Genomic DNA, 72,089 nt, shown 5'->3' with positions numbered 1-72,089 from the left:
TCCTTATTTGACCGATAAAGAAAACAAGAAGAACATTGCATAATTTAACTGAATAATATAAACCAATGTATTGACGAAATCACAAATTCATCGTTATTACAAAACCAAATCAGGACCACCCCCCTAGCATTGGGGGGTTTAGCCTCTCATAATATTCAAGAAAGACATAATAAAGAATGTAGACATTACTCAAAAATAATGGTGACTTTGATCTTCAATGGCGAAAACCCTTGAATCCCTCCGTCTCCAAAACTCTTGATGAAACTATCTTCTCTCTTCTGTGATTTTCTATCGTATGATGCAAAAAGTCCCAAAATAATTCTCTCAAACTCAACTAAATAGTCTAGGTACAAATCTCAGCCAAATGAAATGTCTAAAGTGTCCTCAAGGTGGAGATTTAATGAAAAAGCCCTAAAATTGGAAGTTTCACGCTCTCAGCAACACTGGCCGTGCTTGGACGCACGGGTGACCGTGTTGCTTTTTATTTTTATTTTTGCTCCCAGCCATCCTGACACGGGCCGTGCGTGGAAGCACGGGCGGCCGTGTGTCGTCCCTGGATTTTGTATGGAGAGTTCCATTCTCCTGACACGGGCCGTGCGTGGAAGCACGGGCGGTCGTGTTAGACCCCAGAACCTTGAATTTTCATCTTTCTCTTGCCTCTCCTTCCTTCATAGTTGCTTTGACACTTAAGATGACTTGTTCAACCCTGAAATTCGTACACAACTAACCAAACGGCATCAAAAGAATCTAAATAACTTAAATTAAAACATAATGCAAAGTAAACAGAAAAACAATGAAACATGAAATACTTAAACAAAAGCAATAAAACATTGATCAAAGTGTTACCGAATCAACAAATTCAGACCGAATACATGACAGAAATTAGGTAGAAATGGTGACCGATCACAACCCCAAACTTATCTCATTGCTTGTCCTCAAGCGATGCAAGAGACCAACAGAGGTCACCCTGGATTTTTCTTTCCACAACACAGCCGATGTTATTCGCAACTTGCGTCTACCTTTCTAGTAGAATCTTTGGCTTGCCGAACCAAACTTTCTACCACACTTCCACATCAGAGTGCCTTTTTACCTGCAAGCTTTTTCACACTTCTCACCAAATCTCTCAGGGTTAAAGTGTTTTGCACTCACAAAATAAAGGTATGCAATATCAACTCTTAATTTTGAATAAATTCTACCTACACTACACTAACAAAGTTCACACACTTTTCGAGGTCTTCTGGGTTGTAATGGGGTTTAGGTACGGTGGGATACACAAGGAAATGGATAAACAATTGGTTTTGGGTTCGACATTCGTGTTGTGTTTCTCGTAATTATGCTCAACTTGTTACAATGGGAATTTATTCGACTTAGACTCTTTTGCTTCACTCATTCTTCCGTGAGTGCTTAATGTAACTGAGTCTCTCATTCGGGCAAGTTTTTCTCTTTTTTTTTTTTGTGGGACATACATTCATATGTCTCAAAAATTTTATTTTCATTTTTTTTACTTGCCCTCTTCTTTGATGATTACTACCCCAAACTTAGATTTTAGCACAACTCTGAAAACCACAGCATTTATGCCGAGCAAGGGTTGGAAGTGTTTGGCTGCGGGTTACAGATATGGTTATAACAAACAAAAGGGTATGGCTCAACTGGGGTAACAACGGATAAACATATAATTTCGGATGGCTAGAAAGGCTCAGGTGGTAAAACAAACAAATGCCTCAGTGTGTGTCCTCATATTATGCTGTGTCAGTAGAACATACGCAAAATCAGAATGATAAAGTCATACCTGAATGAACTCTCGTGATGATCATCTGTTGTGTTTGGCTTTTTATAACCTCACCATGTTGGGTAAGCTTATAGGTTCCAAAGCACTCCTCGTGTCATGTGGCTTCTTTTCCGGCGCAGGTACACCATACAATCCTCTTTGTCCAGTATCACCAAGTTGCGTCCAACAGTTACTTTTCTTTCGGCTGCATCAACTTCCAGGGTGCCTCGGGGAATAGGTTCAGGTTGCACCTTTCATCCACTAAATACCATTCATCATTCATTCGGCATCCATAAGTCAATCTATAACACAATGTCAACATAACACACAAACAAAAACAATAGAAAACAACTAAAAGCAAATGAAAAGAACCCCTCCCACACTTGAACGAAACATTGTCCTCAATGTTTTAGAACCAGCCTTTGAGAGGTTGCTTACAGAGGTATTGCATTCCAATGATCACTTCCTAGCTTCCACTAGAGATGCTCTCTTTTATTTCCTGAAAATAAAATAAACAAACAGAGAAATTAATTATTAAAACCGTGGGTTGCCTCCCACGAAGCGCTTCGTTTAACGTCGCATGGCTCGACGGTCCATTACCCTTTATTATGGAGGGTATTTCCTTTTCCAAACCTTGTTGCTTTTCACTTCCGTAACCACGAACTCATGAAGATGAAAAGCATGGATAACTTTTCTCTTCAATTTACTTCCAAAATTCTTCTTGACTTCCTTAGCTTTCTTAGGACTTTTGACAGCTACATAAGTTGGTTCCACCCGAGAGGCTATGCTTGAAACGTTTTCTTGGAGCTGTTTAGGCTTTTTGTATTTTTCCTCACTTTCTGTCATTCCACCAGAAGTTTGATCATTTACAACCGCCCTATGTTTCTTAACTCCTAACATCTTCAAGGTTACTTCTTCATCAAAAGATCTCAGTGTTAGTGTCCCTTTTTCAATGTCGAGGTTGCAGCGGCCTGTGGACAAAAATGGTCTCCCAAGAAGGATAGGAGTTTCTTCGTCTTCCGGAATGTCCATGATGTGGAAGTCAACAGGGAATACAAACTTATCCACTTCCACTAGTACATCTTCAGCTACCCCATATGATTTCTTAACGGTGTGATCGGCGAACCTTAATTGTGTCTTACTTTCACTAATCTTTTCCAATTCAAGCTTTTTGAAAATGGACAACGGCATTAAACTCACACTAGAACCAGAATCGAGGAGTACCTTTTTAAATGTTATATTCTTGATAGTGCATGGTATCGCCACCGCTCCAGGATCTTTCCTCTTTATTGGGATCTTTCTTGCTGACGAGACTATTCCACACTTCTCAGTTTCAATTTTTGATTCTCCTCCCAGTGATCTCTTTTTAGCCAACACCTCCTTCATAAATTTCTTATACAAGGGCATGTGCTCAAGTGCTTCAAAGAAGGGTAGATTTACCTCTAACTTTTTGAACAAGGCAGTGAACTTCTCAAAGTCTTTCTCTTTTGAATTCTTCTTTGTTACTCTGGAAGGGAAAGGTAGTTTGATCACCGGATCAACATTTTTCTTATTTTTTTCTTCAACTGGTTTAACCGGTGGTATCACAACTTCTGGCTTTTTTGGATTTTCTCTTATTTCCAAATCCACCTCTATTACCATGGGGTCATCTATTTCCTCTTTTTCTTTTTCTGATTTTGCCACTTTCTTACTTCTTGTAGTGACAACATTAATCTTCTCTTGATCTTTCGGATTTTTCACAGTTGCGCTCGGAAAGTTACCTTGTGCCTGTAGAGTGAGATGCTGTGCTATTTGACCCACCTGAACTTCCAGATTTTTTATTGAAGCTGTGGTGTTCCTGTGGTTATTTCTCGTCTCTTCTTGAAACTGAGAGCATTGTCCAATCAATCTCTCAATAGCTACTTCCCACTCTGCCTTCTGAGGATTTTGTTGTTGATCTTTCCAAGCGAAGTTGGGATGATTCTTCCACCCTGGATTATAGGTGTTAGAATACGGATTGTTTTGCCTCAGGAATTTGATTTCTTCAATCTGCTTGGGAGTAGCAACACAGTATACAGTTTGGTGAGGACCTTGGCAAATTTCACAACTTACAGGTTGAGCTTGTTGGATTTGAGCAACCTGTTGAGTACCTATATTCATAGCCTTTAATCTCTTTTCTACCTCTGCAGCTATCGCATCTTCAACCCGGATTTTTGAAGTTTCCAGTTTAAGATCAATGATTCCTTCCGGTTTGCTAGCACACCTGTCATACAACTCCAAATGCTCATTTGCAGCTATTGCTTCAATGATTTTGATGATGCCGGAGGCTGTTGTGAAATTTGTTGAGCCTCCAGCTGCTGTATCAATCAACTGCTTTGTTTTCATTCTGAGCCCATTGACAAATACTTGCATCTGTTCAGTCTTGTCCATATTATGAGTGGGACATGCTACTAGAGTTCTTTTGAATTTTTTGTAAGCATCTCCTAATGGCTCACCCTCCTTCTGCTTGAAGTTCAAGATATCATACCTTTTCCTTATAAATACAGATGCGGGAAAATACTCATTCAAGAAAGCCTTCTCCATCTCTTCCCATGACGTGATACTACCTGCTGGAAGAGAGTAGAACCATTCTTCTGCTTCTTCGGCCAAGGTGAACGGGAACATTCTCAGCTTCTTTGCCTCTTCGGTATGCCCTTCAATTTTTAAAGTCGTACTCATGGTAAGAAACCTCTGTAGGTGCTTGTTTGCATCTTCATTAACCTTTCCGGTGAAAGGTTTTCTTTCCAGCTGATTTATTGTGCTCGGATGCAATTGAAAGTTAGCCGCATTTACCGGTTGGTTGACAATTGTCAGTCTACCTCCCGGCGTGTTTGTAGCACTGTAGTCACCAAGAAGTCTCTCCGGCGCTGGTGGATTCTCTCCCATGACTTCTCCTTCACTTTCAGAATCTGAACCAGAATGAACTGAAATAATTTCTTCTACAGATTCCAGATTTTCTCGACGAGCTTGTCTGCGCCTTGCGTGCAAAGTTCTTTCGATTTCTGCGTCAAAAAGAAATTCAGCTGAGGCCTTACCTCGCATAAACAGATTAGACAATTTTTAGAATAAGAAAGAAAATAAAATAAAAAGTGCAGAGAATAAAATTTTAGTCGCAGAGCAACAAAATTTCAATTGAACTTAAGTTAAAAATCTGTATTTTGGCAGTCCCCGGCAACGGCGCCAAAAACTTGATCGGAAAAATAGCAAGTGTACTATTCTTGCCTCTGTAGTAATAATAGGGGAAATTCCCCGAATGTCGATCTCAAGGACTGCGTAGGAAATACAGATTCGTAAAATATGATTCAATTGAACAAAAGATTAATGTTTTGGTTTTGGGGGATTAAATCCTTGCAAAGTAAAATAATGAGAAAATAAATTGATTTTTGTTATCAAATATATGAGATGCTAGGGTGAGTGGTTGATTTGGCATGCAACACTTCAGAATTAAGATCTCTTCAACAAGTTCATAACATTCAGTTACCACATCCTTAGGGTGTTTCCTCCTAAGTCCTTAGTGAGAAAACCTTTGGTCTTCCAACCTAAATCCTAAGTCCTTAGGAACCTAAATTGAAACCAAGCTTTTATATAATCAAGATTATGTGGTAATTATAGGGTATCCCTAGTCCTAGGTGATATCTACTATTATCAAATTATGCACAAACCCTAACAACTACAGTCCTGTATTTGTTAGCCATAGATTAATCCTTATTTGACCGATAAAGAAAACAAGAAGAACATTGCATAATTTAACTGAATAATATAAACCAATGTATTGACGAAATCACAAATTCATCGTTATTACAAAACCAAATCAGGACCACCCCCTAGCATTGGGGGGTTTAGCCTCTCATAATATTCAAGAAAGACATAATAAAGAATGTAGACATTACTCAAAAATAATGGTGACTTTGATCTTCAATGGCGGAAACCCTTGAATCCCTCCGTCTCCAAAACTCTTGATGAAGCTATCTTCTCTCTTCTGTGATTTTCTATCGTATGATGCAAAAAGTCCCAAAATAATTCTCTCAAACTCAACTAAATAGTCTAGGTACAAATCTCAGCCAAATGAAATGTCTAAAGTGCCCTCAAGGTGGAGATTTAATGAAAAAGCCCTAAAATTGGAAGTTTCACGCTCTCAGCAGCACTGGCCGTGCTTGGACGCACGGGTGGCCGTGTTGCTTTTTATTTTTATTTTTGCTCCCAGCCATCCTGACACGGGCCGTGCGTGGAAGCACAGGCGGCCGTGTGTCGTCCCTGGATTTTGTATGGAGAGTGCCATTCTCCTGACACGGGCCGTGCGTGGAAGCACGGGCGGCCGTGTTAGACCCCAGAACCTTGAATTTTCATCTTTCTCTTGCCTCTCCTTCCTTCATAGTTGCTTTGACACTTAAGATGACTTGTTCAACCCTGAAATTCGTACACAACTAACCAAACGACATCAAAAGAATCTAAATAACTTAAATTAAAACATAATGCAAAGTAAACAGAAAAACAATGAAACATGAAATACTTAAACAAAAGCAATAAAACATTGATCAAAGTGTTACCGAATCGACAAATTCAGACCGAATACATGACAAAAATTAGGTAGAAATGGTGACCGATCACAACCCCAAACTTATCTCATTGCTTGTCCTCAAGCGATGCAAGAGACCAACAGAGGTCACCCTGGATTTTTCTTTCCACAACACAGCCGATGTTATTCGCAACTTGCGTCTACCTTTCTAGTAGAATCTTTGGCTTGCCGAACCAAACTTTCTACCACACTTCCACATCAGAGTGCCTTTTTACCTGCAAGCTTTTTCACACTTCTCACCAAATCTCTCAGGGTTAAAGTGTTTTGCACTCACAAAATAAAGGTATGCAATATCAACTCTTAATTTTGAATAAATTCTACCTACACTACACTAACAAAGTTCACACACTTTTCGAGGTCTTCTGGGTTGTAATGGGGTTTAGGTACGGTGGGATACACAAGGAAATGGATAAACAATTCGTTTTGGGTTCGACATTCGTGTTGTGTTTCTCGTAATTGTGCTCAACTTGTTACAATGGGAATTTATTCGACTTAGACTCTTTTGCTTCACTCATTCTTCCGTGAGTGCTTAATGTAACTGAGTCTCTCATTCGGGCAAGTTTTTCTCTTTTTTTTGTGGGACATACATTCATATGTCTCAAAAATTTTATTTTCATTTTTTTTTACTTGCCCTCTTCTTTGATGATTACTACCCCAAACTTAGATTTTAGCACAACTCTGAAAACCACAGCATTTATGCCGAGCAAGGGTTGGAAGTGTTTGGCTGCGGGTTACAGATATGGTTATAACAAACAAAAGGGTATGGCTCAACTGGGGTAACAACGGATAAACATATAATTTCGGATGGCTAGAAAGGCTCAGGTGGTAAAACAAACAAATGCCTCAGTGTGTGTCCTCATATTATGCTGTGTCAGTAGAACATACGCAAAATCAGAATGATAAAGTCATACCTGAATGAACTCTCGTGATGATCATCTGTTGTGTTTGGCTTTTTATAACCTCACCATGTTGGGTAAGCTTACAGGTTCCAAAGCACTCCTCGTGTCATGTGGCTTCTTTTCCGGCGCAGGTACACCATACAATCCTCTTTGTCCAGTATCACCAAGTTGCGTCCAACAGTTACTTTTCTTTCGGCTGCATCAACTTCCAGGGTGCCTCGGGGGAATAGGTTCAGGTTGCACCTTTCATCCACTAAATACCATTCATCATTCATTCGGCATCCATAAGTCAATCTATAACACAATGTCAACATAACACACAAACAAAAACAATAGAAAACAACTAAAAGCAAATGAAAAGAACCCCTCCCACACTTGAACGAAACATTGTCCTCAATGTTTTAGAACCAGCCTTTGAGAGGTTGCTTACAGAGGTATTGCATTCCAATGATCACTTCCTAGCTTCCACTAGAGATGCTCTCTTTTATTTCCTGAAAATAAAATAAACAAACAGAGAAATTAATTATTAAAACCGTGGGTTGCCTCCCACGAAGCGCTTCGTTTAACGTCGCATGGCTCGACGGTCCATTACCCTTTATTATGGAGGGTATTTCCTTTTCCAAACCTTGTTGCTTTTCACTTCCGCAACCACGAACTCATGAAGATGAAAAGCATGGATAACTTTTCTCTTCAATTTACTTCCAAAATTCTTCTTGACTTCCTTAGCTTTCTTAGGACTTTTGACAGCTACATAAGTTGGTTCCACCCGAGAGGCTATGCTTGAAACGTTTTCTTGGAGCTGTTTAGGCTTTTTGTATTTTTCCTCACTTTCTGTCATTCCACCAGAAGTTTGATCATTTACAACCGCCCTATGTTTCTTAACTCCTAACATCTTCAAGGTTACTTCTTCATCAAAAGATCTCAGTGTTAGTGTCCCTTTTTCAATGTCGAGGTTGCAGCGGCCTGTGGACAAAAATGGTCTCCCAAGAAGGATAGGAGTTTCTTCATCTTCCGGAATATCCATGATGTGGAAGTCAACAGGGAATACAAACTTATCCACTTCCACTAGTACATCTTCAGCTACCCCATATGATTTCTTAACGGTGTGATCGGCGAACCTTAATTGTGTCTTACTTTCACTAATTTTTTCCAATTCAAGCTTTTTGAAAATGGACAACGGCATTAAACTCACACTAGAACCAGAATCGAGGAGTACCTTTTTAAATGTTATATTCTTGATAGTGCATGGTATCGCCACCGCTCCAGGATCTTTCCTCTTTATTGGGATCTTTCTTGCTGACGAGACTATTCCACACTTCTCAGTTTCAATTTTTGATTCTCCTCCCAGTGATCTCTTTTTCGCCAACACCTCCTTCATAAATTTCTTATACAAGGGCATGTGCTCAAGTGCTTCAAAGAAGGGTAGATTTACCTCTAACTTTTTGAACAAGGCAGTGAACTTCTTAAAGTCTTTCTCTTTTGAATTCTTCTTTGTTACTCTGGAAGGGAAAGGTAGTTTGATCACCGGATCAACATTTTTCTTATTTTTTTCTTCAACTGGTTTAACCGGTGGTATCACAACTTCTGGCTCTTTTGGATTTTCTCTTATTTCCAAATCCACCTCTATTACCATGGGGTCATCTATTTCCTCTTTTTCTTTTTCCGATTTTGCCACTTTCTTACTTCTTGTAGTGACAACATTAATCTTCTCTTGATCTTTCGGATTTTTCACAGTTGCGCTCGGAAAGTTACCTTGTGCCTGTAGAGTGAGATGCTGTGCTATTTGACCCACCTGAACTTCCAGATTTTTTATTGAAGCTGTGGTGTTCCTGTGGTTATTTCTCGTCTCTTCTTGAAACTGAGAGCATTGTCCAATCAATCTCTCAATAGCTACTTCCCACTCTGCCTTCTGAGGATTTTGTTGTTGATCTTTCCAAGCGAAGTTGGGATGATTCTTCCACCCTGGATTATAGGTGTTAGAATACGGATTGTTTTGCCTCAGGAATTTGATTTCTTCAATCTGCTTGGGAGTAGCAACACAGTATACAGTTTGGTGAGGACCTTGGCAAATTTCACAACTTACAGGTTGAGCTTGTTGGATTTGAGCAACCTGTTGAGTACCTATATTCATAGCCTTTAATCTCTTTTCTACCTCTGCAGCTATCGCATCTTCAACCCGGATTTTTGAAGTTTCCAGTTTAAGATCAATGATTCCTTCCGGTTTGCTAGCACACCTGTCATACAACTCCAAATGCTCATTTGCAGCTATTGCTTCAATGATTTTGATGATGCCGGAGGCTGTTGTGAAATTTGTTGAGCCTCCAGCTGCTGTATCAATCAACTGCTTTGTTTTCATTCTGAGCCCATTGACAAATACTTGCATCTGTTCAGTCTTGTCCATATTATGAGTGGGACATGCTACTAGAGTTCTTTTGAATTTTTTGTAAGCATCTCCTAATGGCTCACCCTCCTTCTGCTTGAAGTTCAAGATATCATACCTTTTCCTTATAAATACAGATGCGGGAAAATACTCATTCAAGAAAGCCTTCTCCATCTCTTCCCATGACGTGATACTACCTGCTGGAAGAGAGTAGAACCATTCTTCTGCTTCTTCGACCAAGGTGAACGGGAACATTCTCAGCTTCTTTGCCTCTTCGGTATGCCCTTCAATTTTTAAAGTCGTACTCATGGTAAGAAACCTCTGTAGGTGCTTGTTTGCATCTTCATTAACCTTTCCGGTGAAAGGTTTTCTTTCCAGCTGATTTATTGTGCTCGGATGCAATTGAAAGTTAGCCGCATTTACCGGTTGGTTGACAATTGTCAGTCTACCTCCCGGCGTGTTTGTAGCACCGTAGTCACCAAGAAGTCTCTCTGGCGCTGGTGGATTCTCTCCCATGACTTCTCCTTCACTTTCAGAATCTGAACCAGAATGAACTGAAATAATTTCTTCTACAGATTCCAGATTTTCTCGACGAGCTTGTCTGCGCCTTGCGTGCAAAGTTCTTTCGATTTCTGCGTCAAAAAGAAATTCAGCTGAGGCCTTACCTCGCATAAACAGATTAGACAATTTTTAGAATAAGAAAGAAAATAAAATAAAAAGTGCAGAGAATAAAATTTTAGTCGCAGAGCAACAAAATTTCAATTGAACTTAAGTTAAAAATCTGTATTTTGGCAGTCCCCGGCAACGGCGCCAAAAACTTGATCAGAAAAATAGCAAGTGTACTATTCTTGCCTCTGTAGTAATAATAGGGGAAATTCCCCGAATGTCGATCTCAAGGACTGCGTAGGAAATACAGATTCGTAAAATATGATTCAATTGAACAAAAGATTAATGTTTTGGTTTTGGGGGATTAAATCCTTGCAAAGTAAAATAATGAGAAAATAAATTGATTTTTGTTATCAAATATATGAGATGCTAGGGTGAGTGGTTGATTTGGCATGCAACACTTCAGAATTAAGATCTCTTCAACAAGTTCATAACATTCAGTTACCACATCCTTAGGGTGTTTCCTCCTAAGTCCTTAGTGAGAAAACCTTTGGTCTTCCAACCTAAATCCTAAGTCCTTAGGAACCTAAATTGAAACCAAGCTTTTATATAATCAAGATTATGTGGTAATTATAGGGTATCCCTAGTCCTAGGTGATATCTACTATTATCAAATTATGCACAAACCCTAACAACTACAGTCCTGTATTTGTTAGCCATAGATTAATCCTTATTTGACCGATAAAGAAAACAAGAAGAACATTGCATAATTTAACTGAATAATATAAACCAATGTATTGACGAAATCACAAATTCATCGTTATTACAAAACCAAATCAGGACCACCCCCTAGCATTGGGGGGTTTAGCCTCTCATAATATTCAAGAAAGACATAATAAAGAATGTAGACATTACTCAAAAATAATGGTGACTTTGATCTTCAATGGCGGAAACCTTGAATCCCTCCGTCTCCAAAACTCTTGACGAAGCTATCTTCTCTCTTCTGTGATTTTCTATCGTATGATGCAAAAAGTCCCAAAATAATTCTCTCAAACTCAACTAAATAGTCTAGGTACAAATCTCAGCCAAATGAAATGTCTAAAGTGCCCTCAAGGTGGAGATTTAATGAAAAAGCCCTAAAATTGGAAGTTTCACGCTCTCAGCAGCACTGGCCGTGCTTGGACGCACGGGTGGCCGTGTTGCTTTTTATTTTTATTTTTGCTCCCAGCCATCCTGACACGGGCCGTGCGTGGAAGCACGGGCGGCCGTGTGTCGTCCCTGGATTTTGTATGGAGAGTGCCATTCTCCTGACACGGGCCGTGCGTGGAAGCACGGGCGGCCGTGTTAGACCCCAGAACCTTGAATTTTCATCTTTCTCTTGCCTCTCCTTCCTTCATAGTTGCTTTGACACTTAAGATGACTTGTTCAACCCTGAAATTCGTACACAACTAACCAAACGGCATCAAAAGAATCTAAATAACTTAAATTAAAACATAATGCAAAGTAAACAGAAAAACAATGAAACATGAAATACTTAAACAAAAGCAATAAAACATTGATCAAAGTGTTACCGAATCGACAAATTCAGACCGAATACATGACAGAAATTAGGTAGAAATGGTGACCGATCAATCATCTTATATAAAGTAAAAGATTTCAACCATTAGAGGAAGACAACAGTCTGGACGTGAAGTCAACAAAGCAGACAGTCTTGTATCAATCTAAATGGGAAATGTTTTTTTTATGAAAATGATATTTGTTATGTTTGAATCTGGTACAACAATTGAAATGTCTATTCATAGAGATGAATCATGTCTCAGCTCTGTAAGAAAGATTTAGACTTTTTGACTACCTTGCACAAGGCCTAAGCTTGAGGCTTAAAAGAGTTTTGATTGACTCTAGGAGATGACTCCACTGGGAATTGACTTTGACTGGAGAAATTTGTGTTCTGTACAAAGCCCATAATTGTGGCTGACTCTATTGAGGATTACTCTGTTGAGTAGAGATTGATGGATGAAAGTCCAGAACTGAGGTTGACCCTACTAGGGATATTACTCTGTTGAGGATTTATTGATGGAGGTTGACCCTTTCTAGGGGAGAGTGATTTATGGATTTATGGATGGAGGCTGACCCTTTCCAGGGGATAGAGTACTTCTTGTTTAAAGCCCAAGATTAAGGCTGACATTGTTGAGGAAAACAAATATGAAATCTTGACTCTACTAAGGAGAAGACTTACTGGAGATTGAAAATATGGGTGATAGAGATTGCCAAGGTCTCTCATTCCAAAAGGTGAACTTAATACTGAGCTTAATACATTCTTGGCTTGTTTGAAGTCTGGTTTGAAGAATAGAAGAATCTTACCAGGGTGGGCTAAAGGGTAACTAAAGACCTGTTCCTATGTTTATAAGAAACCTGATGGGTCCCTGTATACAAGCTCAAGAGAAAGCTATGAGATATGCTTTTAAGAAGCCCGTGGGTCCTTGTATTATGAGCCCAAGAGGATACTAATCGAGGTACATCGAGGGTCCTTGTTATAGCACAAGAGAAAACTATGTTGGCTTTGAACTTAGTTTGGCTCTAAGCAAATGGGTAAGAGGTTTCACCGGGAATAATTCCTCTTGGGTGGATGTGCCCTATTTTTGTTCTAAGGCTTTTTCAAGATGTTTCACCGGGAATAATTCACCTTGAGGTTGAAAGTACGAAAATCTAATTAGGAAAGAGCCTTCACCGGGAAGACATTCTCAATCCTAGGTCATAGTCCTATAATATACATACAGTTTATTTGTCTTAAGGTTTTTCTCAGACGGAGTTCTAAACAGTGTATATATAGTTTATATTTGACAGGAATTTAACTGAAAGCTGTAAATTGAAAGCTGTAAAGCCTAACCAGGATAAAGAGGAGGCCTTTGAAAGATGTATGTACAAAGCCTTACCATCAGCTTGGTTTTTTATTGGTATTATTAAAATTAAAAAAAGGGTTGGGACTTAGACTCAAGGAGAGGCCCTTGTGGAATTGATTTGAAATTGAAGTTGTTTTGAAAACAGATTGAGAGTTGATTGAAAACAGTTGAAAGTTTTGTTTTGAAAACAGAAGAAGTGAAGATGGACATTAGGTCGTATAGGTATATGAAGAGTTTCACTAAAAATAATGCCCTTCAATACCAGAATAAAGTTTTTGAAAATAGATGAGGAGTTTTCTGTTTAAAAAGAAATGTTTGAAAATGAAAAGGAAAAAGGGATGAGACTTACACTCTATTAGAGGCCCAGAAAGATTTATTGCATTTTGAAAACTGTATGTACAAAAAGGTGTTGGGTCTTATACTCTTTAATATTCAAGAGGCTCAAAAGATTTATTGAAAATGAACAAGGTTTGATCACAAAATATTTACAAAGTGATTAGGTTTGAAAAATCTAAAGAAAACTATATTTTAAAAAAGTATTAGAAATACTTAAAAATACACCATTTTAAACCTAATAAAAATATACCAAATAAATAATATTTTTGTGATTTTCTTAGATATTCATAAAATAGGTATGATAAATGAAAAGTGTGTGAAAACAAGTGTGATAGAAGAATGCATCCATTTGATAATATTTGAAAACAAGTTATTTTGGAAATGTTTGGAAAAATGTGAAAACAAAAGGTCTGAGGGGGGGGGGGATCGAATCCCAGACCTTATGGCAAGAGGAAGCTTTTGGACGCACACTAGGACCAGCTGGGCTAACGATGATTTCAAGTTAATACACGCAAACCATTCAAAATATAATAAACTTGCTTCTGAAAATTTGAAAATGGCGCCACCACCATTGTCTTCTGTAACACCCCAAAATTTCTTATTTAATTAATTTAATTAAGTTTTAAATTAATTAATTTGAATTAGCATTTTATTGGAATTATGTGGGAAGAAATAATAAAATGTAGTGTTGGGCCATTGGTGGAGTTAGTAATGTGGGGGTGTTAGTGTGAAGAAGCCCATTACTAAATTATGTTATGTTTTGATAAAACAAGAAAATAAGAGAAAATTGAGAAAGAGAGGAGAAAGACCTAGGAGGGAGAGAAGAAGAACTCATATACAAAAGCCATTTTCGTATTCATGGTGCAACATTCACAAAATGGGTCATAACTCTCTGCTCGTAACTCCAAATCAGGTAATTCTCGAAGATTAGGATTCTACACGAAATTTCCTTCGATTTGATATATTAATTCGTGTCAAGGAGGTTCTCGATGAGGGATACAAGCGAGTTTGAAGATGGGAGATTCTTGCTGAATTTGAGGGAAAAGGGCTTACGGGTTTGATGAAGAAGAAGGGGAAAAGTCCAGATTCTTGGCTAAGGTAAGGGGGGACTCTTCCGATTAACATCTATTATCGGGTTATGGATAATAGGACTGATATAGATATATTATTTAATGTCAATTGAGTCGTATGATAGAGTTGGGATTTTGGGGATGTTTGTTGATAATAATCTGTTTTGATGAATTTCCATGAATTTGGTGTTGTATGGTGTTTGATGATGCATAATATATGTTATATGTGTGTATGATATATGTTGTGTGGCTGTTTTGTGGTGTTTGATCAACTTGAATCGATTTGATCGAGGTTGAGGAATTTGGGATTCAGGTTCGTATGCCGTCATTTTGCGATGGAGAATCTGTGAAATCGCCAGTTCGCGCCGCGTCCATGTGTTGGCGCCGCGAACTGCTTGGCAGAAAGCTTGAGGATAATTATTTCATTCAATTCGCGCCGCGTCCCTTGTTGGCGCCGCGAAGGCGTCGTTTCCTGGCAGCGCATCGCGAACAATGTGTGGCGCCGCGTGCTGCTAGTAATTTTTGCAAAGTTTAAAGATGCATAACTTTCGAACCGTTGGCCTATTTTAAGTGCCGTTTCGAGCAGGATGAAGCTTATGAAATATTCTTTGTGTTATAATAATAAAATGAGCAGCATCTTGAATTTATTTTATCAACATTTGCTTGTTTTGATGTATGATGTGTTGTGGATATATATGATAAGATGTAACAATACAAGCTATGTTTAAAACATGATTCATGTGGTGATTTGTTTGTTGGTATGATGAATCTTATGAGATAGTTTTGTGATGATGTAAGTATGATGTGAATATCTTGTTTGTCGGATGGATGACGTATTGTTGACATATATGATGAAATGTGACAGTATAAGATGTTGTTTTGAAAAACATTATGATGTGATGATTTATTGAGAATTATATGATGATGATTGCTTTGTTTAGAATCATGTGGATACATGTATATTATTTCTTATTGATGATGATGATTGATGTGAATACATGTATGTTCTTTAATGATGATGATGATGATGATGAGGATGATTGAACTATAATTGAATGATGCTAATATATATGAACATACTTGAATGATGATGATGATGTTGATGGTTGATGATGATGATGGTATAAGTATGTTGTATATGTTGCATTCATTCATATTCATTGATGATACTGTATCCATAAGGGTGTGTCGGATCAGTGAAGGGCATGATTCCCATTGTGTGGAATCTGTGCTGGCAGGGCCGTATCTTGGATGATGTTGGATCGGTCATGGGTTATTCCCATTTGATGATGTTGGTACCACATGCATAGTGTCAGTTGCATTCATATGCATGATTTTTATAACATGATTGGATGTATTCCAGTGTTATAAATATTGATGATGTGTTGGTTGATTGTTTTGTGATGATAAAACTTGTCTGAATTTTGGATATGTTTTCAATTGGGTGAACGATGTAACTATGATGTGTTATTATTTATGATTCAATAACATTTGTTAATTTGAATGAGACTCACCCTTACTGTTGACATTTTCAGATTGGCGAGTAGCGGCTTTGGCTTCGGTGAGGATAGCTCATAGGCCAGTTTGTTTAAGTATAGCGTCGGTGTCATGCTCTGATATTGTAACACTGGGGGAACGCTAGTTTAGAGTTTATGATGATACTCTATTTTGTTGTTATCAGATTAATTTTGTGAGATATTGCATAGATGATGTTATGCTTATCTGTTGATTAATGTTTCGTTGTGTAAAAACATGATTTTGTTAAATTGATGATTCGTTCCTAAGTGAAGCATGACAATCGATTTATGATAATTGTTTTAAATTGAATTGTGGCACCCTTGTTTTCATGTTTTACTCTGAATTATTTTATTAATTTCCGCGGGGTTTAGAAGGGTGTTACATCTTCAACCTCAAGCTTCTTGGAAATTTTGAATTTCCAATTCTCTCATTTCTCAACCAATGGCCAAGATGTAAACATGAAACTTGTTCTAAATTCACTCACGATTCCAGATATGTAACTAATATGAATTAATATTAACTATAGCTACTGAATTAACTAAAATACGTGAAGAACCCTAAAAATTGAAAATGAAATTAAATGATGATGCTGATGAATAAATGAACGATGATAGAGGGTTTTTAATCCTCTGATGATGTTGAACAGACTGGTATCGAGCTCTAACAAAATAGATGCAAGAATCATAGAGGTAGAGTTTGAAAAAAATACCTCTGAAACTGAAGGTCGATGGCTATGGTGGAGGACTCCCAGCAATGAATGAGCGATTGCAGAAGCTTCGTTGTACCTCAGGGATGCTATATGGACCTTTATTTCTCTTTGATTCCTTCTGAATTGTTCAGCTCGACCTCACTTATATGAGCTCCAAGTGAGAAATGGGGATGTTGATTCTGCACTTACAGAAGTGTTGCAGGCATCTGGATAGCTTCACTACACCCCAAGGAACATGTTGGTATGTTCAAACTTGATTGGCACCCTCTAAATTGCTCTACACGACCTCTCTTGCTTAAGCTCCAAGTTGAAAGTATATGGTGATCCTCCATTTTCATAAGTGTTCCAGGTGCTTGGATCACTTCTAATGAACCTTCTTGAGATGTTAGAAGGCTTACTTTCAAAGGAAGAGCTTTGGTTTGAAGAATTTGATTCTTCTTGCCAAGGAACCTAAGAAAACAATAAGCAAGAGGGAGAGAAGGAGAAAGCAAGAATTGTAGTTGTTTTGGTGTGTCTAATACTGAGGAGAGCACTTCTATTTATAAGCAAAATGATCTGAGTACTGAGGGAGTGAGCTAGCTTAGTGAAGTCACTTTGAGTTACTTGGCCATGAAAGAATTCAAAGAATATCCAAAATGCAATTATGGCATTTTCGAGCAAGCTCCCCAACCATTGATATTTTCTGATCTTAGAGGACAATTTTGATGCATAGAGCTCTCTAATTGGCTTAGAAAAGATTCCAAATGATGAATCATCATTTGCCATAAATTCCTAAATGTAATGATTACATAATCACATGGCCTTGATTTTTGGTTATTTTGGAATCTTGGTGCAAATGATTCAAATGATTCTCTCCGATCCCTTATGATATTTATGATGTTTAGAAGCACCAATTAGTGAAGGCATTTGCACAAAATGACCAAATGCAAAGTCGATCATGTCTTGAATTTTCCTTAAAATGCCTTACTTTGATCATGCATAACTTCCTGCTCAAAATGAATTTGGAGATGGTTGAGCACAATTTGGAAAGCCCTTGATATATGCTTCAATTCATTAGTTTTGTGTTTCCTCAAAATCATTTGGGAAGCTTGTGAAAATCAGCCCTGAAGTTGGAAGAAAACTAGGGTTCTTCACCATTTTTGATTTGGCAGCAACTTTGGAGCTCCATATCTCTTCAATGGTTGATCTTTTGCAAAATCAAGAGATGTGACAGAGTTGTTTATTGGACTAAAATTTACAACTTTGACCTTGAGAGTTTTCTTTAGTTTGTACTTGAAATTTTGATATATTCCCTCTCAAAGTTTGAAGAAAATCCTTGAAAAACACTTAGAAAAGTTTCTAAGTATGAAAAGTCAAACTTTGACTTTTTGATCCTTAATTGATTTTCTTGATTTTTCTTGGTCAAATGACTTCAATAATCATATATTGATGATTTTGATCTTCAAAAGTCCATGGTTGACCAAAAATTCAAAAAGTCAAAGGTAATCCTATGTAGTTGACTTTTTCCTAATGAAGTGCAAATCTTGGATTTTTGTGATGAATCAAGCCCTCCTCTCCAAATGAATGAAGTGAATGGATTATATTGAATTAATAGAGGTCTTTAAATCATGGTTTGAGTGGTGGAGCCATGTCTTGATTAAAAGTTAATTGTCCAGAAGAATTAGGTCAAAAACCCTAATTGTGGACCAAATGAGATTGATGACTGTGGATCTTAAATTGAAATACAAATCCCATTGGATATTGATATAGGTATTATTGGGGTCTCTGAGATCATGTCTTGAAGCTCTACAAGTATTCCCAAAGGTGATCCCTGATTTCAGTCCTTGATAGGCTAAAAAACCCTAGTTTGGTGACCTGGGTAGATCTGAGGCCTGATGCATGGGGATTGAAGATCATAGGTGGATGTATGAAACATATTGGGTCCTATTATGGTGTTGTGGATCATGTTTACCATTGATTGATCCTTTGCCTGAATCTCAAAGACTGGAAAGCCTAATAGAATACCTAGTGAATAGGTGACTGCTCTGGGTATCCATACTGATCTGACTGGGAGATTGTGATATGTCAGATGATATGACATCTTAGGGGGGGGGTCAAAATTAGGGTATGACACATGGTTACTAATAATATAACCATTATTGCATAAATATTGTAGCCCAGCTAGCTGTATAACATCATGAAACCATTGCTCCTTAGGTTGTTGCCACCTCGCACTCTTCCTACCATAGTTGATGCTCAATAAGGCATCACGATACTTCAAAAATATACATTATCGTCATAAATTTAGAATATCATAGAACTTGTGTTTCAAAGAATAAATAAAAACAAATTTTACCTCTCAGTCTGATATATGCCTAGCAACATGGTTTGCATAGTGATGCATTGGTAAAGTGTCATAGGGGCCTCTTGCAAATTCCTCAAGAACGACACTAGGAACGGTAGCATCGATAACTTGTGCATCAAAATGGACTAGCGGGCCTTCCGTGGAAACACCACGTGACTCTTGCCTCCGGGAAGATGAAGGTAAAGACATTTGAACTCCAGGAGCAAACGCTTTTGCATCAAATGAACCAGTACTAACTGGTGGTCTCAAAGGTTGGGCTCTCTCCCTATGAACAAATACATGTTGGGACACTCTATCGTGCCTAAAATGTTCTTGATTGTCAGCAATTTTACATATAAATAAACTAGACAAAATAGACAAAGCAAACAAAATAAAACCTAGATGAAAGACATCCAAAACAAAAGATGCAGACATAATACGAAAGTGTACTTTTGTATTTTTGGAAAATCAAATTCAGATACGGAAGTGCACTTCTGTATTTTGCTGAAACTTTGAGAATGCAAAAATGACAAAAAAAACATGGAAAACAAAAATGGCACAAAACGCATGCCTTATAAAACTTCCTAACTATGAGTGCAACTACCTATATAATAATGTTTCTTAAACGACCTAATGTATCTATTTAGTAATGCACGAAGAGAAAAAAGGAAATAAAAAACTTACCAAATATTTAGTTGAAGTTGAAGCACTTGGATTGAATGGATGTTGAGAAGTAATTCATAAACCACTCGGACTGAATGGATGTTGAGAAGTAATTCATAAACCACTCGGACTGAATGGAGTAGAAAAAGCACTTTAATTGAGATAGATTTAGTTTAGTTTTATCCAAGATTTTGCTGAAGATTTAATTAAACAAATATTCCATGAAAATAATTAATGGGATTTCTTTTAATTACAAGATATGGATCTGCGCTTAATAAGAAGATCTTCATTATAAGATTTAGAAGTTTGGTTTAGTTTTAGCAAGAGATTTATTCTGAATCCTTTATTTGAAAAGTTGGAATTATGATTTATATCAAGTAAATATTTTATTTGATTTATTCAAGATTAGAATTTTGTTACAAGGAAAGATGTCAAACCAGATGTTCCTGTATGTGTGCAACATCTGACCTTTGACAGCAGGCCATGATGGATGTTATTCTGAACGTAATTTTTGGTTGGGTTTAAATTAGATTTGTTGCTATATTTTAGCAATGCATTTATGTAGATTTATTTGATTAGATTGGATGTGATCAAATCAATTTAAATGAAGATTTAAATTCGAATCAAATCAAATATTTTTGTTGATGGTTGTTAAGAAACAAATCAAAACAGAATCTCCTATATTTCTGGACGAGATCAAAGTTGCTTATGCCCATTGGAAAAGTCGCAGAAGAAACATTGATATTTAAGGATACTTAAACCTAAAGTTTGAAGTGTGCGTGTATTAGAGATTCGTGCGTCAGTGTTTATCCTTTGACTCTTTGTTTTTGTTGTTTTTTGTGCACCACTCTGTAGCAACCTGCCCTAAAAATTAAGACTTTTAGAGTCGCCACCTATTCTGAAGGGCGAATAGGAAACCCTATGCAGTATAGAGATCGGGGTAAGATTATTATAATCAGGTTGAGGGAAGGTGTTAGGCACCCTCAACCCTTTCCTATTGGCTTTGAATTTAAGGGTCAAGTTTTATGGCTAAAAGTTAAGGTTAATAGCTAAGGAATTGAATAGGGGAAAAATTGAGATTTTAGGGAGGGGGACTCGCCTTGGTTATCCAAGTGCCTACGTATCTCCTTAGGGAGAATCAGAGTCAACGTAGTTCGGGCACAGGGTTGTACGCCTTAGAATTGATTATGAAAGTGTTTGAAGGCTTTTTGAATGGCCTGTCGTAGTTTTGGAAGTTGTGATTTGAAAGGCATTTTGAATTGCCTGATTGGAAAGGATGAAAATCCGTAGTGTCGTGGTTTAGTGTGTTTTGAAGTTTTGGGCGTACAACCCTGATTTAATATGGCACCGTTAGATGCGATGACCAATAGATTTGGTCAGTATAGCTAACGGATTAATGGGGCATCTTTGGTTACTCAGATCGATAGATTCAATCGTCGCGGGCAGCAAATTAAATGTGTTTTGGATTTTATGTATTTTTTATCTCTCGTCTAATGCGACTAATAGCTTCAGTCGGGTCGAGGAGAGAATTAATAAGAGTAATTAAATTATGAATCAATCAGAACAATTTATTTCTCGTCTAATACGACTAATGGATTTAGTCGGTTCGAGGAGAAATTAAGTCATCAACAAAAAACAATTAAACAAATTTTTGAATGAAAAACAATTGACACATTTTAGAACTTTAGTTAATTAGTTATCAAAAAAAACAATTAAACAAATTAATCTTTATGAAAATTAATTTAAATAAGTTTTATTTTGTTTATTCGCAGGGGGGTGCATCTTGTTGAATGGTAGTGATTAGGGGGTGTGTGAATAGTGATAGGCTAAGCCCACAATGGCTGTTGGTCCGCTGGGTTGTGTGTGGGTATGTTCATGGCATTACAGTGTGCACTCAGATTAGGAGCGCTGGATCGAGATCCAAACAAATCAAAGGGTCTGCATATGTTTGGAATTGAGGGTACACGATAAGAATGCATATGGAATCACGTTCCATGATGCTGCCAAATGGCCATGATAGGCCAAGTGGCGTAAATTGGTCAGCCAGGGAAGGTGGTAACTCACCGATTCCAAGAGAAATCTCTTTCATTTTTTTGTTTTCTTTCTCCCTCTACCCTCGCCTCTCTCGTTTCGCTCTCTCCTCTCTCTTAGAACAATTATCCAGAAAACTAACTCCGGCCACCGTCCTCTCCTCCCTGAACCGCCGTCTAAACCCAGATCTCCGGTTGAACTTCAACCGGGATCTTCATACCTTCAAACCGACCTAGCCCAGATAACCCAGAATCCACAAATCTTAACCTAAACTTTTTTTCTAAAAACAGAGAAACGCAATCGGTGCAAAGCAAACATGCAATCACAATCAAAGTCCTAAGCTAAGTCCGAAAATTATGTTACCTTTATTCTTGAATGTTGGAACGTGTAAGCTCCCCCTCGCTCTCTAATCCTCTTTCTCTCTTTGTTTGCAGGTCTCGAAGGTGAAGAACATTCGCGGCGGTGTTTAGGGTTTTCTGCGAATTTTCTCCGAATTCCTTCGTCCCCTTTATTTACTCAAAATAATTTCCAGATTTGGTTGTAATTTCTTGTTGTTCAGGATTGTTGGAAACAAGAGAGTAGAAAGGAAATGATTGTTTTCTTGTTCTACTTGTTTGTTTTGGTCCTTGCTATCCAGGATTGTTGGAAGCAAGAGAGTTGAGTTTGAGATGATTGTTCTCATTTCAACTTGGGTAATCACAGGAGGAATGTTCTTGGTGATTGTGTTGGTCTTGTATAAGTCCTAATAATATTTAAATCTCTTTTGTGTTGAAAGGAGACTGAAGTACTCTCGGATCGTGAGGGGAACTAGGATACATCCCTGTGTTCTTTACTTTTCCGCATTTACTGCTTTCATAAATCATAACCAAAAAAGAAAGTAACACATTTCAAAACTCTTGCACCAAACCTGAAAAATAAGAACAAGTATTCTGAAACCAGATAAATTTTCAAAGTCCTAATTCACCCTCTCTTAGGCGCACTGTTGAACTAACAGGGAAGCGTGACGGAAGACATCGCTTGCTGATTAACAAATTGCAAGTGATTGAAGTGTCATCCTTAGGTTTATCATTTCTATCTTCTTGCTTAGAAATGTGTAACTTAAGATCTCTCTGTGTTGTGCTCGTTTTACTCATTATGAGCTAAACTTGTTTTGTTGGATAATGTGTAGTTTAATGAATTAGTAATCTTTTGTATGTTTAAATGTGTTGTCTTGATATATTTTGTTCATGTAAATTTATGCCATATATTTATTTCTTTGTTTGGCCAGCTTAGAAGTAGATAATAACTTGTTAATGTTGAGAGATATTTAACAAGTGGATTCCATGACAAATGTGGTTGAAAATAATAGGGTAGAGATATTCACTAGATTAACTACTTTACAGATAAAGAGCTACACTCATATGGGAAATTCAGAATGAACCCAGATATGCACCAATGTTACAAGTAAGGCTTAGAGATTTGTCCCCTTGATTTGATGTACGTGAGATATTGGATCAAACTCTAGTATGGTCCAAGGGTAGCTTCTTGGTTCGACAGTTCGACATGGTTAAGTATGACGTCGAAGGTTGCTCACATGCTGATGTCGAAGTGTGCATGCTGTAGTCGAAGATGGGCCGAGCATGCAGGTGTCGAAGATGCTAGGGTTGTTAGCATGTTAAATTAGGTTTTAGTGTTTAAACCCTAATTTGTTAAGTTAGCTTGTTTATTAATTTGGCTTGTGTAATGGGCCTTGTGGAAAAAGTCCATTAGTTAGTATGTTAGGTTTTATTATAAGTAGCATACTAGTCTCTCATCATTGCTAAGCTGCAAATCCTAATTTAGGGTCAGAGAGGTTATTTGTTATTCTTGTAAACTTGTAATCTTGTTTTAAAAGAAAGTGAAAGAATAGCAGTTATAACCAATTCTTATGTTCTTCTTCTCCTCTCTAATTCCCTATTATACTTTGTTATTGGTATCATTTTTCACAACAAATTAGTGCGGTGAGCGTGGAGAAGATGCCTTCAACAAAAAATGAGATTGAAAAGTTCACCGGAGTGAATGATTTCGGTCTGTGGCGTTTGAAGATGAAAGCCCTACTGGTTCAGCAGGGTTGCTTGGAAGCGTTGAAGGGAGAGGCAGCCATGAATGCAGAATTGACGGCAGCGGAGAAGACGAATATGATCGAGAAAGCACACAACGCAATTTTGTTGAGTCTTGGTGATAAGGTTCTCCGACAGGTATCAAAGGAGATGACGACATCAGGGTTATGGGTGAAACTTGAAAGTTTGTATATGACCAAATCGCTGGTAAATCGACTCTACTTGAAGCAAGCTTTGTATTCATTCAAGATGATTGAAGACAAAGTGTTGGCTGAGCAGTTGGATATGTTCAACAAGCTGATTCTTGATCTTGAAAATATTGATGTGAAGATCGATGATGAAGATCAAGCGCTATTACTATTGTGTTCTTTGCCTCGATCACATGCTCACTTCAAAGAAACTCTCCTGTATGGAAGGGAGTCCCTGACCTTTGAAGAAGTTAAATCAGCCCTGTATTCTAAGGACTTGACGAACGAAAGGAGCATAAACCTTCGACTGTTGGCGAAGGTTTGGCCGTTAAAGGAAAACTCTTACGAAAGGATGGTAAGTTTGACAAGAAGAAGGGCAAAAGCCAGTCGAAGTCTTACAGTGGCGAAGCATCTGGCATTCGATGCTATCATTGTAAGAGGGAGGGTCACACAAGAAAGGTGTGCCCTGAACGCCTGAAAGATAGGTAAGGATAATGGCAATGCAACGATTGTTCAAGATGATTTCGAATCATCTGATGTTCTTGTGGTTTCAAGCAGTGACTCGAGAAGAGAGTGGATTATGGATTCAGGTTGCACTTGGCACATGACTCCAAACAAAGACTTGTTCGAGGAATTATGTGATCAAGATGGCGGATCAGTATTGCTGGGAAACAACAAGGCTTGCAAGATTGCAGGTGTTGGATCCGTGAGGTTCAAACTCCATGATGAATCAATAAGGTTGTTGACTGAAGTCAGGTATGTTCCTGATTTGAAGAGAAATCTACTTTCTCTTGGTGAATTCGACAAGAAAGGATATGTTTTCCAAAGAGAGAAACGTATCCTAAGAGTCATGAAGGGTTCAAAGGAAGTCTTGAGAGGCGTGAAGAAACAAGGCTTGTATACCCTTGAGGCTGAAGTTGTAAGTGGTTCGACAAATGTTGCATCCACGAAAAATTTGTCGAAGACACAAATCTGACACATGAGATTGGGCCATGTCAGTGAAAGGGGTCTGGTCGAATTAGGGAAACAAAATCTGCTTGGTAGAGACAAAGTCGAAAATCTGAAGTTTTGTGAACCCTGTGTACTTGGAAAATCTTGCAGAGTGAAGTTCAACAAAGGCAAACAAAGAACACATGGATCCCTTGATTACATCTATGCTGATCTTTGGGGGCCTGGAAGGTGTCCATCACATTCAGGGGCAAGGTATTTTCTATCCATAGTAGATGATTATTCCAAAAAATTATGGGTATTCATCCAGAAGACTAAGGATGAAACTTTTGAGAATTTCAAAAGTTGGAAGACTCTGGTTGAAAATCAGACTGGCAGAAAGGTCAAGAGGTTGAGAACCGACAATGGCCTTGAATTTTGCAATGAGGCATTCGACAGTTTTTGTGCTGCCTCTGGTATTGCAAGGCACAGAACTACTGCAGGTACTCCATAACAAAATGGTTTGGCTGAAAGGTTTAATCGAACTATTTTGGAGAGAGTCAGATGCATGTTGACTAATGCGGGGTTAAAGAAGATGTTCTGGGCTGAGGCTATTTCGACAGCAACATATCTGATAAACAGATGTCCTTTGACAGTGTTAGATATGAAGACACCTGAAGAAGTTTGGTCGGGACATCCACCAGATCTCGACAAACTAAGAGTATTTGGCTGCGTAGCCTATGCTCATATTAGGCAAGACAAGGTCGAACCTAGAGCTCTGAAATGCATGTTCATGGGATACCCTGAATGAGTCAAAGCTTATAGGCTATGGTGCCTAGAGCCAGGTCACAGGAGGTGTATCACCAGTCGAGATGTAGTTTTCAATGAAGCTGAAATGGCTTTTAAGAAAATTGATGATGTTGGTCGAAGTACAGAAACATCTGACGAAGAGCTGGAACAGGTAGAGATTCCTGTTGAGGTGGAGCATGTTAATGCTGAATTGCATATCCCTGATGAAGTCGAAGAAGAAGCAGAAGATGCTGAGGAAGTTGAGGAAACTGACGATGACTACCTATTGTCAAGAGATAGGTCGAGAAGAGTCATCAAGGCACCTCAGAGACTTGGGTATGCAGATCTTATAGCTTATGCCTTAATCTCTGCAAGTGAGGTTCTAGACGAAGAACCTAGAGACTACAAGGAAGTTATGAGGAGTCCAAATAAGACTGAATGACTGAAGGCCATGGATGATGAGATGAAATCTCTTCATGATAATCATACTTGGGAACTGATTAAGAAACCTGCTGGGGCAAGGTTAGTCAGCTGTAAATGGATTTTCAAAGTTAAGGAAGGAATTGAAGGAGTGACGTCGAAAAGATACAAGGCAAGGTTAGTTGCAAGGGGTTTCACTCAGAAAGAAGATGTCGACTTCAATGATGTGTTTTATCCTGTTGTGAAGCATAGTTCCATTCGAATGTTGCTTGCCATGGTGGCACAGTTCGATCTTGAACTGGAACAGATGGATGTGAAGACTGCGTTCTTGTATGGTGATCTAGATGAAACGATCCTGATGGGGAAACCTGAAGGGTATGTCGAAAAGGGGAAGGAAGATTGTGTGTGCAAGTTAAAGAGATCTCTGTATGGGCTGAAACAATCTCCTCGACAGTGGAATATGAGATTTGACAAGTTCATGGCACGCATAAGTTTCATTAGAAGTCAGTTCGACCACTGCGTTTACTTCAGATTTCGACCTGGTAATTCATTTGTTATCTTGTTGCTTTATGTGGATGATATTCTCATAGCAAGCAACAATGTCGAAGATGTGATGAGGGTGAAGGCTGAACTCAATAAGGAGTTCGATATGAAGGATCTGGGAGCTGCTTCCAGGATTCTTGGAATTGACATTCGAAGAGATAGAAAGAAGTTGAAGTTATGCTTATCTCAAGAGGCATATCTACGGAAGATTCTCGAAAAGTTTGGAATGTCGAATTCGAAGCCAGTTGTGACTCCAACAAACCCTCAATTCAAGCTGAGTATTGATCAGTGTCCCAGTACTGATGTCGAAAGAGCCTATATGAATATCATCCCATATGCTAATATAGTTGGTTCTTTGATGTATGCTATGGTCTGTACTAGACCCGACATAGCATATGCAGTAAGTCTTGTAAGCAGGTACATGGCGAACCCTGGAAAGGCTCACTGGAAAGCATTGAAGTGGATTTTAAGGTACATAAATGGGTCTCTGAATAGAGTCCTAATTTATGGTGGAGCCTTGGGTGAAGATAGTAAAGCAGTAATAGAAGGATATGTCGACTCTGATTATGCAGGTTGTATGGATTCCAGAAAATCTATTTCTGGATATGTTTTCACTATGTTTGGCACTGCAATTAGTTGGAAAGCAACACTTCAGAAGGTTATTGCTCTATCAACCACTGAAGCGGAGTATATTTCCCTAACTGAAGCTGTGAAAGAAGCATTGTGGCTTGAAGGTTTTGCGAAGGAGCTGAAACTTTAAGGTCGAGGTATCACTGTTAAATGTGATAGTCAAAGTGCAATACACCTGTCGAAGAATTCAGCCTATCATAAGCGAACTAAGCACATTGATGTGAGGCTGCATTTTGTCAGAGGAGTAATCGAGCGTGGAGAAGTCCAAGTGCTGAAGGTTTCGACTGAAGACAATGCTGCTGATGTGATCACCAAGACATTGCCGAGTTGCAAGTTTTTCCACTGTATGCAGTTGATAAAGTTGCATGAAGAAAGCTAGTTTGTTCCCTTGACGTTGTAGAGTTAGGTCCAAGGTGGAGATTTGTGAGATATTGGATCGAACTCTAGTATGGTCGAATGGTAGCTTCTTGGTTTGACAGTTATATAGGGTTAAGCATGACGTCGAAGGTTGCTCACATGCTGGTGTCGAAGTGTGCATGCTGTAGTCGAAGATGGGTCGAGCATGCATGTGTCGAAGATGCTAGGGTTGTTAGCATGTTAAATTAGGTTTTAGTGTTTAAACCCTGATTTGTTAAGTTAGCTTGTTTATTAAGTTGGCTTGTGTAATGGGCCTTGTGGAAAAAGTCCATTAGTTAGTATGTTAGGTTTTATTATAAATAGCATACTAGTCTCTCATCATTGCTAAGCTGCAAATCCTAATTTAGGGTGAGAGAGGTTATTTGTTATTCTTGTAAACTTGTAATCTTGTTTTAAGAGAAAGTGAAAGAATAGCAGTTATAACCAATTCTTATGTTCTTCTTCTCCTCTCTAATTCCCTATTATACTTTGTTATTGGTATCGTTTTTCACTATAATGTATATGTTTATAATGTTGTAGAGATACACCTCTAGATCATGTTCTGACCTCATCTGTCACGTCATTACTTATCAGACTCATATATTAGATGAACTCATTAAATGAAACATTGTCCAACATATTCTTTCTCTCTATGTTAAACCTTAATTATCATCTCTGTTTTTCCACTTTCTTAACCACGTGACACATACCGTTATTTTATTACCTTTGCTCATGTTAACTTTACAACTTCTTGTATGAAAATCATTATGCTAAATAAAATCTCTGTGAAATCGATACTTTTTCTTATCACTTGCTACTAGTTTGATCGTGTATACTTGCACGTACATAAATTAGCCCATCATGATAACAAAGAAGCAACGATAACATTTCAAGAAAGTGCAAAATCGACTCTTCAAGAATCGTGTGATAAGTTACTAAAAGTAATGACCATATCAACGCTCTAGATTGCATAAGTAAGAGACTCGAGTGTTTCAGTTTCCAAAGATCATTATGATGAGACCTACAAAAAGACATATGAAGCATGAGGCACATTAAAGACATGAATTCCTAAAAATAGTAAAGTCTTCTCTTGAATTTCCATTTAAGCTAAAGGAATGACCAGCACGAACGAGGCAAGTACGACAAATCCTCGCGCTACCAAATAGAGATGAGGGCTTAGAGGCAACTGTTTTGGACCAACCAGTCTGACCATCGGCCGCGCCCCAGAGGAAAGAATGATTCACTAAAATCACTCACAGTTTAGAGGGACTATATTGTGGAAGAGTATAGGAGCCCCGGAGCCCGGATACATCCAATGGTCCCCGCATCACACCCCTAGAGAATAATGAGTTGTTATCACCACTCCATTATGTAAAGGGCATCACGTGAATTTCAGGGACATCATTTTAAATTCAAATTTTATTCATTCTTCTCCTTCACATACTGACTTGAGCGTTAGAGTGGTAACCTTACATGTCAACCCCCTCTTCATTACGTAAGAGGCTCAAGTCCACTATTTCTCATCCCAACCATAGTTCTCTGATCAATTATGGTTTCAAAACAAAATAAATAGACTTTGACTTCTTCCTTAGTTCATCTTTATTAAATTCAATATCATGATTCTGAAGGAAACTTATGATTATATAAGAGGAATCTTCCTAAAATCTTTTTTCTCTTCGATAGACATAACTTTGAATATCAATCTTCATGGTAGATTCTTTAGAATCTTTTTCACATGATCGGCTGTTGTGTAGCTTTTCTCAAGAGCTTTTAATCTAGAGACTAAGATTTGAAATTTTAAATTATAAAACGACACTTAAAAAGGAACGGAGGGAGTACTTTAAATGTTTTCATCTTCCATCATCTAGAACAATTCGTATTGTATTCCTCTATATGAAGCAAGGAATTAATTTCTGCATAAAGTGATCTTCCATCCGATGAAATAACATTAAATTCTTTTAATCCTTAAGTTTTTTTTCTTTTCCAGAGTGATCTTTCTTCTGATGAAGTAGGTCCGGACTAAAAGATTTCCTATCAAAGTAAACTTAAAATTTCACTCTTAAATGAAAGAATGAGATTCAAAACAAGAAATTGAGGCAAAAAAAAATTATTTTGTAAAAGATGACATTCATTATTCAACATAAACAACATATATACCATATATAACAATAATTATTAATTAAGTTCCAATATATATAACAAAACAAATAGACATATACATCATTAAAATAATATTTTTTTTGGTTGGTTTAGCTAGACAGTACTATTGATCTTGGAATCCAAAGCCAAAATGGTACTGAGATTCATAGGATATATGAACTCTGTGGAAGCTGTCATAATTTTCTCAACAATCAACTTGTTAGCTTTCTCTGATGGATGAAATGAATCCCAAAACAAATAGTCTTCACGGTTTTGACATATGTTTGATGCCAATGTGCATAATCCAATTCCATTATATGGTCCTTGGCCACAACATGCTTCTTTTGTTTCAACAAATTCTACATTCATAATTTCACTACATTAGTTAAAAATCAAATTTTCAGTGCCAAAAATAAGCTGTTCTAAATATATATTCATTTACCGTTTTCAAAACTGCCCTTCACATCCATGGTAACGACGACGAAGACATCAGAACCTTTCTCTCGGTTAAGTTCTATGATCATCTGAAAAAGTTCTGGGTTATATAAGGATGCAGCGCGCTCTAACTCAACCGAGCATTCGTTATTTGGACCTCCTCGACGGGCTAATTCCGCTGGAACACAGCCCATTGGACCCGTTCCTGTCACCACCACCCTACGCGCTCCAAGCTTATATAGTCTCTAAAAATATAAAAGTCGCATGAAATTTTGTAACATTATTATTTTTTTTAAAGCAAAAATACTTATACAAATCGTATATATTTTGAAAATTATTTAAAAATTACCCGTAAAATCTTCTTGTATTCGGTGATCAGATAGTTAACGAACTTCGGTAAATCATATTGGCGCGATCTTAGGGAGTTTGACACCAAATAGTAGTTATTCACAAAATCATTACCACCACATGAGATTAGTACTAATGCTCCATTTACTAATTTTATAGCTTCTTTATCTCCAATTAAAGCACTTAACTTTTTCTTGTATTCTTCAAAAAGATCTAACTGTTTGTGCATTCTGATTATTTCTATCTGCAAAATGCATAATATAGTAAAACTATATATATTCAAAATTTAAATTAATTAATGCTACAAAAATTTTAATTTTGACATACAAATTGAAATCCAGTGTCATTGAGAATTCCAACACCAGCAGAAGCAAAGTTGGCACCAACAAGCAATTTCTTCCCTTTGAGCTTAGGACTTAAATATGGCAATGTGGTTTCTGATCCAAGTTCTTTACCTATAAATATCACAAAAATAAACTAGTTAATTAATTCGCAAAACACACTAAAATGCAAAAATAATAAATTAATTTAAATAATGTACTCAACTGATTAAATCAGGAATGTTTAAGCCATTAGAGAAACGTCCAGTGGGTCGGCCGGTCGGATAATCAATGCCATAAGGCGGAGCGTCGGCTCGAGCCAATGTGGCCAAGAAATTGTTGTTGCCATTATCGACGAGTGAATCTCCAAACACGAAGAAAGCGCGAGCCGCATCAACACCATTCATATAATAGCCAATTGATAGACACAAAATTACAAGAATGTGGGATGTGAAAACAAGAAAACTAGCCATGATTGTTAAAATTGAATGAATATGGCTAGGAGAATATGGTTTTAATAATTGTTGATTCATATGTCACTATAAATGAAAATTGGTGGTTGTCACATTTTGAAAACAATGTTTGATAAATTACACAATGTAATGTTAGTTGCATTATGTATAATTAATGACTGATTAACTGTTTATTTTGTAATTAATATTAAGGTATAGTGATTAGTGAGGTTATACCTGACAAATTGAAGCAAATATTGTTTGATATAATGTCGGTAGAATTCACACTTTTTTAGTATGACAATTCATCATTTGATACTTGTAGTATGTTTCGTTTCTCACTTTGTCTCTAAGCTTAAATAGAGCTTAGGATTAATGTTTTGGAGAAATGTTATTTTCATAAGCCTTAGTTTCACTGTTCTTTTTAGACTTATGTATTTGGTTTCATTTTTGTTGATTTTGTACCAAACTTTTCATAATAAAAATGGATATTTTTAATGTAGTGTAGCAAATTTCAAAGATGAGTGTTGTTTAAGAAGGTTTTAGGTTAATAAAAAATATGATCATATCTGTAATACAAAAGAAATGTTTAGTTAGTGCGATATGAACATCCAAACAAAGTGTGTAGTAATGTTATGTGGAAGAAGGATGGTTTTGGAAAAATAACTTTGATATTAGTTTGAGTTTTAAAGATTGAAATGGACTGAAAAGTGAAGTGAATTCATAGAAAATAAATGAATCAAATTAAAAATGCTTTGAGTTAAAAGAAGGATTAAACTTGGCTCTCAAAGAAAAATGCCGAAAGTGTTAACACAGCTGGCTCCCCACCTTTTTCTTCCATTTAAAAATTGATATTTGTTTTGGGCCGACCAAATGTTCAATAACAAAGAGATCCAATTATCAATCAAAACACATAAGATCTTGAAGGTACAATACATCCATTGCCTGAAGCCTCATAGTAGATCCACACCACAAACGATTATTCATCGTTGGATATCATACGATGGTTCTTCATACTCCATGCTGGAAAGCAATGGAGATTTCTAACCACCCTTCATATATAAGGGATCTCATGCGAGACCATGTGCTAATCAAAATTTACTTTACTCCTTTATTTCTCATTCACCAACTTAGGCGTTTAAGTGCTAACTTTTCAGGTCCGCTCGCTCTTCGTCGTAATGGAAGCTTACTCCACTGCACCAAGATTCCATTCCATCGAATCACTACTGCTATGTTTGGATTAGCTTCTAGTTTTGTAAACGCACGTCTGACACTGTTTCCAAAGCACTTGCACCGTGGAATTGTGAAGCTACAAATTGGAGCTTCTGGTCAAACGCACGTCTGGGACTGTTTCCACTGTGTTTCCAAACAAGCTATACAAGTTTCTGGTTCCCTCACGAAATATTGCCCCCCTTTGTGGGAATCAAATTTTGATTTCTAAGAATTCTATTATCAAATTTCTCTGATCTGAAAACCAAGAAGTAATATAACGAGCTCACTCGAAGAAGAAGATGACAACATATCCAATTGCAAAAGATACAACATGTTTTCCAACCTCAGGATCTTTCCATTTCCCCTCTATTGGTTCAATCGATGATAAATCCCTTATTGAGAAAGAACTTCCACCATGAACCTCACCTAACTCACCCAAGGCGAGTGCAAGGGAGGAAGATAACATACATGTCTTAGGATTTCAAGACAATGAGAAAAGGATGGAACTCCTAATACAAAACTTCTGTTGGTATTAATCGCCACCATGGTGAATCATTCAGTAACAAGAATTCTCATTAATGACAAGAGTTACTGTAATCTGATGTACATTGGTATCCTCAAGACATTAGGGTTACGCGATCGAGATTTGAAGTTGTATAAGGGCGGGAATCTGTTTGCTTATAATGATTCCTCCTCCAATTGAACATCGACCCTTCTATCCCTTATGTGGATTAACGAAGGAGGCGACAATCTCGTGAAAAGGTCAAAGCTACAGGGAAGACAAGTCCATAACATACTAGAGGAAACTTTATCTCCGAAGTAAGACATACTAAATGGCCATCCAATGTCGTGTTGGTCAATAAAGTTTCATTAAAACAGAGAATACATGTAGATTACACAAATCTCAACCGGGCCTACCCTAAAGATTCATACGCACTCCCGAACATAAACAATCTAGTACCTAGTTCACCGAGTTACAATCTGTTATAATTCATGGGTATGTGTTCCAGCTACAACCAAATACCAATGTATGAGTTAAACAAATACAAGAATGTCTTCATGATTGAATGAGCCAACTATCGATATAATTTCATGCCTTTTGGGCTGAAAAATGTGGGGCTGTAACAGAGAATGATGAATAACTATTCATGGAAGAGATAGGAAAAAATTAAAAGCCTACATGAATGACATGATCGCTAAGTTCGGAGACAATGAGCTACATCGTAAGCACCTAGCTAGTGTATTCCGAAGAGTCTCACAATACAATATGAGGATCTATCTAAAAAAGTGTACCTTTGGTGTCAAAGTCAGAAAATTCTTAAGCTTTTACCTGACAGGGAGAGGCATAGAGGCAAACTCAGATAAATATGAGGCAATCATCAAGTTGGAAGCACAAACAACTAAGAAGGAAGTAATGAAATTAAATGGGATGCTCACTGTAATAAATATATTTATATCCAGGTTGTCCATCATGCATTGTCGCTTTACTAAAGAAAAAAATGTGCTTTAAGTGGACAACAGAGTTAGAGTATACATTTATATCCCTAAAAACAGCATTTTCAGCCTAACTAGTTTTTTCCATCTGGTCACAAAAGAAGTTTTGTTCCTCTACTTGGCCGTCTGGTCCAAAGTAGTTAGTGTTCCTTATCCGAGAGGTAGATTCTACTTAGAGGAAGGTGTATTTTGTATGCAAAATGTTGGCAGGGCCCAAAACACACTATCAAAATATAAAAAAAATTAGCATTTGCACCAGTGACCGCATCCTCGAAGTTTCAATGTTACTTCTTGGCACATTTCATCGTCGTCCGCACCGATTTTCCTTTAACACAAGTCCTCCATAAACCATACCTAAATGGATAATTGTCATTGATATATCTGAAATTGACATATCTTTTAAGCTCAACAAAGTGTTCAAAGTCCAATTATTCACAAACTTCATAGCAGAGAAGACGTCAATCGTACCCGAACAAACTTAAATTTGGACTGTGTTCACGGACAGGTCGTCAAGTAGAAGAGAGAGTGAAGCCAGAATCATATTTGAGAATGAAGCCGAGATAATAATTTAATAATCTCTATGCTTTGAATTACCCATTACTAACAATTATGTTGAGTATGAAGCTTTCATTGTTAGTCTGACACTAGCTGTCGAGATGGGGGAAGAAAGCATCAAGCTACAAATAGACTCGCAGCTAGTGGTGTATCAGTTCAAGAGGGGGGCTCAAGTTAAAGTTCCATTATTACAACGGTATGTAAACCTAACCAGATAAAAGTGTGCAAAATTCAAATTTCATGAAATCTTGCACATACAAAGAGAGTAGAACACCAAAGCATATTTCCTTTATAAACTACTAGTACTAGAGTCTCCCACACCAATCACTCTTTCATACAAAAAACCCCGAGGAACCCGAGTATCAAAACTCCCACATGTTCTTTGAGTCTATATAATCACACCTCATTCAGCAATATGGGAGACACCCTTTCGACTCACTTATGAGTTTGAAGTCATCATCCTCGTTGAGATAGGAGAACTGAATTGGAGGACAATACGCCCTTTTCAACAAATGTTATTCAAATAATGCATTTATATTTTAGGGTTATTACCATTTTTGCCCCCTGCCATATAGGCGACTTTTGGTTTACCCCCTGTAATTTTTTTTTGTAAAGCTAACCTTGCCAAATGAAGATTCTGTCGTTTTAGACCTCGCCAGCAAATGGCACATGCCATTTGCTTATGTGGCATGCTGATTGTGTAATTCTTTTATTTTTTTAATTTTTTAAAATTCAAATATGCTGACGTGTAATTATATTTTTTATTCTTTATTATTTTTAATTCCACGTAATATTTATTTTATTTTTTATTAATTTTTTATTTTTTTATTTCTTAATGTTTTTTTAATGTTTTTATTTTTTATTTAACATGATATATTATTTTATTTTTTATTTTATTTATTTTAATATTATTAAAATTCAAAACACATAAAATTTTAAATACATTTGGATAATTAATATTTTAATTATTTTAATATTAAGAATTATTAAATTTATTTTAATTAATTTCCGGTTTTAAGTGCTTTTTTTATTATAATATACTATTAAAATGTGTTTTGATGTACAATTATTTTTAAAATGATATGTAAGAATAAATTTAGAAATAAACTGAAATAATAAACTATAGTATATATTTTGAAATAATATGAAAAATTAATTCCAGTTTATTTATCCAAATTATACTATATATTATAAATTAATTTCAGTTTATTATTATATGCTATATTATATAAAAAGCATTTAAAACAAAACATTAAAACCGGAAATTAATTAAAATAAATCTAATAGTTGTTAATATTAAAATAATTAAAATATTAATTTTTCAAATGTATTTAAAACATTAATTTCTAAATATTTTTAAAGAGAACATGTGAAATACTATGTATTGACAATGTTTACTACATATAAATATCATGTGAAATATTAACAAACCAATTGTTATAGTGTAGTGGTAAAGGCTCAAGCATTTGAGTGGAGGGGAGTGCTTAATAATAGTTTCAGTTTATTTATTAGAATAAAATTATATATTTAAGAGAATAATTTATAATTTAAGTTTATATTAGTTTTGATTTATATATATATAATTTAATTATTTAAATTAATATATTTAAATTAATATATTTAAATTAATATATTTAAATTATTTCAATTAGTTTCAGTTTATTTTATATATATTATTTCTGTTTAATTATTTTATATATAATTAATTTCAGTTTATTATATAATTAAAGTAAAATTTAAAATTAAGTGATAATAATATGTGCATTGTGTGTAAACATCACAAATTTATATGGCGTAGTGGTAAGTGCTTTGGTAGTAAGGAGTTAAATAAATAAAAAATAAAATAAATATTACGTGGAATTAAAAATAATAAAAAATAAATAATATAATTACACATCAGCATATTTGAATTTTAAAATATTAAAAAAATAAAAGAATTACACAATCAGCATGCCACATATGCAATTGGCTTGTGCCATTTGCTGGCGAGGTCTAAAACCACATAATCTTCATTTGGCAAAGTTAGTTTTACAAAACAAAAAATTTACAGGGGTAAACCAAAAGTCGCCTATATGGCGGGGGCAAAAATGGTAATAACCCTATATTTTATATTAACTTAAATTAGTTGCTTAGCAATTATATTTTCTGGGAATCAATTAACAAAAACAAGTAAACATGCCAAATTAACTTTTTCACGTTAAATAATGCATTCTTGTAGACGGTCAAAAAAGTAATCTAGCATAAGAATCTCGAAGTGCTAAACTCAATGACCAACTTAAGCCTCTATTATAAACAACTTTAGGCTAGGTTTTTCCATAGTTCCAAAACTCGTGGATAGATAAACCGGAGCTAAGGTGTTCTTACACAACCTAAGAATGAGAAGTTTTTAGAACCATCTCCTCAAGGTGAGGATTTACAACCTAATTTGGGAAAATGGTCACTAGATTAGAACATCATCACAAATGAGGTCACCAAATTAAACCCTTTGACGGGAAGATATGGCAGTGAATTGTTAAATATGTAATTATTTGTGTTAAGCATCATTGTAATTTCGACATAGTCGAATCAATATGTAGTTGGTAGAGTCAAATTTAGTTCACAGCTGTCGAACCTGTATGCACTTGACAGAAGGTCGAACACAACATGTGGTAGAAAAGCTCTGTGTACTCGACTGAAAGTCAAATACAACAAGTAGAAGAAGTGCGTGTCTGTCAAAGAGTCTAACACAATCTGTCGAAGCTAGCAAACCAGTTAGTTGCTTAGAGATTGTGTGACGTGTAAGTAGTCTCACTATAAATAGTGAGACACTCCACATTTGTAATAAGAGAACATTTGAAGTAACATGAAGTATTCAGATACAGAGATCCACTACAGGAAAAAAGGCCTCCTGCCACGCCCAGAAAACCGAGGCTATATGCAAAATAACCGTGGCGTAACGCTGAGGCCACGGTTTGGCTACGGAAATCCAACTGTGGAGTATACGGCCGTGGCCTAAAGTAAAGTCCACGGTTTTTTGGTATAGACCACGCCTTTTTTACAACCGTGGCTTTTTTAGGCCACGGTTTAGGTAGCTTGATTAAGGCCGCGGTTTGTACTTGCCATGACTTAAAAACTGTGGCCATATGGTAAAACCACGGTTTCAATTTAACGTTTAACATACCGTTTTGGTTTAAGATATAGCCACGGTTTGGTTATGACCACAAATTTAAAACCGTGGTTATATGTTATGAATTCTAAACCATTTATCTTGCCACAGTTTAATATAAATTTAATGTAAATAAATTTAGTGGCTTGTATTAATCCAACACACCAATCACTTGCGCCAATTTTAAAGAATTTAAAATTTGATTACTATAATTTTATGAATACAAATTATTTTATTGTCTACACATCAATGACAATAGCATCAGTATATGATTGACTAAGTACATTATATATCTAATAAACCTGAACCAAAACTAAATATAAAAACTTGAGTGACAAAGACTTTAGATATGCAGAAGACGTAGTTTAAAACTTGAGTGACAAAGACTTTCGTGATGAAATCACTCAATTCACCACTAAATTCCACCCCTGTAGGACCACCTCCAATAACCACACAGTACATAAGACGTTTCTTTTCTTCTTCAGATATGCCTGTTAAAATGAAATTTTTTTAGCTTGGCCTTCAGAAAACAATTGAAAACTGCATGATTATTATAAACTAGTATGGATATGAAGCACCAACCTGGATTTTCAGAAAGCATCAGGATATATGAAGCACCAACTTGCTTATCATTTTGATTACAGGTAACAAGCCGGTGACTGCAGTGAATCATGATCTGAAACCAGAATATATATTTTCATATTTGAAAAATAAAATGAAGATGAAACTTTAATATATTCTAGAAGGAATACCTTCACATGTTGTATAACCATCACCCTTATATTCAAATTTATATAAAGTTATTTCTTCCAATAACAGGGCAGCAATGATGTTTACAAGTTTGATGTTAGAAGAGTAAGGCCAATCATTTACTTTTTAACTAAGGGCTGAACTAGTCCTTCCATTAACTAAATTATTGTAATTTCCTAGGACTAATTTCCAGACTACTAATTAAATCTAACATAAACCGCAAAACATTAGCTACAGAAGCGATCAAGGAAAAACTAAAGTCAAGTTTAAAAATAATATATCAAAACACACTTGATTATGAGTTGATTTATTATTTTGAGAATGCCTTGATATTGGTGTTTGTAATTTTTGAATTTGAGAATACAACTTATACATTCATGGATTACTTTCTGTAGCATCTTAAATAGCTCAAAAGTTGGTTCACTTTCTGCATTCTTCCTAAAATCACAGTCCTATATGTTTCTCAAACAAGAGATAAAAAGAAAAATTTCATATTTTATAAAACAAAGAACAGAGAACTTAAACAAAACCATACCATAAATAGTAGAGAACAAGCCTAAAGCAAAAAATTATAAGCAATCACAGTCCTATTAAGAATAGAAGCAATATGAGGAGAGCTATAAGTGAAACCTCATCAGCCGTTAAGAGAAGAACATCACTCATTCTCAGACGAAGTCGATGCTCCCACTATCATACCTTTAACACAACAACAAGGATATTCAACTTCATATTCATCAACTTCAGAAACAAAACAAATCATTAAAGAAAATAGTATTAGAGATTAAGCTTAGAAGAATATATGAATATGGAAAAAGGGACAGACCACAAGGATATTCTTTATTTCTCCTCCACTGAATCTCTATGTGATCACCAAGATGCAAATTATGTAAACAATCAGAGATATGAAGATCATTCGATATACACATTCCAAAAGCATATATGTCAACCGAAATAGAACTTGTTAGTTATGATCGACTTATTTAAACTCTTCTATTGGTTTACATACCTACGCAGTGAACATCATTCGATCTGCGGAGAATTGCAGCGAGGCCAAGATCATCGATTTTGACTTCTCCTTGGTTACCATTGATGAAAATGTTATCACATTTGAGATCTCTATGGATGACAGGAGGATCCTGGCTATGGAGATAAAGGAGACCTTCCAAAATCTGTCTGCACCAATGCTTAACAGCTCTTATGTTAACTCTTTTATGTTTAAGTCTGTATCTGCATAGACATGACAATAAATATAAGCACACTATATTTTTGGAAAACGTAGAAGTCGAACCCCAAGTTATATGAAATATGTAAGGAAATTATATATATGGTTAACACTGAAACCAAGTAAATTAATTAATTCATCACAATAAGCATAGTGGTGGTCGGATCATATAGGTCGGATCTGTAACACAAAAGCAAAAGCATATTCTTTCAGTTATTGATTTCTCCTTTTAGTGTCTAAGCACTTGTGCAAATTTTTACGAATCTTAGTTTTTACCATCCTTTTTTTTTGTTGGATTCCATGCTCGCGGAAAGAAGTTCAAGAGGATAACATGAAAGAAGCACAAAAATAAATATACCGTAAACACAAGCTTAAGATGATAAGTTGGTGGGTGGACTTGAACAAGTAAATTTTTTATGGAGAACTTGTTTTCATTAGACAAGTGAGAAAGAACACTCACCGAAGCAAAATGGTTAACATCTCGATGGTGAGCCTCATCGGCACGAATGACTGTTATAACATCTTTCAATTTGGCATCCTTGGGAAGCCTCCAATAGTCAATTGCAATGGAAGGAGCCAGAACATTTTCAACTGCACCACTATTAATGTCTTTTAAATACTCGGTGTAGGAATGTATAGCTTCCTCCTCAAGGTACCCAACAACTCTATGAGCCAGCTTTGGGGAGAGTATGTAAACCACAAAGAATGCATTGAAGAAAACTCCCTGTACAGCAAGAACCAGCAGTCTTTCAAACACAGGAACACTACAGGAAATTTTGTAATAACTAGGCTAATATATGAAAACTATTGTATATTTGTTTCACTTATCTTACCTCGCAATTGTAAAAAAGATAGCGCCTCTTCCACAATCACAAGCTTTGCGGTAGTTGTAAAGAGCCAATGTTGTTTCTACCACATCTTGAGTCTCAAAAAAGACAAGTTTACACTGATTTATTTCCTGCAAAATATATGATTTTAGCAACATAAAACTATGTAACAGACACTATTGGTAAAAGGATTGTGGAAGTCAAAAGAGAACAAAAGAGAAATTGAAGGATCAAACTTAAAATGAAAGCAAGTGTTGAAAGTGTATTAACGAGATTTAGTGGGAATACCTTCCACGGGTTAGGATTACAACAGGCTCAAAATTTAGAAGACAAGGGTACAAATTTATAGGGTTTAATGTGCCAGATGTAATCACAACAGACTGAAATCGCTCAAGAACATGTCTTATGGCAAGAGATGCATCATGGCAACAAAGCTGAAATGTCATCGGTAAAGAAAAATTAGAAACATATATACTAGAAACATTGAAAATATACAAATCTCGCATAGAATAAAACTAACTTAAATGATTAAACAATAATGAAGTAAATACAAATCAAAACATCAGTGCTAACAAATCCTGAGAAAAGGGTTAGCAGCAAATCAAAGAAACCATAGAATTAGAATGTCTAAAAAAGGATCATTTAAGAACTTTAATGCTAGAGTACCATTGTTGATGTAATCATCAAAGAAACCTCGGCGATTATCTCGGCAGATACTACTCCAGTTTCTTCTCGAAGTTCTCTAATCGCAACAGATTTCGGTTCTTCACCGTCTTCAATGCCACCCTGAGAACTCCAAAAGTACAACCAACTTTAGCAGAAAATTTTAACACCATTACTAGAAGGAGAAGAAGAAGTATTGAATATAGAAATCAAAGAAGAAGCAAGAAGAAGCTGAAGAATATGGACGCTTAATATTACCTCATCTCCGGCCTTCTCAATCTGCAATCTCGTGCGTCGCTCCAGGTAAACCCTTGAACTCTTTGACTATTCATATTACCACCGTGAAGATCGATATCTCCTATTTCCTTCCCCCATGGCCTCGTTCTCTATGTCATCACCGTCTGTGTTAAATTTGATTTTTGGTTAGATCTAGGGTTTCCTTGTTGGCCCGATTATAAGAATATGAGAGAGAATCAAAGCAAAATGAGGAGATTTTCGTACTCAGGGGAATGTAACGATTAGGTTAGAGGTTTCAATTAGAGGTTTTGACCTCCGGTCGTCGCAGTCGCCGCCATATGGCGATTTCCGGCCACCGTGTGTTGCTGGAAAATCATTTTGAATTTTCTTTTGGTCATGAACAATATGAAGAGAGAAAGTCAGAATGAGAGGGGGAGAGTAAAAATTAGGTTAAAATGAGAACTTGTATTTATATTTTTAATGTTTTTTAATTAAAAAATATTATAAAAGAAATTAATTAAGAAGAGGGAAACGAAAAGAAAAGAGGAAAAAAATGGGCGGGACTAATTTTTTGGATTTGGGTCATAGTTTTTAGTCAAAATCATAAGGCCGCAGTTTTCCTTTGTGGCTTAAAATATCCGCAGTTGTATAACCGTGACAATTAAAGTAAAGGCCACAGTTTCATATTCCAGATCCAATATTTTATAACATAATTCTACGTTTTTAAAATCATGGTCAAATCATATATGTGGCCACAGTTTCTGAGCTGTGGGAAATTTTAGTGTGGCCGTAGGCCAAATTTCTAGTAGTGAGAAACTCTATAGAATTAATCCATCTTCTTCTCATCCCCTAAAACCCTAATTTTCTTTCTCCCACTTTCTCTTCAAATCATTGCGCGAGGGAACCATCTTGCAACCAAGGTGTGGTTGAATCACTCGATTTCAGAGTGAAGAACGAGAAATCTTGAATCAATCAAGAAAGTGATTGAATGACGTCATATCAAGACCAGTTCCAACATCTAGTATCTAGAGTACTGACTATGATTCTTGGGAAGTATACAGAAATGACTTCTCATACAAACGGGCATTTTCCAACAAATCTTCCAATCTTGAGTGGTAAGAATTATGATAATTGGTGTAAGCAGATGAAGGTTATCTTCTTCCATCAAGATGTTTGAGATCTTGTGAAGAATGGAGTAACACCATTTATAAAAATGCAACAGATGAACAAAATGCTGCACATAAAGGTTTAAAGAAGAAAGATTATAAAGATTTCTTTATAATCCATCAATGTGTTTATCCTGACAACTTTGAGAAAATTGGAGATGTAGAGTCATAAAAGGAAGCATGGTAAATCCTAGAGAAATATTTTTTAGGTGCTGAGAAGGTGAAAGAGGCGAGGTTACAAACTCACAAAAAAATATATGAGTTTCTTCAGATGGAAACTAAAAGTATGACTTCTTCATTAGGGTTATAAAACTGGTGAATCAAATCAAAATGTGTGGAGAAGTGTTGACATCAAGATCGATAGTTGCAAAATCTTGAGGTCACTGCTTCTAAAATTCGATCATGTCAATATGGCAGTAGCCATAGAAGAATGAAAGGACATGTCAGCCATGAGTGGCATGGCAACGGGGCGGGTCGGGGACGGTTTTTACCTCCCCCAAACCCAAACCCGAATTCCCAATCAATCCCCGTTACCCACCCCAAACCCAAACCCGTCCTTAACGGGTTCGGGTATCCCCGCCCCGCCACCATGTATTTCGTAAAATCAATTTTTAATAAAAATATTTACTTTTTCAAAAATCAAATTATATTATAAATAACAAAATAAAACAATCTCAAAAAATTTCATACATATATTTCAAATATTTAAAATAACAAATACAAATCAAATTATTAAAACATTAGCCACATATTTAATAATATAAATTATGAAATATAAATAATAATGTATATATTGAAATAAACGGGGCGGGTTCGGGGACGGGTTCGGGGTGGGTACTAGTGTCTCCATTACCCGACCCATCCCCATGTTTTCTAATCGGGGAAAACCCAAACCCGAACCCAAACCCAGTCAAAGCGGGTTTTCCCCGTCAACTTCGGGGCGGGTTCGGGTGGGTACCCGTGGGTCTGGGTTTTATTGCCATGTCTAGCCATGACAAAAAAAGAACTTCAAGGGACGCTTGAGTCTCATGAACAAAGAATGACTGAAAGATTTCCAAACTAGACAAAAGATGATGTTGCTATACAGATGTAACACTCCAGCTGTAGTTATTCATTTTTAATTGAATTTATATTAATTTATTTATGTGATAAGTGTGGTTTCTTCGATTATTTGGGGAGAATAGAAATGTAATTAAATTATTGTTAATTATTTAATTTTAATTAAAATTAGAGAAAAAGAAGTGTTTTGAGGAACAACCAAGAGTGTGGTGTGATTTAGTAAAATAATAAAATTATTAATTTAATTAAGCTTTTATTTGTTTAAAACGGAGCAACTAGATTGTTTTGCAAATGAATGGTTTCAGGAATCATAATCAGGTTTTATTTCCCCTGTAGCATAAAATATGTTACCAACAGTTCTAACATAATGTTTTTTAGGCCTAATACTATGTTGTAGAGGTACAATACATCTTAATAGTATGTTGGTAGATTTACAATGTACTCTTAAATATTGGACAATATCTTCACTTTTTCAAAAGTTTCCATCCACATGACAAGTCTATCTATACAATTTATGAGCTATGACTGGCTGTTCATCACATGCACTATCCACCATTACCCCCACACAATAGTAATCTTTTCCCCATATTTGAAAATTCTCAATATTATTTAATCATGAAAATCAAAAACTACACAATCACAATTAATTTCTCCAATATTTCCAAACACCAAAGGAACCTTACATCATAGCAACAAAAAGAATACTACAACATTTTATTACTGCAACATTAGCAATTGAAATTTATAAGACACAAGATGGAAACTAGGGACTTAAACTATAAGATATCTAGAATCAAACAGTGCAATGTATGAATGAAACAACAGAACTAATCCATGGCCAAAACAGTACTAAGATTCATAGGATGCATATACTCATTGGAACCAGTTAAGATCTGTTGAACTATGAGTCTGCTAGCTTTCTCAGATGGATGAAAAGGATCCCAAAACGCGTAAAGATCTCTATTCGGACACAAGTTCGAAAGTGGTGTACAAAGTCCAATCCCATTGTATGGCCCTTGTCCACAACATGCTATCTTTGATGTAACAAAACCTGTTGATAATCCAAAATTCATTGCCAAGTTCAATAAAAAAACAAAAAAACAAAGTTTGGTTCACATACCATAAGCTTGAGGGTTGGTAATAAAATCCATATGCATTTGATGTGCATTAGCAGCAATGAAAGCATCAAAACCAATCTCTCTATTAAGTCCTTTAATCATTTCAACAAGCTGTGGATTGTACAATGCCGCGGCTCGCTCGAGTTCCACGTCACAGTTGCCATTTCTGCTTCTCAAGGCTAACTCAGCTGGCACACAGCCTATTGGTCCCGTACCTGTTACGAGAACCTTACGAGCTCCCAAATCATAAAGTTTCTGCACATGCATGGTTGTTTAATGAAATGGCACATGTTTCAAAGTAGTATTTATTGTGAAATGATTATAACTAACCCTTAGAATTTTTCTGTACTCAGAAATGAGATAGGTGACATAGTCCGGGAGAGAAAATTGGCGAGATCTGGCTGAAAATGGGACCAAATAATAATTGTTGACGAAATCGTTGCCTCCGAGAATGATGAGTACTATTGCTTTGTTCACAACTTTCTTCGCTTCTTCTTCACCAATATGTAAACTCAACCTTTGCTGGTAGTGACCGAAAAGCTTCAATTGCTTGTCAATGTGCAAGACTTCTAGCTGCCAAAACATTATTTGATATATTACATGTTATCAACTTCAATTGAGTTTAGGGTTTGATTCTTCTTGCTAATTATTTTTTGAAATCAAAACTTACAAATTGAAATCCGGTATCATTGAGAATTCCAATCCCCGCGGACGCGAAATTTGCTCCAACTAAAAGTTTTTCTCCAACTAGTAAAGGACTTAAGTAAGGAAGAGTTGGTTCTAAACCAAGTTGCTCACCTGCATTGCATGCAAATGAGAGACTAGAGTTAATAAGCATTGTTAATAAAAAATATAATAGTACTCTCTAGGGTTCGAACTCTAAAAACTAACGTATAATTCGATAATATTTATCTAACAAATTAAACTCGTACTAAGTATGTCTGGAATGTTTAGGCCATTAGAGAAACGTCCGGTGGCTTTATGCGAAGGGAAGTCAATGCCATAAGGAGGAGTATCAGCACGAGCCGTCGTTGCTAAGAAATGATTATTCCCATTATCCGCAATCGAATCACCGAAAACGAAAAAAGCTCTAGTTGGTTGAGCATAACCAAAACCAAAAGCCATAAACAAAATTGTTATTATCATTATTATACAACAACAAGACTTTAAAACTAAAGAACTAGCCATGACTACTACTACAAGTGAAACTTGAATTTTTTGTGTATGATGTAGAAGTGAGTATAAGTGATGGTTTGGAAAGTGTTATATATAGAGAAAGTTTCAAAGAGTGATATATAATTACCACATTGATAAATGTGTTACTAATTTACTATGGAATTTTTTTTCACCTTCCATGTTTAAAGTAGTAGCTGAATCAAGTAAGATAACTAAATGCTATAGTTCATTGTTTCAACAAATGTATGGCATATTCATAAGATTCCAAAACAACATCATCCTTTGAATCAATGAACATTGGGGTCCGTGCCCATCCTCCAGTGCAATAATGCCACATATATATGTAGTAAGATTTTTTGAATGAAGTAAAACAATTTATTGAAAATGAGCTGAACTAGAGTTGAAGTTGAGCATAGTGAAAAAGTTGCAGTACAAAGTAAATGTAAGAAGAGAAAATTGTAGTACAAGATAAAAAAACAATGATAAGCATAGAAGTTGGAGCTAACTAAAGTTCAAAAGCAAGATCTTGTTATACTGCTAAGCTAAAATGTCATTGTTTTGAAACTCAACGGATTGGTCAAATCAAGGACGGGTATGACACCAGTATGAGTGATCAAATAGAGATTGTTTTTGGAAAAAGCGTTTATAAGGTGGAGGCAGGTTTTTTTGTTTTGTTACTGTCTCATTTGTTTTTTATAGTGGAACCAATAGGTCCAAGAGAATTATTTGAAAATCTTTGTTATGGAATGATTGTGTCTCTAAGTAATTTTAAGAGGTTGTTGGTTACACTTTAGTGTCTCTTAGCAAGTTAGTTTTGGAGATTTATTTTGGACGCATCACAAATCCATCAAGTTGTTTAATACATTTATAACATGTTTGGATTGACTTTTAGAAGCCCCATAATCAATTCTAGAGGTGTAGAATTGATTCTGGATGATTTTGAGATGTTTGTTTTATAAAAAGTAGAATTAATTCTGCCTCCAGAATTGATTTTACTTGAAGCTAGAATTTGTAGCTTCTACCTCCAGAATTGATTATGAATGATTTTTACATTGAAATTTATTATTCAACTCACTTTTACATAAATGTATCCAAACATAAATCAATTATGCTAAAATCAATTCTATTAAAATCAATTTTATCAAACTCAATTCTACTAGAATCAATTCTGTTCACCGTCAATCCAAACACACCCTTAATACTATATTGATAGTTAAAGCAACATATAAGACCAAAAAGTTCATGCTTTTTAATGAAATTGTTGGTGTTACATTTACATAGATGACTTAATCAATTGTCTTTGCGTTTTTGGAACGTGAAAAGGAGTATAATGTTAGATTGGCCATAGAAATGTGGGTAAAGATCCTCTAACTTTAAGGAGGGAAAGTTAGAGTGACTTTAGGCAATATTTATATGATATAAGGGAGATGGTGATATTAATTTTGGAGGGAAAAATTAGTGAGAGAAAGTATATCAAGTGAGAGATAGAGAGAAAGTTAGGAAAAGGTAGAGAAGGGGAAGTTAGAGGATCCATGCCCTAGAAATGTGTCACACTATGTTGAAAGGCTCAGAAAACATGCCACAAGTGATTGTCAGTGATCGCGATACCTCATTGATGATTTTGTTGTAAAAGTATTTCCTACATCTCATGCTTTATTATGTAGGTATCATATAAAAAAATGTGAAGAGTAGCGTTGTTAGTACAATAGTAAGTATATATTATTATCTCCACAAGGACTTATGTATTTTCACAAATTGTTCAAAAGTTTCTATGATTTTAAGGATGATTTGTAAAATTTTGTTTGTTTATTAAATTGTCTTATAAGAATGTAAATTAAACTTTGGTGTTAACAATTGAAAAGAATTATTGGGGTTTGATTTTATCAACCTATCCTCATGTATGATTGTGATTAGTAATATGCAATTGTAATTAGGTATTAATGTTACCACTCATCGCTCTGCGTCCTAGCTTATGTCTAAGTCAACAACGTGAAATCCATCATATTACCTAATAGACGATTTCTTAGCCTATTAACTAATATGATAGTATTACGTTTTGATAGTTCTTGTGGGTGCTAAACCTAAATCTATCTCTAGAGTTCAACATCAGGAAAATTAAAAGCCTGGATCTAGAAATAACAAATATATCTCGATATCGAATCAAAACTATGAATATATGTTTTAGGTAGCGAATCTAAAACAAGCATTAAGCAAGAAAAATTCATCAATACTAAAGCTTAAAAGAATTACATAAAACACCATGTTATCAATCAATGCATGAGCATTTGGACGACTACATCTAGCCCCAACAAAAAAGAAATTAGCTATGCTTGCTGATTGTTGCTTTACAATTATGATCTAGAAGAAAAGTTGAATAACATCTGTGTTGGTTCTTTGTCGGTGCCTTCAATATCCATCTCTTTTCCTCTACTGTGTTTTTTTATATGAATTGCAATGAAATAAATTTGCCAAAGTCTTTACCTAGAAACCAACAAGAGTCCTCTCAACTGAATGACTTGAACTCATATTTATAGAGTTTTGTTGAGGCCTCCTTGCTTAGGGGGGCTTGTAGCTCGCATAGAGAGTTTGTATTTATTCCCCCCTAGTGTGTGTGTGTTCTACATTCACGAACACCTAACCCTTTGTTGATTCCTTGTAATTAATCTCCTAGAATTAGGATTTGTAATTTTTAGTTGTATGTGTGAGATTTTTCATATAATATTCATCATCTTCAACCTTTGTCAAGAACCATTGTTATGGATCTCTAACTCTAAAGATTGAGTGTGAGAGTGAGACTAAAAGTACATTAGGGAATGTTTTTCTTTGAAATTATGTTTTTGTGTGTCTGGTGGACAAATCAATTCTTGGAAATGGATTTTGGTTATGAGTTATTCACAAAGAGAGAAGAGTGTCTCTATACTTCATTGAACACTTTGGTGAAACCATGTGAAGGTTGTCGTAGAATAAAGTTGGGAGTTATCTAATTATTAGAGGCTAATGGCATTCGCTCAAGCAATTCTTCTTCAGATTCGAGGAATTAATGTTGCATAAAGGAAGCTTGGAGTAGGTTATTATGGATAGAAATATTATTGAATCAAGATCATTAAAGATATTTTTTTTTGTAGTAGTAGAGTATCTACATTAAGAGAAGGAATTGTCATTTGATCTATGTGTTGGCTAATGCAATTTGGCTATTAGTGTTAAGATTAATGATAGTTAGTTGTATCAAAATACTTGTATATTAACTCTTGAAAATAGTAGAAGTCATGTAGTGATTTTTTGTATAAGCAAAGGTTGGTGTTGCATCAAACCTATTGAGTCGTGCTTAACTCAATTGTGATAAAAGGCATGTCTACATTAAGATATTAAATTGCATGGATTAAGAAAATTGAATTATCCTATTTGGTTTAGGTCCTTGTTTGATCATACTCTTAGTGATAAAAGGCATGCTACATTACGATATTAAATGGCCTGGATTAATAAAATTGAATTATCCTATTTGGTTTAGGTCGTTGTTTGATCATACTCTTAGTGATAACATTGAAATTGAATTATCCCATGAAACTCTGATTTTGTATCGAAAGTTTTAAATTAAGTTTTTAAAGGGAATTGGTCTATTCAACCCCGCTCCTTCTAGACCTTTTTCACATTTATATTCCCAACCAACAAGTGGCCTAAGAGCAGGTCTTTTGATCGATTCTAAGCATATTCAAAAGTCAAGAATATAAAGTCGTTTCGATCCTAAATTTTTTATTTTTGAAAGCTTTCTCATATATGTGGAAACCAAACATATTTCATGGATATCCTAATGATTGATTCATCATTGACTGATCAATGTGGAATAATGTCAAGTAATTCTCTACTAGGATGTTATTTGATCATTAATTGAGTTAAGTGATTCTCTAAATTTGATTCATCCAGAATTTAACTAACAAAACTTTGAGGTGTGTGCAGGATTTTTTTTTTAAAATATAGCATTATGTTCTTTATTTTGCGTTGATGATTATTAATAAAATCTAACGATGTACTATTATGTGACAATTGTTTTGAATTATGGATTGTTCCGAAAATGGAAGAAGAAGCATCTCTATTTGCCTACTCTTCCAAGTTCGTTGTGAAAGAAGATGAAGACAATTTATGCAAATTGGCAATGTTCACTGTTTTTTCAACCAACAATCAAGGGTTCAAAGTATTATGTTTTGAAAGAGCCGTATCTCCTTCAAGTGTTGAAACAATTATCCGAGATTGTCTAACATTTATCAAGCAACGAAGTAGCCAATCATATGCTTATTCTTAAATATCAAGCAAATATGATTAAAACATATGTTGTATGAGTTCATCTAGTGCCTTATGAAGGAGTGTATGACGGTGTATCTCATATGTGTAATGCAATCATATTCATTTGTATATGATTGACTGTATTTGGCTTATGACATATTTATTATCGTCTACTACTCATTTACGTGTGCAGCAAGTTAAGCAATAGATCGTCAAACTTGGCATGATCAGTCCAACCTCCCTTATTTTTCTTGTAGTATGCTTATTTATTATCATCCTTGTATGTTATATGCGATGTTTGTGTGAAACATGTATGTGTGTTATTTGTGCAACTTATGTTTCATTCATCTGAATGCATTGTATGTTTATTATTTCGTCTGAGCACTTACCATACATTCATGCATCACTCAAATTCTATCATTCAATTGCATCTCAATATTTTTCACATCATTAAATTGCATTTCAATTTTCATATAAGTAAATTTAAGCATCATTTTGGTTTAGTATCTAAAAGAAATGAAGTTTGTATCTCAAATTCATCTGATTTTATTATAGAAGAATTTTTTCAAAGCATTTCTAAGTTTGTATACAAGGATTGTTTGGACATACAATTGGGCACAGGCTGATGACCATGACTTTATTAGAAGTGGGTTCTTTTAACATTTGACAGGGTGCAATCGATTGCTGTCTGGGTGCAATCGATTGCACAATGCTGAAACAACATTTTTGTAAAACTTCAAAAATTCATATCTTTGGAACCGTAAGTCCGTTTTGAGCGACGTTCAAAGCGTTGGAAAGCTAGTGCAATAAACTTGTTGATAAAAATATATTTGTTGGCATTAGATGATTTAATAAAGGTGTGATTGTGAGAAATGACATGTATTTATGTTTGTATATGTCATGAATTATTGTTATTTGAAAATAACATGTATTGGTATTGTGTACCATGTGCTAATTATGATATATTAAATTGATTAATGCTAATTGTTATGCATTGTTGTAATTGTTATATGATGAATGTATGTTGTACAATTGGTGGATAATTCAGTATGTTGAATTATGGTAATATGCTCGAATGTTAAGATTATATGAATAATTCTTAATTGCATATGTTTTGGTAATTGTATCTATACATGGTGCTTAAATTTAGCAAATGTATATGTTGTTTTTGGTAATTCTTGAGAATGAAATTGATTTGCTTGTATGATATATGTTATTTTTGATTGGTAAATGCTATGTGAATGCTCGAGTGGCAAACGAGTCTGTGCAAAGGACGACATTTGGGGAATACCGAGTTTGATTCCTGGCAGAAACAATGCTTGGCCAGTGCACGTGTTTCTGTAGCACGAGCCAGATTAGTCGATCTAATATGTAGGTCGGAACCGGTGCGAAAGCAACATTTTGGTGGATAATTCGAATTGTGCGAATTATTGTGATATGCTTGGATAATTAAGATTGTGTGATAATCTTAATTGCATATATTGTGAGTCTTGTTGCACATGCATTCATGTGAGATGATACTCTGTTTTGGTTTATTTGATCCTTGTGTGGAAATAAAAGGGTGGTTTTGTTCCTATGTGGATTGGAATCGATGGACTATATGTTCATATTGAAGGGCTTTGTTCTTGCCGAATCGGAAGCGTGGATCTCGTTATTGAATATGGAATTGGGAGCGGTTAGCTTGATGTTCAGATGGTACCACATGCATGAGTCGTATTAATTGCATTTGGAGTCACATTGATTTGCTATGTGATGTTTGGAATGAATGTGTGCTGATGTGATAATTGGAAATTTGTGTTATGTGCAATGTTTGTGGAGCTCATTTAATTATGAAGTACAATGATGAATTTGTTGGATTGTTATGTACTATTTTCATTGTTTATATTATATGTATCCATTATGATGTGAATTCTCACCCTTCTGTTTGAATGATGTTCAATGCGACATTGCCCAGGTTCCAATGAGTAGTGTGCTTGCACGAGGATTAGCCGAGGAGCTTATCAGTTATTTGTCGTTTTGTTAGGTATTGAGTAAATGCTCTAGTCATGTAACACGAGGGGTACTTGAACTCATGTTTAAATGATTGAGATATTGTTCTACTTATCTTATTTTAACATTATATTTGTATATATTATGTTAAGTGGCCTTGGTGCCTATGTTTGAATTTATATGACACATTTATGATATTAGATGGTCATTATGTTGGTAGATGATTATAGTATGGGATGTAATCATTGGAATTATTTTGAGAAATTATATTTCCGTCGCGATATGCATACTTGAGAAACATGAAGTTCGATATGTGTTATAAATTGATCAGGTGCATGCTATTGGAATGTTATGTTTGGTTTTCAAGTGTTTTGGAAACGACATGTGACACCTTTTATTGTATGAATTCTATTTTACTCTGTGAATATATATATATATATATATATATATATATATATATATATATATATATATTTGGGGTTTAGAAAATGGGTGTTACACTTGGGAGACACGTTTCTTGGGCAAGGGCGCCCTAGTTTAGGTCTGAAGGATAGAAAAACACTTAGAAATGGGGGGGGGGGGGTTTGAATAAGTGTAGTCTAAAAACTTGAACGATAAAAACAATTTGCACAGTTATTTTTATCCTGGTTCGTTGTTAACTAAACTACTCCAGTCCACCCCCACGGAGTGATTTACCTCACCTGAGGATTTAATCCACTAATCGCAACAGATTACAATGGTTTTCCACTTAGCCCACGACTAAGTCTTCTAGAGTATCCTGATCACAACCTGATCACTCTAGGAACAAATGCTTAGACACAAGCTAAGACTTTCTTAGAGTATCCTGACCACCACGTGATCACTCTAATTACAACTGCTTAGACACAAGCTAAGACTTCCTAGAGTATCCTGATCAACACTTGATCACTCTAGTTACTTACAAATTAATGTAATCAAATAAGAGTTTTACAATGCTTCTGAAAAGCTATAATCACAACAGTGATATTTCTCTTAACGTTTAAGCTTAATCTCACTAATATATTACAACAGCAATGTAGTGAGCTTTGATGAAGATGAAGTTTCTGAGCTTTGAGTTGAACAGCGTTTCAGCAAGTTTTTCAGAATAAGTTCGTTCAGGATTGGTAACCTTGCTTCTCATCAGAACTTCATATTTATAGGCACTTGAGAAGATGACCGTTGGGAGCATTTAATGCTTTGCGTATTCCGTACAGCATTGCATTTAATGTTTCACGCTTTTGTCAACTACCTCGAGCCTTGTTCACGCTGTGTCTACTGACGTTGCCTTTAATAGCTTCCAACGTTCCTTTTGTCAGTCAGCGTAGCCTGCCACTTGTACTTTCTTCTGATCTGATGTTTGTGTATACAACGTTTGAATATCATCAGAGTCAAACAGCTTGGTGCATAGCATCTTCTTGTCTTCTGACCTTGAAGTGCTTCTGAGCGTGATACCATGAGAACTTCAGTGCTTCTGCTTCTGATCTCAAGTTCTTCTGATGCTTCCATAGATCCATGTTCTGATTCTGCTTTGACCATCTTCTGATGTCTTGCCAGACCATGTTCTGATGTTGCATGCTGAACCTTCTGAGACAAAGCTTCTGAGCGCTGATTTGTGCATACTCTTTATATATTTCCTGAAAGGGAAATTGCAATGTATTAGAGTACCACATTATCTCACACAAAATTCATATCCTTGTTATCATCAAAACTAAGAATATTGATAAGAACAAATCTTGTTCTAACAATCTCCCCCTTTTTGGTGATGACAAAAACATATATAAATGATATGAATTTGCGATCAGAAAGAATGGACGGCTAAAGACAATTTACACAGCTATAGCATAAGCATGTGAATATGTCTCCCCCTGAGATTAACAATCTCCCCCTGAAATTAATACTAGAAGAATTTTATAAATAAAAGACTTCCCTGAGTATTTCAGTAGAGACGTTCACAGTGCTTGATCTTCAGAACATTCATGACTTCTGATTTCTGCTTCCATAGGACAGCTTCAGAACATTGAATTTCTTTAGATCCTCAGAACATTCACAGCTTCTGATTCCTGCTTCCATCGGACAGCTTCAGAACTTGAATTTCTTTGATCTTCAGAACATTCACAGCTTCTGATTCCTGCTTCCATCAGACAGCTTCAGAACTTGAATTTCTTTGATCTTCAGAACATTTACAGCTTCTGATTCTTGCTTCCATTAGGACAACTTCAGAGCTTGAATTTCTTCTTACATCACTTCATGCTAGATTGTATCAGAACATTGTTGAATGTACCAGAGCATCATCAGAGCATCTCTACATCCTGAAATGTTACAGAACAAAACTAAACGACAAAAGTCAGCATGAATGAGTCAGAACATAGAATATGTTTCAGAACACATAATATGTATCAGAGCCATATAGAATGTATCAGATCCATATAAAATGTATCAGAACAAATAGAAATAATGTTTCAGATCTTATTCTATCATCAGAATATCTGAACATTCTTCCTTCTTGCTTCTTGCTTCTGATTCTGAAGCTTCATAGCACTCAGCTTGCTTCAAGAATCCAAGAACTTGATTCATCTTGTTGCTTCTCATGTTGATCTTCAATTCCTGCAACAACACAACTTAAAGCATAGAACTTTGCAAGTTCTGTTAGTAAAGCAACTGATTAAATCAAATCATTTATCACATATTTTCTCCCCCTTTTTGTCATAACATCAAAAAAGAATATAAAAGATTCAGATGTAGAAAACGACAAAGGAAAGAAACAGAATTAAACTTTTCATTGATTAAACAAACAGAATTACAAAAGATGTATGCAGAAAATAGATGCAACAAGGAAAGAAAACTACAAGGACTTAAGGACTACAACCCTAGCTTAGACATAATCTTAGCTAACATAATCTTAGCTTAGAATACAACCCTATTCAAATAGATCGACCACCCTTGAGTCTTCGTCTTCGTTTTTGGTTTGAAACCATAAGCACCCAAGTCATCAGAGTCCACAGAAGATTTACACAAAACTTCCATTTCTGATGGAGGAATGTAGCGAGTTTTCAGTGGAGAAACCTCTTGAGAGGAACTTGAAGACGGATTCATGGTGAATGCTAGGTTGAAGATGAATAAACTAGGGTTTATGCAAAATGCAGATAAAGAGAGAGAGAGAGAGAGAGAGAGAGAGAGAGAGAGAGAGAGAGAGAGAGAGAGAGAGAGAGAGAGAGAGAGAAATAAATAGAGGGAAACGAAACGTTTGAAGGGTATAAAGAGAAACTGAAATGATGAATGGCATTTAATGTTACGTGACGTGAGGAGAGATAATAATGACAAAAGAAGTGATTAGCACAGTTACCTAAGTAGGCGTCCCCTCAACTGCACGCACGCTTGTCCAGAATTAGTGAACACGTGTTTACCATCTGGATAGCCAGTTACAGCTGTTCTACTTTTAAAGAGATTCTGAGTCAACTTAGACAATGAAACGTTAGTAATAACAGGATCACTACTTCTAATTGATTACAATCAGAACTTCTTATAAAAGACTAATCCAATCTCATTTCAGAAGATACTCATACATAAGATCTTCTCATCTTCTCATTATGGGCATAAATCCATACTGATATTCTTCAGAATGAACTTAAACCTATCTTCAGCAAGGGGTTTTGTAAAGATATCAGCCCATTGATGGTCTGTATCCACAAAGTTTAAAGATATAACACCCTTCTGAACATAGTCCCTTATGAAATGATGTTTAATCTCAATATGTTTAGCTTTTGAATGTAAGATAGGATTCTTAGATAAACATATAGCAGAAGTATTATCACAGAAAATAGGAATGTTACTCTCATATATCTGATAATCTTCCAGCTGACTTCTCATCCATAGCATTTGTGTGCTACAACCAGCAGCAGCAACATATTCTGCTTCTGTTGTTGAGAGGGCAATTGTAGCTTGCTTCTTGCTGTACCATGAGATCAGATGACTTCCAAGAAATTGACAACTTCCAGAAGTGCTCTTCCTTTCTATTCTATCTCCAGCATAGTCAGCATCACAGAATCCTACTAAGTTGTACTCTTTGGATCTTCTGTAAACTAAACCAACATTAGTAGTACCTTTCAGATACCTCAGAATTCTCTTAACCGCAGTTAAATGAGATTCTCTCAGATCTGATTGGAATCTAGCACACAAACAAACACTGAAGATAATGTCAGGTCTAGAAGCAGTTAGGTATAGAAGAGATCCAATCATACCTCTGTACAACTTCTGATCTACCTTCTTACTTACCTCATCCTTACCTAGGACACATGTTGGATGCATAGGAGTTTTGGCTTCTTTGCTTTCAGAAAGATTAAACTTCTTTAGAAGTTCTTTCACATACTTCGTTTGATGAACATAGGTTCCATCAGAAGTTTGGTTGATTTGAATCCCAAGGAAATACTTGAGTTCTCCCATCATGCTCATTTCAAATTCAGCCTGCATAGACTCAGCAAACTCCTTTCCAAGTGTAGCATTAGATGTTCCAAAGATAATATCATCAACATATATTTGACAAATTAAAATATCCTTTTTAAATGTTTTACAGAAGAGAGTAGTGTCCACTTTTCCTCTAGTGAAACCATTTTCCAGAAGGAAAGAACTCAAACGTTCATACCAAGCTCTAGGAGCTTGTTTCAATCCGTATAATGATTTCTTTAATTTAAAAACATGATTTGGAGACATGGAGTCTTCAAAACCAGGAGGTTGATGGACATAAACTTCTTCATCTATATAACCATTTAAGAAGGCACTCTTAACATCCATCTGATAAAGAGTGATGTTGTGTTGAGTGGCAAAAGAAATTAATAGACGAATAGATTCTAACCTGGCCACTAGTGAAAGGTTTCTGTATAGTCAATCCCTTCTTGCTGACTATAACCTTGAGCAACCAGTCTGGCTTTGTTTCTTACCACTTCTCCCTTCTCGCTTAGCTTGTTTCTGAATACCCACTTAGTGCCGATGATGTTAAATCCTTTTGGTCTAGGAACCAAGTCCCATACATCATTCCTTGTAAACTGATTGAGTTCTTCTTGCATGGCAATTATCCAGTCTGGATCTTCTAGAGCTTGATCAACAGAAGTTGGCTCGATCAAAGAAACAAGACCTAATTGACAATTTGCATTGTTCTTAAGGAATGCTCTTGTTCTGATGGGATCGTCTTTCTTCCCAAGGATCACATCTTCTGAATGAGCTGATGCAAGTCTAGGTGATCTTCTGACTGTTGGCTCTTCAGAAATCCTGAGATTCTCTAAAGATGTAGCAACTTGATCTTCTGATCCATTGCTTCTGAGACTATCAACTTCTGCAGCTTTGCTTCTTGGTTCTACTGCTTCTGATATAGCAATATCAAAATCTGCAAAATTCTCAAACTGCTTTGGTTTTTCAAGACCAAGCTTATCATCAAACCTAATATTGATTGATTCTTCTACAATCAACGTTTCAGTGTTGTATACTCTGTAGCCTTTAGAGCGTTCAGAATATCCAAGAAGGAAACACTTTTGTGCTTTAGAATCAAACTTACCAAGATAATCTTTAGTATTCAGAATAAAACATACACATCCAAAAGGATGGAAATATGAAATGTTGGGCTTTCTGTTCTTCCACATTTCATAAGGAGTCTTATTTAGAATAGGTCTTATAGAGATTCTATTCTGAATATAACACGCAGTGTTTATTGCTTCTGCCCAGAAATGCTTAGCCATATTGGTTTCATTGATCATGGTTCTGGCCATTTCTTTTAGAGTCCTATTCTTTCGCTCTACAACTCCATTTTGCTGTGGAGTTCTAGGACAATAGAAATCATGGGCAATACCATTTTCTTTGAAGAACTCCTCAAAGAATTTGTTCTCAAATTCACCACCATGATCACTTCTGACCTTTATGATTTTGCACTCTTTCTCAGATTGGATCTGAGTGCAGAATTCAAAGAACACTGAATGAGACTCATCCTTGTGTTTCAAGAACTTTACCGATGTCCAGCGGCTATAATCATCTACAATGACTAATCCATATTTCTTCCCTCTGACAGATGCTGTTTTGACTGGGCCAAACATATCAATGTGCAAGAGGTCTAACGGCCTTGAGGAAGAAACAACATTCTTAGACTTGAATGCAGGTCTGGAGAACTTGCCCTTCTGACATGCTTCACAAAGAGCATCTGATTTGTATTTCAGATTTGGGAGTCCTCTGACCAGATTTAGTTTGTTAATCTGAGAAATCTTTCTCAAACTAGCATGTCCTAATCTTCTGTGCCAGACCCATTGCTCCTCAGAAACAGACATAAGACAAGTCACCTTCTGCTTCTCAAGATCAGAAAGATCAATCTTATAGATGTTGTTCTTTCTCTTGCCTGTAAATAGGATTGAGCCATCCTTCTTACTTACAGCCTTGCAAGACTTTGGATTGAAGATTATATCATAACCATTGTCACTTAATTGACTTATGGACAATAAGTTATGCGTTAATCCTTCTACAAGAAGTACATTAGTTATGGAAGGAGAGTTACCAAGACTTATGGTTCCAGAGCCAATGATTTTGCCCTTCTGATCTCCTCCAAACTTGACTTCTCCACCTGGTTTAAGCACCAGGTCTTGGAATGTAGACCTTCTTCCCGTCATGTGTCGCGAGCACCCAGAGTCCAGGTACCATGACATTTTGCTTTTTGTCCTCTTTGCAGCCAAGGATATCTGCAACAGAAATTATCTTCTCCTTAGGTACCCACAATTTCTTGGGTCCTTTCTTGTTAGTTTTCCTCAAGTTCTGATTGAACTTGGGTTTAGCATTATATGAAATAGGAGGAACAGAATGATAGTTTATGTTCTGAGTTCCATGATATTTCTTAGGTTTTGTCACATGCTTCTTGGTGTGTGTTATGTGAAAGCTTTGAGCATGTGATGTGTGCCTAATATCATGGGAGTGGCCAAATTTAAATTGGTTATACAGAGGCTTGTATGTGATCTTCAGATCATCAACAGGTTCAAATTTATGTGAGGTATCACCCTCATAGCCAAAACCAAACCTTCTGTTTCCAGAAACACCATATATCATAGAAGCAAGATGACTTCTGCCAATACTTCTATATAAAACTTTCTGAAGCTCGAGTCATATTCTTTCAGAATATGATTCATGCTAGGAATGGATTTTTCTGTTTCAGAAGGAGATCCACTATCTTTGGATAGATTTAAAACTTTTTCCTTCATTTCAGAATTTTCCAATTCCAGCTTCTTAGTTTCAAATTCAAACTACTTTTTTAGCTTCTTGTATTTGATACTAAGATGAGCCTTGAGTTCCAGAAGTTCTGTTAAACTGGAAACTAACTCTTCTCTAGATAGTTCAGAAAATACCTCTTCAGAATCTGATTCTGATGTAGATTCTGATCCATCATCTTCTGTAGCCATTAGCGCGAAGTTGGCTTGCTCTTCTTCAGAGTCTGATTCTGATTCTGATTCAAAATCATCCCATGTTGCCATAAGACCTTTCTTCTTATGAAACTTCTTTTTGGGATTCTCCTTCTGAAGTTTTGGACACTCGTTCTTGTAATGTCCAGGCTCAATGCACTCATAGCAGACAGCCTTCTTCTTTTCAGATCTTTTGTCTCCAGAAGATTCTCCTTGTTCAAATCTCTTTGAACTTCTAAAGCCTCTGAACTTCCTTTGCTTTCTCTTCCAGAGTTGGTTTACCCTTCTGGAGATCATGGACAGTTCATCTTCTTCTTCAGATTCAGATTCTTCAGGATCTTCTTCTCTAGCCTGAAAAGCGTTAGTACATTTTTTAACATTTGATTTTAACGCAATAGACTTACCTTTCTTCTGAGGCTCGTTTGCATCCAGCTCTATTTCATGGCTTCTCAAGGCACTGATAAGCTCTTCCAACGAAACTTCATTCAGATTCTTGGCAATCTTGAATGCAGTCACCATTGGACCCCATCTTCTGGGTAAGCTTCTGATAATCTTCTTTACATGATCAGCCTTGGTGTAGCCTTTATCCATAACTCTTAATCCAGCAGTTAGCGTTTGAAATCTTGAGAACATCTTCTCAATATCTTCATCATCCTCCATCTTGAAGGCTTCATATTTCTGGATTAGAGCAAGAGCTTTAGTCTCTTTGACTTGAGCATTTCCCTCATGGGTCATTTTCAATGACTCATATATATCATAGGCAGTTTCCCTGTTAGATATCTTCTCATACTCAACATGAGAGATAGCATTCAGCAAAACAGTTCTACAATGGTTTCAAAACATTGAAAAATGGAGTAGGAATAGCGAGGGCGGTTGTGGGACCACTATATATATATATATATATATATATATATATATATATATATATATATATATATATATATATATATATAATTTTCTTCATTCATCAATTAAAAGTTAATTCATATTATAATTTGTATGTCATCTAGGTGAGATAACACATGTAGTGATTTTTTGTATATGCATTTGTCAATGTTGCATCAAATTTATCGAATCGTGCTTAACTCGATTGTGATAAAAGTGATGTCTACATTGAGATATTAATTTGCTTGGATTAAGCAAATTGAATGATATTATTTGGTTTAGATTGTTGTTTGATCATAATATTAGTGATAACATCAAAATACATTTGCTACAATTCATATTGATGAGATTCTACACTTCCATTTTTTTTTGTTTTAGCATCCGCCCATCAAACTCTGATTATGTATTTAAATTTTTTAAATAAGTTTTTAAAGGGGGTCTGCCTATTCAACTCCCTTCTAGACTTTTTTCACATTTATAATAACAACCAATAAATCCCAACCTTGTTCGAAAAACGATCCTCTTTGAAATGGAGCACAGTATAAAGTACAACCACATGACATCGATTTTGCCGATCCTAGGCCTCTCCTCGGGAAAGACAAGGAAATTTCCGAACACCATGTACAAATCAAAACTCTACTAAAACAGTGCTAAATACAACAAGAAATTTTAGAAACAAAAATGGTAGCTAACAGTATTCAATGCACCAAATTGGAAAAAGTAGGAAAATTTCAGAGGCACTTTCACCATTTCACTACAATCAAATACTTTGTTTCCTTCGCAAATCATGTAATTAAGGCTTTCACGATCAAAACGAACGTCCCTCCGTAGCCAATGAAGATGTTTGGTATCTTTATGAAGGGAGTCACCTCCCCTGAAGCATTGTCCTCAGCAACCCGAGTTCGTTTTGGAGAACAGTTTGTCCGAGGAGACTGTTGTTCCTCCTCACAGGCCCTCTTGGTCGAAACCAAAGGTAAGGTTGGTTCGCCCACTGTTAAAGTAGTCACAGTGATCACAAGATGATCAACCTCACGTACATAAATAGAAGATTCTAAAACCTAGGTAGGATAAGAAGTCGGAGAAGGAGCAATGGTCTCTAGAGGTGTGGGGGCAAAGACAGAAGTATCGGTATTCACCATAGCTCGAATACCTTTAGCATATGCAAGGTTGTAGAACACGTCAATTTACTTACTTTATCCATGATATGTGCAAAACGCAATCACAAATGTCACAAAAAAGAAACATAAGATTCCGCCCTAACAAAAAATCCTCCTTTTCTCCTCTTAGCTAACTACACTTAAAATAACATGAATATCAATCCACCTTTTCCTTACATTAGTAAAAGGCACCTCACTAGAGCCAAACCCATTCTCATAACCAAGTCCTTGAAAATAGGATAAGATTTATTCTTCCTCTTTTGGAGAAAGAGAACCCGACCGAGTACAATAGGAGTGAACAGACCAATTAAAATGGAGCTTGGACCAATACATTGTGTATGAAATTCGGAAGTATTGAGGAGAATCGGCAGGGATATAGCAAAAAAAAGTGGGTGGTGGGGGTGAGGGGCTTCACCAAGAAAAAATGTCCCAAGAAATCGCCTCATTCTAGAGTGAAAGGGTTGAACCAAAGGTTGTACCAAAGGTTGTACTCAACTCACAGACCCTCATGTATGCCCATGACTCCGAATGAAGTTGGAAATGAGTGACTTTTAAATGTTTTAGGATGGCTAGCTCAAATTCTTAAAAAGGCAGCCAAAGTCCTATTTTTATAAATAGACATTCATGAAACGGGACCATGTATTCATCAAAAGAATTGCATGTCCTCTTCTCCGCTGAAACCGGAAGGACCAACCACTCTGAGAATCACCGACCATAATGTTGACATCGCTTAGAGCGGCCCCAGTACTAAGAGTCGTAGGAGTACCCATCACTTCAACATCGCTAGGTTCACAACCTTCAGTCAGCAAAAGGAGCTGAAAAAAACTCTAACGCGTTCCTTCCTTTGCAAATTTTCCTGTATTTCCTCTTCGGATAAGACAAAATGGGAGGCACTGGGACTTTATCGCGACTTATTCCTCCGCCAACATTTCATAAAAGAACGTCCAACGACCTAGAAGAAGAAGTTTCTTCCTCAAAAAAAATTCTTAGATGCCCAAAATCGTCAGAAAAGACTACGATTTTTTTATTGTTGTGTTTTTTATTAATTTCTTTTGGTAAAAAAATATGATACATACTAAATCTCTTAAATAGTAATTGATAGAAATACACACGTTTTTTTTTACCCACAAACTATGCATAGGGAGCACATGTGATTAACATAAATTTACACATGCATGTGCATGTGATCAACATAAATAAGGTGGGGTTTGGTAAAAAACAGCCCCCTCCATTTTCACTGACTTCACAACTTCACGTTCAGCGTTTTCTTTCTTTTAGTTAAAGCATGTAGTCACTAAAAAAGTAGAGTTTTTTCCAAAAAAGACCATGCGAAACCGCCATCAACCAACGGTAGATAGAATCTTAGCAAAATTAACTATTGTTTTTTCCCCTGTTATGGTCATATAACAGCTGGGTGTTGGGAATCAAATGGCCACTGGACCATGCTCACAGCAAAATGAACATATAAATTGGTTTCCATTGTAAGTACACTAAGTTGGTATACTTGTCCTATTTCTAACATTTAGTATTATATAGTATCTATCTCTTGAAGACAGTTTAACAAACATTTTGCCAAATGATTTGAGATTAATTTCTTCAACAGGTTTTCTAATATCCAACTTATATGTTGGCTTTTGTGTAACTTGAAGTTGCTTAATTAAAAGAAATAGGAGGATAAATAAGTAAATAAAACGTATAACACAAAAATTAGGAACACATTTAAATGAAACACTATGAAACTTATAGGTATTTAAGCATGAAAAAATGTGATTCTAAGCTCGTTGTCACCAACGCTAAAGTATTTTTTATTTTCATAAAACGAGGTTAATTAGGTCTAAATTGCATTATATTGCATGATGGATGGATGATAAATCTTTATTGTGGTGGGGCATATTTTATTATTTCTATTGATGAAATTAAAAAGGCGTGGGTATTTATTTTGAAAAAAAAAAGTGGTATTTGGTGTCTTCAAGCACTTTCATGCTAGTGTCAAGAATAAAAAATGCTATAGTGTCAAGAGTAAAAGAATGAAATTAAAATGTTAAAGCTTTTAATGGTGATGAATACAAAGTTCCATTTAAAGAGTTATAAAGAAAATGAAATTAAGTTTAACAAAATTGTTCCAAACCTCGACATTATGGGAGTTGAAGAGAGCATGAATTGTACCATTAATGATATATTCATATGTGCGTTCTTGCATGCAAAGTTATCAAAAGTCTTTTAAAGTTGAAACTGTTAAATATGTTTGGAACTTAACCCCAAAAACTAGCTCAACAGGTGAGGGTGTCTCACATATTTATACATTCAATAACTCATGAACCTAAGTAATGTGGGACTTTTTCAAACAAACTCCAACAATTTAACTATCAACTTCAAAACCCACCCTCACGCCTAGCGTGAGCCTAGATCAAATGTCCATATTGTAGTCCTTAACCAGACTCTAATACCATGTTAAGAAATATGGTTAGGCCTAACTCAATCCTACAAAATCGGTTTGTAGGGTGAGGATTGCCCCCACTTATAAAGACATGTTCATGCCATATATTGTCCGATGTGAAACTCTAAACTCACCCCCTCACACCCAAGACTGGACATATGGAGCGTGAAAAGTAAATGGTGGATGACCCAATAATAGAAACCTGATAGAATATGGTCCACCGGATCTTAAACCATGCTCTAATACCATGTTAAATATGCTTGGATCTCAACCCCGAAAGCTAGCTCAAGGAGTGAGGGTGTCCTCACATATTTATACATTCAACAACCTAAAAACCTAAGCAATGTGGGACAAGAAACAAACTAGCTCCACAACACAACTATCATCTTCAACAGAAACAATGATAAATAAAGTGGATTTGGTCAATATTTCTCCTTTTGTTCCACTTGATGGTGGTGTTCTAAACAAAGAATAAACAAAGAAACATGTCTTTTATAATTACTTGAGAATGTTTATATGAATTGCATTTTTTCACATTCAAAGAGATCACATGTCAAGCGTTATAAGTGATCGAAATATATTAGGTCAAGCGTTATAAGTGATTGAAATATATTGTGTGTGTGGAGTGGGGGGTTGTAATACGGTGAATTGACTTTATTTGAAATGTTGCAGATAGCAAGAGTCGCCACCGACTTTTATTTTATCCAATTGGAAAGGCTAAAAGAACAGGAAAGACCTTTTGAAAGATTTTGAGTTTGGGGGGTAAGTTATACAAAGGGAAGGTGTAAGGCACCCTTTGTATCCATGGTTATCCATGGGCTCTTAATTTCTTAGTTCACTTTGTTTTCAAAATGTTTGAATTGTTTCAAAAGTAGGGTGTGAATAGAAAAGATTTCGAAGAAGAACTTTAGCTTGTAAATAAGCGTAGTCTTTTTGAAAGGATTCTTTGAAAAGAAGTGGGAAAAGATTTTGAATTTGAATTTGAGTTTAAAAAAGAGCAAGCAATTAAGAGCAACTACCCTAAGTTTAGAAATTTGTTCTTTTAGTCTTTCGGGTGAAAGGATCTATCCATACCATGAGAGGGCAGGAAGTCATTCAATTGGATGTTGAAGGGTCATCGAGAATAAACGTTCGCCACAAGATTGTCCCTTGCCATAAAGAGGGCACGTAGTCTAAGGGAAGGATATAATAGTCATTCTATTTAGGCATCATGCGAGGATACCTTAGCAAGTGGGACAATCATCTTATTTTTCCGAGGCAGCATCGAGGGACTGGATGATTTTTATTCTTTAAGGCAACCTTGCTTTAGGTATCCTCGGAATCGAGGGACTTGACTATTTTTAGGCAACAAAATTAAGGCAACCAATTAATAAGGCAACAGGCAACAAGAGGGATTACCCTAAAGGTGTGTGGGTGCAATAATCATGTGATTAAGTTCGATTATTTATCTTATAATTAGTTATCCTAATTCTGTTCAAGGCTTGCACTCCCTAGGATTACTAACCACGCAGTTTAAAAATGCAAAATTAAAGGCAGAAAATAAAAGCAGAAAATAAGAGGCATAAATAATTAATTTAACTATCTTGAGCCTTCGTCGCTCCTTGATCAATCCCTGCAATAATAAGGCAAAAATAAACTTGTGGGCAAACCACAAGAAGATACCAAATATTGTAATCCTGCAAGGCAAGGGCAAAAAATTATAATGAAGAAGCATAAGGCAGAAAAATCAGAAAAGTTAGAAACCTAAAACCCTAATCTAAACCTTAGAGGTTTTACCAAGAAAACTTATTGTGACCTAAACAAGGGTTATGAGGCTAATGACAACAAACCTAAAACTACAACTAAATCATTAAGTTAATTAGCCTAATTAATCTAATTCAATTTTAAATTACAAAATTAAATCATAAATCAGATAGCCCTAATTCTAAATTAATATAAAGTTATTAATTTATTACCTAATCAACTAAATAATTAATCTAATTACTAATTAATTAAAACTATTATAAACAAATAAAAATTATTTAACTAAACTAAACCAATTAAATAAACCTAATTTATCCAATTAAATAACCTAAGTGTTCTAACTTATTAAAAAGATAAATAAGAAAAGAAAGTAAAAAAAAAAAAGAATAATAAAAACAAACAAAATAGGAAAAGGAAAAAAAGTAAAAGAAACCAGGGTGACTAGGATCAGGTACGAAGGCTTTATGAGGTCCATGGTACATCTGTCTGTTTCTGGGCGTTGGATCCTAGGATCTATCCATCTGGTGGTGGTGCACTGAGGGTGCGGTGTGGACGTCCATCACTTGCACGTACTAGATCTGCATACCAGAAGTAATATAAAATGTTAAAAAACATTGTAGGACCCTGGGATCGAACCCAGGTCCTTGAGGACACACGCTTCATTCGTTGCCAGTTGTGCTGCATCAATCAATTGTTAATAATTCAATTCCAAATTTTATAAATATAAAACTGATGCAATTCAAGATTTAAGAGTCAAGAGTGGGCCCCCGAGGCATTGCGCAAACCAATCAGATCTAGAAAGAGATTGTTGACTTATTGACTAACCAATCTTGGCATCGCACGTGTATGGAGAGAGAACTATGAGAGTGGACTGGCCAATGGAGGAGAGCGCGTGGGGTCGGCTTCCCTCTAGCCACTATTCATCTTCTTCTTTCTCCGGACCTGCAGAAATACCTGCGGGTTTATCCATGACTTTACCTGCGAATTTTATTAGATTTTTTCCGCAAACATTAAACACCATAAATTCACGTTAAACCATAATCAAGAGCGCCCAGATTTATCAAGTCGATCCTTATGAACACTATGGCGTCCTTCGTTTTGGTTAAAACGGCCTGTAAGTAGGATTTCGAAGCTTAATAGCATGCTTGCCCTATCAATGGTGGAATGTCATTCCGGCCTCAAAGCTTGTGGACGATGATTCTAACCTTTTCTAAAACATCACATGAACTCAAAAAAGACATTAAATCACATGAAATCGTAGTAGTTTATGGAATACGAAAACTACAAAATATACATGAATATGGAAGTTATGAAACTCAAATATTAGGTGTTATCACACGTTACAAAAGGTATGGAATTACTCTATAATACCTTGTGAGTGGATTAGGACACTTGTTTGGCCTTGTGGTTGCTTGTAATGAAGAATGCAAAATCTCACATTTTCTTGAATATAATGAACTTGGAAACCCTAGTCTTCCTTGGCCAATTTCGTGAACCCTAATGCTGAAAATATTTTCCTATTTATAATAGTGATATTAGGGTTATAACTTTGCTTGAGGATCAAGTTGATTGGTGAGAGAAATTTGAAAGAGATTTTATTGATTTTTTTGCATAAAATCTTTCTTCTTTGGCTTTGACTCTATTCTTGCATATTTTCTTCTCAATCCTAGTCACCAAATTATATTTGCTCAGATCTTGATTAAAGGAAAAAGACTGGACCATTCATTATATAATTATCTTATGATTTACTTGAATTTATTTGAATAAAAATCAAATATAAATAAAATAAATTCATAAAATAAATAATATTGGACTAAGGGATCCTCCTTGGGCTTTTTATCACGTGAGAAAATCAAAACCAAAAGCCCATTACTCCAAAATTAAGAATTTGCCAATTAGGGTTTTGCTTTCTTCTTGAAAATCGACCAACTTTTGAGCCTCATATCTCCCTCAATTTTTGTGATATGAACATGTTCTAGGACTTTTTAGAGAGCTTGAAGAGTCCTCTAAAAGATCCTTTTGGTTTCATCTCAATTGAGTCTACCATGTTCAAGTTATGAGCTTTGAGAAAAAATGACTTTTTGCGATCCTCTAGAAGGACCTATAATGTTTTAGCTTATATCTCCCAAATGGTGCATTTCTGGCCTTGGCTTGTGAGAGACAAAGTTGTAGAGAATTCAATTTCCTTCAAAATGAGCTTTAGATGGGAAATTTATGATGTTCCATGTGGAAGTTATGATCAGTCAAAGTTCAGTTGACTTTTAGGTTAAAAACCTTAATTTAGAAACTTTTGAATTTGTTGACTTCAGAGCTCTCATTGATGAATCATGATCAAAACTTGATCAAATGATGAATGTGACTTCGAAATATTGATGTCGACCAAAAATCAGGAGTTTTGACTATGATTTGACCATAGTTGACTTTTAGGTCAAACTTGTCGACTGTTGACCATTTGAACTGTAGACTGAGCAATCTTATGAATCAGAGCTTGAAACTTGATGTGAGGATTCTATGAGGCATATGAGAGACCATGGGATCCACTTGAGGTACCGGAAACTGATTTTACTTTGAGAAGATAAAAAACCCTAGTTTGAGGGTTGTTGTTTAGGAGAGAGACTACATGCTTCCTTCTTGTATATCTTTGAGCATTTGAAAGTCAGATAGACTGAAATATGAGTAAACATGATGGGCAAATTTTGGGGTATGACAGCTGCCCCTGTTCAATCTTCTTATACCTAGGATGTAGATTGGCTTGTGTGCCTATCGGAATCTGAAGGTAGAAGAGGATTGAACACTAGAATACCCAAGAATTTGCCCTAGCTGAAGTAAGGACTTTTTGTAGGAGATTGGCTTAAAGATGCCATCCAAGCAGAGTATTGTCGGAGATGGGCTTAAATATGCCATCTGGATTCTTGGGATTTGATTATGATGGGCTTAAAGATGCCATCTGTCTCGATAAGTTTTGGAAGTCAGAATGAATCGTACGTTAGATTATATCTGAATTTGAAGTGTTGAGAAGTAGTTGTTGAATGTTAATCGTGTCATTTCTGTTCGTAGTAACAGAATCTTGGAAGGTTGATCGTGTCAGCACCGTTCGTAGTAACTGAATTAGATCTTGGAGAGATGATCGCGTCTACACCGTTCGTGGTGATAGAATTAGATTTTGTAAATAGAATACCATAACGGGTCATACATTAGACCATATATGATAGAGGACGTCAGAACGAGTCATGCATTAAACCATATCTGAAGGAGAATATTAGATCATATCTGTTGAAGGTGTCAGAACGAGTCATACATTAGACCATATCTGAAGGAGAATACCAGAACGAGTCATACATTAGACCATATCTGTAAGTAGGACATCAGAACGAGTTATTCATTAAACCATATCCGAAGGAGAATACCAGAACGAGTCATACATTAGACCATATCTGATGAAGGATGTCAGAACGAGTCGTACATTAGACCATATCTAGAAGTAGAACATCAGAACGAGTTATTCATTAAACCATATCCGAAGGAGAATACCAGAACGAGTCATACATTAGACCATATCTGGAAGTAGGACATCAGAACGAGTTATTCATTAAACCATATCCGAAGGAGAATACCAGAACGAGTCATACATTAGACCATATCTGGAAGTAGGACATCAGAACGAGTTATTCATTAAACCATATCCGAAGGAGAATACCAGAACGAGTCATACATTAGACCATATCTGATGAAGGATGTCAGAACGAGTTATTCATTAAACCATATCTGAAGGATAATGCCAGAACGAGTCATACATTAGACCATAACTGACTGAGAATACCGGAACGGGTCATACATTAGACCATATCTGATAGAGAGTGCTTGCACGTTAGAGTTGATAAGTTATTTGATGAAGTTTTGGAATGTAAAAGGCTTGTCAGAATGAATCTCCAGCTCGGTTATATCTAAGAGGAATGCTTGTCGAGGCGGAACCTGAAAACGAAGTTAGAAATATACAATGTCATGATGCATGTATTATATGACGAGTCTCTCCAAATAAATGAGAAAACAGTATGTTTATCATGAAGTAATGTATGCAATGTATGAATATGTATGTGATGTATATGATGTATGACTGATGTTGTTCTGAGAAAATAAATCTCTGTATCATTGTGACTTGGATATTTGATCTTGTTTTGAAGATGTGTAGCTGGGTATTTATGATTTCTGCTTGGGGATGGAAACGATTTAAACGATTCGTCTTGATGTACCCTGATTGGGGATAAGAGAGATGAATAACCCTGATTGGGGATAAGAGAGATGAATAACCATGTTTGAAGACGAGAAACGTGTTGGGGAACCGGCAGTGTCGAAGATGTAAACTCTATTGAGGAACTAAGTCTCTGTTGGGACAGGAACATTTGAAGATATCTTCTTAACGATTACTCTATGGGGGTATGATCTTGTGAAACCGGCTTTTTGGGAAGGCATAGATGATTTGAATATTGCCCCCAGTGATTTATAGCTCTTGCTATTCTTGGACTTATATTGATTAGGATGCACCACTGAGTATTGATCAAGATGTCAAACTGGACTTGCATAGATTTGCCCCTGCTAGTAGTGACTTTGGAAAGATTCGCCTCGCGAGGACTTTATGAGATGTGCACTATGGGAGACATGCCCCTAGTAATCATAGGCCCAGGACAATGTCCCATGTTGATTGGAAAGTAGCTTCAGATCTACTTGGATGCATGCCCCTGATTGTTTTGGCATCCTTGAGAGATTCTCGGAATCTTGACTTGATTGCCCCAGATTGATCGGGAAATAGTTTGAAACCCGCTTAGGATGTATGCCTTTTACTATTTGGCATTTGAGAGATTCTTGGAATCTTGACTTGATTGTCCCAGATTGATTGGGCAAAACGTGTCATGCCCCTTGTATACGTAGGAGATATTTCTTCTCGGAGTAATCTTTTCTGTCGAGATAACTTTCAGTCATTAGTTGCACCCTGTGCAAATTCTTTCTATTGCTAACATTTGAAATTATGTAGCAGAATATGTTTAATAATGAATTCATGAGATGCAATGCATACGTCTGTCTTGAGTTTTTGAAAAACATTAAGACATGAGACGTAAAAGCGTGATATTTGTAAAACGTGGTGTTTGTAAAAAAATGAAATACCAACTCAACATTTGTGGTAAACCTTAAGGAGTCGGGATACCTTTGTTGTGACAGTATGCTTTCGAACTAACCATGCTTCAGTTAGGACTTTCAAGGGTTGTAGCGTGGCTTGGTTCACGGTTTAAGAAACAAATGATAATGGCTCGAAAATTTATTTATACCCATCCCCTTTTTCGTGATGTTCTTCGATCCTGTGCTCAGTTAACTTGGCGTTTCAGATTTAGCGAAGCTTGAAGCATTAACATTGATATTTGATGGTGATTGAAGCACCAGAAGTTTATTTGGACAGTCAATCATCCTTCTTTGTAATTCTTTTTGCTTTGGTCGAGGATTTGTAGTGACCTTTTTTTTCTTTGATTTTTGTTATCCCTAACTTTTGCCTGAACGGTTTATTTTGGGATTACAGTCAGCGGGATGTTTTGATTTTTGATAAGTCTCCTTCATAGGTTATGACTTAACAGTTTCTTCTCCTTTTGACGGATATTGACTACCTGACTTAATGGTTGCGGGAACCCATCATTATTTGTATAACAACAGCTAGTACAATTGAGTTAACTGAGTAACTACCCTGCCCCAGGTTATGATTAAGGGTTTAATTTGTATGGGAAAGAACTTCTACTTCTTTGGCTCAAAAGGGGTTGACGAGGGATTAACATCCTTATATCTCCCCTGTTTAGGAATTGAAACAATGCCTGTACATCGTCAACATAGTTCATTCAAAAGCATACTGTATGAGGTTGCGGTATCATTTTCGTCATCCTCCCTTAAAAGGCTTACAGCTTAGCGGGAGTTGAATATCACAAAACATATGCAAAGTAAAGACATAACTTAAAATGAGTGATAGCGAAATAATTTATTCAAGACAAACATATGCAATGCACTGATGATGATTATTAAAACAGATAATGTCTATCAT

General features: G+C 36.0%; 2 protein-coding genes and 1 long non-coding RNA gene across 5 annotated transcripts; all 3 read right to left on the bottom strand.

Annotated features, from left to right (window-relative positions):
- Positions 1–29,973: 29,973 nt before the first annotated feature.
- On the bottom strand, positions 29,974–31,508 carry LOC131616857 (GDSL esterase/lipase At5g33370-like). The gene is made up of 5 exons (XM_058888316.1): positions 31,236–31,508; positions 31,017–31,144; positions 30,691–30,933; positions 30,349–30,586; positions 29,974–30,265 (listed from the first exon to the last, which is right to left on the bottom strand). The coding sequence occupies exons 1-5, from the start codon at positions 31,480–31,482 to the stop codon at positions 30,021–30,023; spliced, it is 1,101 nt and encodes a 366-aa protein (XP_058744299.1). The 5' UTR covers positions 31,483–31,508; the 3' UTR covers positions 29,974–30,020.
- Positions 31,509–38,026: 6,518 nt separating this feature from the next.
- Positions 38,027–41,954, bottom strand: LOC131616851 (uncharacterized). 3 transcript variants are annotated; one of them, XR_009288264.1, is made up of 11 exons: positions 41,831–41,954; positions 41,588–41,730; positions 41,333–41,452; positions 40,955–41,100; positions 40,673–40,797; positions 40,300–40,563; positions 39,624–39,844; positions 39,441–39,476; positions 39,248–39,313; positions 38,450–38,543; positions 38,028–38,358 (listed from the first exon to the last, which is right to left on the bottom strand). It is a non-coding gene; the product is annotated as an uncharacterized LOC131616851 (long non-coding RNA). The 3 variants fall into 3 exon arrangements; XR_009288263.1 differs by lacking the exon at positions 41,831–41,954 and having other exon boundaries at positions 41,588–41,824; XR_009288265.1 differs by lacking the exons at positions 39,441–39,476; positions 41,831–41,954 and having other exon boundaries at positions 38,027–38,358; positions 41,588–41,824.
- A 2,570-nt stretch (positions 41,955–44,524) lies between these two features.
- LOC131616842 (GDSL esterase/lipase At5g33370-like) lies at positions 44,525–46,145 on the bottom strand. The gene is made up of 5 exons (XM_058888301.1): positions 45,842–46,145; positions 45,580–45,707; positions 45,240–45,482; positions 44,912–45,164; positions 44,525–44,842 (listed from the first exon to the last, which is right to left on the bottom strand). The coding sequence occupies exons 1-5, from the start codon at positions 46,095–46,097 to the stop codon at positions 44,619–44,621; spliced, it is 1,104 nt and encodes a 367-aa protein (XP_058744284.1). The 5' UTR covers positions 46,098–46,145; the 3' UTR covers positions 44,525–44,618.
- Between the last annotated feature and the right edge of the window lie 25,944 nt (positions 46,146–72,089).

This window comes from Vicia villosa, linkage group LG1, assembly GCF_029867415.1.
Source record: "Vicia villosa cultivar HV-30 ecotype Madison, WI linkage group LG1, Vvil1.0, whole genome shotgun sequence".
Taxonomy (NCBI): domain Eukaryota; kingdom Viridiplantae; phylum Streptophyta; class Magnoliopsida; order Fabales; family Fabaceae; genus Vicia; species Vicia villosa.
This window is presented reverse-complemented; position numbering and strand designations above follow the sequence as displayed.

Coding starts and splice junctions, on each gene's coding strand:
- LOC131616857 (XM_058888316.1), bottom strand. CDS start 31,482: ATGGCTAGTTTTCTTGTTTTCACATCCCACATTCTTGTAATTTTGTGT. Junction 30,587..30,690: donor AATACAAGAAGATTTTACGG/GTAATTTTTAAA, acceptor TTATATTTTTAG/AGACTATATAAGCTTGGAGC. Junction 30,266..30,348: donor GAAGGGCAGTTTTGAAAACG/GTAAATGAATAT, acceptor TTATGAATGTAG/AATTTGTTGAAACAAAAGAA.
- LOC131616842 (XM_058888301.1), bottom strand. CDS start 46,097: ATGGCTAGTTCTTTAGTTTTAAAGTCTTGTTGTTGTATAATAATGATA. Junction 45,708..45,841: donor AAACATTCCAGACATACTTA/GTACGAGTTTAA, acceptor CATGCAATGCAG/GTGAGCAACTTGGTTTAGAA. Junction 44,843..44,911: donor TACCAACCCTCAAGCTTATG/GTATGTGAACCA, acceptor GATTATCAACAG/GTTTTGTTACATCAAAGATA.